This window comes from Panicum hallii, chromosome 1 (assembly GCF_002211085.1).
Source record: "Panicum hallii strain FIL2 chromosome 1, PHallii_v3.1, whole genome shotgun sequence".
In the NCBI taxonomy this organism is placed as follows: Eukaryota; Viridiplantae; Streptophyta; class Magnoliopsida; order Poales; family Poaceae; genus Panicum; species Panicum hallii.
The window spans coordinates 54,938,332-55,006,216 of NC_038042.1; the positions used below are offsets into that span (position 1 = coordinate 54,938,332).

Here is a 67,885-nt window from a genome sequence, read left to right on the forward strand (position 1 = left end):
GTCTTCCCTGGTCATTAGTCAAAGATGCGGTGTCATATTAGTACGCGACCATCGATCTAAGAAGCGTTACTGGTAACAGCTCAAATTAGCACCTGCAGAAAATTTCCAACACGTTATCACAGGAAATGAAATGTTCTACTCGGATCGGCTGCGCGCCGAGCGCCAAGCTGACCCCTTGCACGCCACCGACGAGGCCGCGGCTACCGAGTCGCCGCGCTGGGGGCGAGCGGGCCGAGCGTTGATCCACTCAAACCTCTGCAGAATTCCCCCGCAGAACCTTTTTTCTTTAACCAAACGCGGCCTCGTTTAACGACTTGGGCAATCAAAATCAAACCCGCCCTTGCCTCGCCTCCCTCCCCTGGCCCGGCACGCCGGCTGAGAGTCTGACCTGACCGGCGGGCGGGTCGCGGCCAACACAGCCCGGTCCGCCGATGCCGAGGCGCCCGCGACCAACCAACCAACCAGTCCGCGGCTAGCAGAGTACGGGCGCGGACCGAGTCGCCCCTCCGCGCCCGGCTTAAATACAGCTCAGTGCCCGCCCGCCGAGCACGCAGATCGCAACCAGCTCAGCGAGCAACCATCCCGAGATCACACTAGCGCACGCGCAGGCAGCCGGGCACGCTCGGAACAGCGAGCTCTTCGCGGCGCCACAGCTCCTTGCTTCGGAGCCGGCGAATCCGCTCGTGTCCGTGCGGTCTCCGAGGAGAGGAGAGGAGAGGAGGCTCGGGAGCTGGCGGGAATGCCGGGCTGCGTCGGCGGGGAGGCGGGTGGCGCGGCGGCGCGCGGCGTGCACCCGCGGTACGTGCCGGAGCGAGGGCAGGTGCTCAGGGGCGTGCTGGGAGCGCTGTTCGGCTGCTTCCGCCCCGCCAAGACCCGCCCTCTGCCGCGGTGAGGTGGGGAGAACGCCGGTGCTTCGATCGATCGACAGCGTGCGCGGCCGGTGAAGGACGACGGAGGCCATGGACAGCTCGTCCCGGAGGACCGCGAAGGGCCAGAAACTGAAGCCATGACGCTGACATTTTCCCTTTCTCCATCCATAAGGATCAATGTACTGTACCTAGTACCTACTAATGTAGCTCGACTAGAACCTCTCTCATCGAGATCTTCCTCTTTCGTGCTTGAGCCCAGATTTGCGATTGTATATAAACCAGGATTGTTACTTTGCCCCATCCGTTCTGACTCCTGAATTGTACCGTGACCCTTCTTTCAGTACCTGTTTTCCTGCACTCCTGCTGAATGCTCTGATGCACTTCTGGAGTCTGCTTCAGGCGTTCAATTCGACTGAATGCAGAGGCATGAGAAGGGAACAGACGAAATGGTCCGTGTTACCATCGGGTTGCGGGCCTGCAGATCCTGATAACAAAAAACAAACCGCTAGAAAGAACGGAGAGGAGAGAAATGGTCAGCGACGGTACCGTCTTAGACTTGCTGACAGTGAAAGGGCTGCAGAGGACAGGACAAAGCAAAAAGTGATGAGAAAAGTCCTGAAGTCAAAGTCAGCTTTTAGACCTGGCCTTTTGGACTTGTTTTTAGCCCTTTCTCGCTGCTGCAATGGTGGGGTTTGGTGGCGGGATCGATCTGCAGAGCTCATGCCTGCAGTGGGTGGCCAGATAGGTTCGATAAATTGAGGATCTCCGTACACATGTTAGCTAGCGTTGGCATTGCTTAAGAAGCCAGCACGATTGCATCTGAAGTCTGAACCCGACAGGAGACAGTTACGTTGACCCAAAAGTCCACGCAAGGCTTTGTCACCTAGTAACCTGGTCATCAGCTAGCCCATCTGGAACCCTGGCATTACACTTGAGTCCACCAGGTCCTATAGGAGTGTTTGCAGAGCAAAAGTCCTCGCGTCCTAATATTCCGTTTACACACAGCAATTCGCGTATGTCTCTTTGTCGCCTCCCTGATCATTTTTATCCCCAATTGCTGTCCTTAACAGTCTTATCGGGGGCATCTGGCACTGGCAGTGGCAGGGCGGCGGGAGAGTGACGGCGCACCGATCATCCTCCACCCTGGGTTTCTGAACCAGCACGGCGCCTGCCAGCGCCCAGTGGGAAAGCGACAAATCCACGATGACTGGACCGTCCGTCGCTTGGACGCCTGCCCGCGATCCCGTCGAGGCGGCATGCGGCAGTGGCGCGGACGGCAAGTTTCAATCCGCGTAACTAAACGCATTGCCTGGTGGTTCGATCGAGGTTCAGCGCACGGACCTGTCGTGATCTGTCTGATCTTACATGCTCTCGCAGTGGCAGCGGACTGCAAAAATTCCCTGCGCATTTGCTGCTGATGACAGCGGCACGCGATCGCGACGCGCCTCGGCTGGCCAGGTGGCACGCACCGAAAAACTTCGCAAAAACTAACGGTTTTGGAGTTCAGTGGGCGAAGACAACCAATCCTCTATTGGAATAGAAGCTCCCTACACACATTAGCATAGGCAGCAGTAGCATTTAGCTGAGATGCCACGGTGACGCAGACGAATTCTTGGCGCTTTTGCTCGCATCAGGCTGAAAAGGGAAGCGAAAGGGGAAAAGCAAGCGCTCGGGTGGAGGACACAAGGGCGCGCGGCAGGCAGGCACCATTAGCCGCATTCCGGAGGGGCCCCGTGCGGTCCAGGGCGGCGAGCTTTTCCCACGGCGCGGGGGGCCAGGTGGCGCACCTGCCCGGCAGCCCGCCGCCCGCTCCCTGCAACTTGCCCTCCTCGGCCCGTTCCGACTCCCGAGAACTGACGAGGCATCGGGCATCAGCACGCCTACGACACGCTAGGAAAAGAAGCTTCCACTCCCCCTCGGGCCCTCCCTCCCACTAGCTTCAGCTCACCACTTCACCAGTTCACCTGCCCCGACTCCCCCCATCCGGTGATTCCGTTGCCGTGGGTCCGTCGCCATCGCGCCGCGCGCCACTTCCACTGCAGTTCCCACCCTTTTCCCCCTCCTTTCATTGCCGTCCCGGCTCGACGTGCATCCTCGGCACGCACGCCACCGCGGGGAGTGAGGAGCAGCACAGCGTAGTGCTATAAATGGGCAGACATGGCTCCAGCAGCGGCCTCGCTTTCCCAGTTTGCTCGCGCCCCCCACCTCAGCTCAACGTCATCCCGCCGCTCTCCAAGCCAGGCACCGCCATGAGTCCGGGAGGTGGGCGTCGCGTGGGCGGCGCCGGCGACAAGAACAACCCGCCCCCGCAGGGAGTGCACCCGCGCTACGTCCCCAAGAGAGGGGCGGTGCTGAAGGGGATCGTCCGCGGCGTGCTCCGCTGCTTCCTCCCCGCCTCCAGCGCGCCGGCGGGCTCCGGCGGCCGCCGCGTGCGCCCGGCGCCGGTCGAGGTAGGAGCAGGAGGAGATGATGGCGCGGAGCAGGGGAAGTAGGCTGTAGGCGTGGGTAACATGTGCATCCGCGGTGCCGATCGGCTTTGCCACGGCCTGACTTTTTATCTGGGCCGTCCGTTGATGTTTGTTTAGTACGCCGTGCTGCTTTGTGTTGTGCTGCTGTTGTGTCGTTGCAATCTGTTCTTTCGTATCTCTATGCAGTCCCCAACTACTGCTTGTTTGTGCTGCTCTCTTGTGTTTCTGCAGATGACCTTAAGCGATCCTTGAGGGTTTAAAGTTCTTGATTGAAAAGCTATTTCTCTCATAGGGGTATGCCAGTAATAATCCCTCGTTTTAAGTTCTTGATTCAAAAGCTATTTAACTTTGTTTAATTAGTCCCCTCTGCTTCTCAAATCTGTTCTCGCCTCCGCTTGATTCAGAGGGTTACTCCGTTTGTACTAACTTTACAAGAAACAGAGCGAACTCTACAGGTGGGAGTATATGCGGAGAGAGACGAGCAGCAAGTGCAAGCTTCCACTCAACGAGCAGCAACAGGTGCACGGGAAGATCTTCAGGAAGATGCCATGGGAAATGATCAGGCTTCTAAATGGTTTTTTTTGCCAATAATCTCACAGGTCCAGGTCGTGGGTTCACTTACAGACAATATTTCTTATTCTGTAAAAGTTTCTTCAAGATCTCGTAATTTCTAAATTTAACACGACGAGATGTCACTTCTGTACATGGAACGAGTGATTGCAATAACTGGCAGTTATGCAGTAGCATGTAATAGAACAGTCACATAATCACATTGCGCTGGACTGTAATTTTGAATGCAGAGAGACGACAATCTCTTGCTGATATGCTGATGGGTAAAATTTCACTCTCCCTCATTCTGCAATTCAATGTCACAACTGATATTTCAAAAGAGATAATGCATATGCTAAAACCTAAAATAAACTTGTAAATAATCTATTGCAAACTAATCCGTGAACAGAAAATCCAGTATGTGACTGGCCAGCCGAAAATTATCCTTACATTGTGTGCTCAGGATGAGCGATCTCAACCATACAGAATGTATGTTACCATGACGCATGTTTTTTTGTATCTATTCCGCTACAAGTACAGGGATATGTTAGATGAGACTGCAAAGGGCACCTCCAGAAAAAAATGTCACCACGGCAAAGAAGCTTCAGTCAGTCAACCAACTGCACCTGACTAGCCTTTAACTTTCTTGGACCTCTTTGGGAAAAGCTCATGCCCCTCAAGAAGAACCTCTTGGTGCATCTGCTCCCATTTTACATCAAACTGGCTATGGAACCTATCCTGGTACCACGCCTTTATCTCAGGATAAAGAAAATTTGGATCGGCCTTCCATGCATCTCTTAGTGCTGCTCGGCTGTCGATTAATTTTCGACTGATGATCTCTTGACCAATCTTCAGTTTTTTATCAATATGCATCCTAGCAAGAAGATCTCCAACTCTTCTTTGGCTGGCAGGCCCGAAGACAAAAGATGGTGATAGTGCCAGAAAATCCTTAACATTTCTTAGACATGGCAAGACATCCCCTTTAAGCAAAGCACACGCAAATACCTGCAGGCGACTGGTGTTGTCTTGGATAGGTAAACTATGCAAGGGAAGCTGCCAATTATGTCGAGAAAAGATCGGACTAACATAACAATAGACTTGGTCATTCAGGGGGTCATAGTAGGGTTTCGGATCTTCCAAAGGAGCAGAGAAGGTGCAAAGAGAACTGGCATACTTTAACAGCCACCCTGGCTTTATACTAGTTACACCGTGCATGTATAACCTCTTTGTCTCAAGTAGCTCTGAGTAAACTACAAGCTCTGGGGCAACCTGGGCAACAGACGATGATCGGTGCAGATATATGGTATCGTTAAGTGCGCAAGATTGATAACGAACAGCTCGAACCTTTTGATCATCTCGTGCTGACCTGGAATAGGTGTAATTCCTCCTTGCAACTCTATCAACCCATCCAGCACAGATTCCTTGCCCCAGAATTTCTTCTTCATTAATTTGCAATGGTCCTTTACTAGACTCACTCCTCCAGGCCTGCTCAACATCATCAGAATCCCCAGAATTCCAAGCAAATTCCTTGCAAAATTTGGTGTGGTGAAATGTTAACCGGAGAAGTTGCTTTCTCAATTTTGACATCTCTTCCATTGTTTTGAGATGAAGTGAATTAATTCTGCAGAATTCCACTGGGCTTTCTGACAACTCAAAAAACTGTAGGGCACGAGCAATGGTTAAAGCATCACTGCTAGGGTTACAAAATTTTTCCTGCGCCTCTCTAACCATGGCCCTGTGCTTCTTCTGTCTCTTCCGTTCACATGGATCATTAGCTTCTGGATTTGCGTTGTTTTCTTCAGATTCACCATTAATATCACATTCATCCAACTGCTTGAGAAATGGATTAGTAAAACTCAAAGCTGATGCAGCAGCAGCAGCATATCCAAGTATGAAGTTAGATCTAGCAAGGCCTTGCTGGCTCTTCAAAATCTTAATCACTGTCAGAAGAAGCCGAGAATGTCGTGGGCTCATGGGGTATTGCGCCATAGCCTTTCCCATTGGTGTAAGTTTTCCATTAGCATCGTTTTCAAGTGCTTCCAATGTCTTTAAGCAATGCTCAGCTTCAACCAAACTTTCCTTGTTTGGAGGCGTAGGGAAAGGAAAGTTCACAACCTGAAATTTGTCACATATTAGCACAAAAAAAGTCTAAGAATAGATGATTATATGGTGGAAATGAGCCTTTTATGCCAGTACCTTATGGATACCCATAAACTTGAGCATAAGGACAACGCCTTCAACTGAAATTTTCTTAATCTCAGGTTCAGCGAATTCAGGAAATAAATCGTCTTTACCAAATGCTGCAGCTGAGTAGAGACGGTAACAGTGCCCAGGCCCTGTTCTTCCAGCTCTTCCAGCACGCTGGGATGCCGATGCCTTGCTTATCCATTGGACTTCATAACTTGACATTCCAGTAGCATGGTCGTATTTTTTAACTTTTTCTTTCCCAGTATCAACTACATATTTTATGCCGGGAATTGTTAAAGAGGTTTCTGCGACATTAGTTGCCACCACAACTAATCTTTCCCCCTCAGGGATATCTTGAAACACTTGAAGCTGCTGAGAAGCTGGCAACATTGCATAAAGAGGCAAGACATGGAGTCTACCATGAGATACAGGAATACGTTCTGTACATTTACTGAAACAATGAACAGAGGGACTGGACTTTTCTTCACTAGTAGCATCACTTGATTTCTCAACACTTTCTGGCACTCCTGATATTCCTGATAGAGCTCCAAATGACGCCTTCAACACAGATGAGTTCTCAGTGTTTTTCAAAAATGCTAATACTTTAGCATCCTTTTCTGTGGTTTCATATGTAACAGACTCTTCATCATCAGTGTCAGTATCCATTTCGCCCTCTGTTTCATTGTCAGAAGAACCAGAATCCGGCCCAGGATCCATATCATCATCATCATCATCATATGAGCAAAATATGTCATCTTGGTGCTCAGATTTGTTCCTATCAATATCGTATGCTTCCAAAATTTCCTTATCACCTACTTCTGGGCATGGACCATTATCATCGCCATCAATTTTTTCAGGCTTCTTAGCAGTTTGCGCCTTGGATGCTCTTTGCAATTTCTTACACAAGTAATCCACTTCTCGTTGTCCAGTGACAAATACAAGGATTCCACCTGGTGGAAGCCTCTTGTGGATTGACATAACCTTTTTATAAGCTTGACCTAAATAATCATCTTGTGTCCTCTTTGAGAAGTGAACTGTTACTGGAAACTGTCGCACAGGTACCTTAACAGCTGGTGGGATCACATCAAACAATCTTCTATTAGAAATGAAGTCCTTCAACTGTAGAGTAGCACTCATGAGAACCACTTTCAACTGACTTATCCTATCCTCTGGCTCGATCTTCACTCCAGACCGTATTTTATACTGCTGATCTGCATATAAATTCTGCCATGTCCCAAAGGTTAGCAATGTACTTTTACTTAATTTATGTGAAATACAATTTTTTTTCTCGGATAATGAAATACAGTGTTAAGTTTCAACCTTGCGACCCTTTATTATTCTAGAAAGCATCCCAATAAGTATATCTGTGTTCAAGCTCCTTTCATGTGCCTCGTCCAATATGATCACCGAATAGTGCCTCAACAGAAAATCATCCTGCAGAAATATTTAGGTGATTATGTGCAGGATTTAGATTATGTCTTACGCGTATCAATTATAACATCACAATATGGCCACATATACATTTCAGGATCCCAATCATCATCACTTGCATGCATAAATTATGGGAGACAACTGATTCAGTGATCACACCATCATGGAACAACTAACTGATTGACAGAGTAAACCACTGGCACCATGAATAAACCTTAACATGATAGCTTATATGGGCCAGCATATGTGATAATTTTGCAGTAAACTAAAGATATGATCTCAAAGACTGCAACATAGGTTACCAGGATAAGAATATCTTGAGTGAAGAAGACATCTCTATTAAATAAATAGATCCACAGAAGATAGATAAGCAACCTGGAGCTCTCGCAGCAAAATACCATCTGTCATGAACTTGATGGAGCAATTACTTCCCACCAATTTGTCATGCCGAACTTGAAAACCAACTTCTCTCCCCAGCTTAAGCCCTAGCTCATAGGACACCCTCCTAGCTGTGGCAAGAACAGCAACACGTCGTGGTTGGGTGATCCCAATCATCCCTCTTCTGTCAGCTCGATCACTTGTGCCAAAGCCAGCTTCATACAGGAACTGTAGAACACAAATATCATAAGGAGCAATGAAAAATTTGGCAACTATTTATCAGTTAACACAAGCAGATAATACCATGTCAAGATGTACCATGTGTGTGCACATACTCACCTGAGGGACCTGAGTAGTTTTACCGCAGCCTGTTTCTCCGCAAAGAATTACTATAGAATTTTCATAGATAGCTTCCATTATTTCCTGCTCCATCATTATTATTGGGAGATCTCTCCTTGCCTTCTCAACCTCATGTGGTCTTGACACAGGCACAACAATTGGAGGACCGAAGCACTCCTGCACAGCAGCTTCCCGTTGCCCTTGCCCTGGCTCTTTACCCTGCCAATTCAAAGGAATCATTGTGATCAAAGAACTGCTAAAATAACCCCCAACACAGGTTACGTTAGTATCACTGATGATCATAAAGGTGAGCTAAACACAGCCCAATGTATATTGATCACCTGCAAATCTAGCTCTGATCCAGAGCAACATGGAATTGAAGATTGAATTTTCTGATTTGCCAACAAGTGAGCATTATCACTAGGCCCCTCAGTTTTTGGCTCTGAAATGCTTACTCGAACATCCATCTTAGGTTGGCATTCCATAGCTTTCATTGAATCATTCTTCATGTTATTCTTATGTTCGCTACAAGGATCCTCACTTTTAGCAGGCTCAACAAACTCGGCTGGCAAAATTTGCTCCATGTTGTCACTGTTTTCAGAAATTTTCTTATCACTGCTTGTCTTGAATAGCGAGAGTTCTTCAGGAACATTCAAACCAGCCTTGGACAGCTGCATGGCTCGCCTACGTTTTTCTTTCAAAGTCTCAACCTGCAATATAATAGAGTTCTTTGAAATGCACTTGTATATTGGTAAAATAACTACATTCTGAGGGTCATAGGTTGGCCCACCATACTTGACCAATAGTCCCTGAAGCATGCAGCAGTGAATATGCATCTTCTGAGATCTTGTGCTTCCTATCGCATGGAATCAGTGATGTACACAGCCATCAGAAAAGGTATCATAGCAAGCAACTAAACATGTGTGGTTCTGTACAGAATAAGGTCAGGTGCATACTGCAAAATCTCGATGCTTTTAGCTTGTAGCAGCTTCTTTTGCTTCTCCTCCTGGGCGCAACCAAACCAGCAATAGATGTAAATGCCAAACAATAACAGCGAAAAAAGGGGAACCAATTGGTAAGGCAGTAGGCGCACCTCCAATTTCTGCAGCTTTTTTAGCTTAGTCTTGCTCATCTTTGGGTCCTCCTTCTTGGCTTTCTTACCATCCTGGCAATTCAGAGGTTACGGAGCTCAAACAGGCACATGATAACATTGGGTTGCTCTGGAGCTGTACAGGAAAGCTAATAAACGGGCTCCAAGCCAAGCTGACATTACCTTGGCTTTCCCCTGCCCCTTGTTCTTCCTCTTGCAGGGCAAAATCAGGGCGTTGCTATCCTCCATTCTTGCGCTGCAAAGGCCTCAGTCTCAGATAAAGCTCTCACACACACAAAGGGACGACCAGAGCACAGGACCGAACTCACCTTGTTCCTGCGCTCGCTCGCCCGGCGTCGCCAGGAAAGGGAAGCAGCGTGAAGGCGGCGACTGCGAAGCGAGCCGACGACGCCCTGTAGGTATACGGGACCGCTCCCGCGTTCTTGGTTCCGTTCGCCGGCAGGCACCGAGTCGACGCGGGACCAGAGGCGGCGTTTTGCCGGCGCCGCCGACCCTATTAGATGTTGGCGGCGAATGGAGGGCCGAGTTGGGAGTTGGAGCCGCGATGACCAAAGGAGGCGACGGACGGTTGAGATGTGCCGTGGCCCGTGGGCGCATCCAGTAACCAAAGGAGCCCAGGCCAGGTTTGTTTAGCCTGCACCATATACCCGGCCCACTAGTTTATGACTACACGGCCCATATCACCCGCCCACGCAACAAGGCCCACACGACTGTGTCTCCTCTTCCCTTCCCGTCCGGCCGTCCCGGTCGTCGAAACGAACGGCCTCTGCCTCCGGTCCTCCACCACCACTCCCCCAAGTCTCCCACTCCTCTAGATCGCCGGCCCCTCGCTCGGCTCGGCCATGGCGGCCGGCTCCTCGCTGGCCCTCGTCGCGGCCGCTGTATGCCTCGCCTTCGCCGTCCTCGCGCCTGCTGTCTCCGGTGAGTTGGTCCATTCATACCATCGCCTACTCGAGTTGTTTATGCGGAAATTGTTCAGTCTAATCGAGACGCTCGCTTACTTCCGTTGCCTAGTACGCTACTCGATGCTCGGATTATAGGGTAAATCTGTGGGGCTTAGGTGTTAGGTCCAGTACGACTTCGAGGTGAATTGGCTAAATTGGGTAGTAGAGTAGTAGACCTAGTTAGCTCTAAGCTTCGGCAAACCTCGCTGCTGTGCTGGAACCTTGAGATTGGAGCTGCGCCGATGGCGCTTTGAGACTTCCCCGCTGCTTTGTACTTCTCATTCTATGAATTGTTACTGCTGCTCTGATTAAAGTCCAGTATTGAAATTGGTGTGAAGTCATATTGTTAGACTGTGACCATGCCCTCCTAGGGAAAACGAAAATCTACCAGGGATTAGTTACAATTTTGATGTATGATGTATCTGTGCATTCTTCTCAGTATTTGGGAGATAAGAGTGACATGTTTGAGCATACATCTCTTCCATAACTATATTTCTCTACTCGCTTGTTCTACTGTAACTGGAGGATGCTATGGCCATTTCATTTTATAGGAGATGGTGCCACGTTGGAGTCAGTTCCAGACCTTGTGAAGGCAATGTACCTAAACATTGAAAGTTTCCCTTGTGTGAGGCTGCTGAATCTTTCTGGTGAAATTGGTTGTTCAAGTGAGTCTCCATTCTACAGCTTACACTTAGATGTATGCTTAAATAGAGGTGTCTGGCATCTTCTGTTATCACTTAGAGCTGATGTCTTCCTGTTGTTAAGAGTAACTGGTTATGGGAATGCCTTTTATACTGTCAGATCCTGGAAGCGAAAAGATCATTGCACCGATTGTAAGATTAACAAAAGGCAGTGATCAATTGGTTCAACCATCCACTGTTCTTCTTCCCTTAGATCAGATGTCAGATTTCTTGCTGAGGTACATGCGATCGCAATTTTGATTATTTGCATGTTTCTAAGTTTGTATGATTTGCATGTTTCTAAGTTTGTACGATCTACATGTTTTTAAGTTTTTATGTCCTTGCGAAACATGGGGTGTTGAAGTTTGTCTCTGTTTTCCTTGGTAGAAAACAAAGGAATCAAGCTTATTCACAATTTTTTGTGGTTGTCTTTTAAATTCATATTGCCTTGAGGTGCTAAGAGATGATAATATTTGGGTTCTATTATCCAGGGTATCCAATGATCCAGAATTTCACCAGAAGGTGTCTGGTGTACTGATCGAGTCAAATGGTGCCAACAATAACTTGCAAGGTCAGTAGTAGCATCTCTTGATTTTCTTTTATGTTATTTGCCTTATTGCCTCATCCCTAAGAATATGCTGTTTATGGCTATATAGAGTTGTCACCGGATAGAAAATTTCCACAAGATGCTTTTGCACCCTACTCAAATCGCAGCCATGATTGGAATCCTGCTGTAAGTAAGAGGGTTGATCACAATGGTATCACCCTATCAAGAGTCAAAGATGCTGCTTCCCTGCAATGCAAAAGTTACATCACGCATTGAACGTGCCTCAGTTACTCTATATTTTGTAGGGATCAGGTATTTTGTGGAACAGATATGACTTTCCTGTATTTCTACTCTCAGAGGAGAGCACACGAATCCTGCAAAAGGTATTTTCCGTGCTGCTTTGTAATGTGCATTTTATGTTCAAAGCCCCTGTCCAATCTCTAGTTTTGTGTTATATATTGATGATGACTGTCAATAAAAGGTTTCTGAAAAGAATAAGAAGACTGACAATGGATATAAAGCAAACGTTGCAGAATTCGACCTTGTTATGCAGGTTTGAAAATTTTTTAATGGTCCTTCCTGTCTTTCATTATTATGTCTTAGTGTCAACAGAAGCATGACCTTTGATTAAACGGGATTATGATTCTCTTCTAATTAACATGAACTTCAGACAACTAAAGCTCAAACACATGATTCAGCATCCTGCCTCAAAGAGCGGTCATGCTTGCCCTTAGGAGGACACAGGTGTGGGCTTTTTCTTTCATATCATATGTATTTTGCAACGCTGCTCTTATGTTTGCATAATCATGTATAAACTATACAGTAAAGTCCAAAGTTATCTGTCAGAAGTTTCTACCTGTACGTGTTGAGTACGATATCTTATATTTTAGTTTTTATACCATTGTTTAAATCCTCGTATTTGAAGGGCAGTGTATGGGCTTCATTACCGCCAATTAAAAATGGATCTACAGAGCATCATAAACCAATAATATTGGCTATCACATCGCAAGACTCTGCATCATTTTTTCGGGACCGTAGTATCGGTTCAGATTCTCCCATATCTGTAAGTTGATACTGGTTTTATATTGTCCAATTCATATTACTTCTTTGCAAAAAAAAATTAATTTTTCAGTTATTCACAGGGATTGATTGCCTTGCTCACTGCTGTTGATGCTCTTTCTCACATTCGTGATCTAAGCAACCTTAAGAAACAGGTATGATATGATCACTGGAATTGTGTATGCTAGTTGTTTCCATGTTATTACACTGGATGTTCTTTCCTCTCTTACTTAGAGCAGGTAACCAGCAGATCTTTTCCACCTGTTTGTCTTTTTTTATACTCGTCGTAAGCATCTAGCTACTGGTACTTTTGTTGATGTCCTTATACCTTAGCTTTTGCATGGAATGCTAGATCTAACATGGTTCGTCGTATCACTGTCATTGAGGTTTTGTTGTGATCGGTTCCTGAAGCAACATCTTCTTCCTTACATTTTTACATTTTCCATACAGCTTGTGTTCGCTGTTTTTAATGGTGAAGCCTGGGGTTATCTTGGTAGCCGGAAATTCTTACAGGAATTAGATAAAGGTGCTGATTCTGTGAATGGGATTAACAGCTTAATGATTGACCAGGTGAGTTCCAGCCAAACAAGTTAAATTTTGCACAGGCAGTCTCAAGCTATTAGATATCATTTTTCAAACATATACAGTCTTTATTTGCGGCACTTCTTTTAGGTCTATGTGTCTATTTTGGCTTTCTGCAGAGTTTATCTGCTCCTAATTTGTAATGAATATACACTTTGGAAATTTATTTGCGGCTTTGAATCTCAAGCGATATATATCTGTTTTAATATCATTCCCAACCTAGCTTGTGTAATTATCTGAGCTCACTTTGGACATGATTTAGGTACTGGAGATCGGTTCTGTTGGCAAGGCTGTAATTGAGGAATATCCATCATTTTATGTGCATGCTGCAGGGGTAAGGATTTTCGGAAGTGCACTCTATGAACTGAACTGGCTGATTACCATTTACCACATGGTGCAATTAGAATATTGCCTTCAGTATATCTTTTGTGATGTCTTAGTGCTAGTACATTGTTATATGTTAAACCATACCATTTTCTTTACACAAAAGCTGGCCAACCTTGACCATGGAGATTGCATTCGTTCTGTGCTAGTTATTGACATTACAGAGACTGGTAAAGTAAAAATTTTAGTATTGTACTGGTAGGTAGTACATTTTAGAGAATTTGTTAATATCCTTTTGATTGTTCAATTTAGAAGGAAAATACTTTTCTCCAAATTTATAGGCAAGCATGTTTCATTATATCATGTTATGAAGACACTTACATGAAGAGATCTACCAGAGTAAATGTTGTTCCTTTCTTGAGTAAAGGCATAAGCACACTGGGTGTCCAAACAATGACCATGCATGTATTTGTGATTAAAATTGCATATTTAGTGATTTAAAATGGTATCATAGACACCATTCCTTCATGCTTATATTTGTTCCCGATTTGTACAGAATTCATCAGCTTCAAAGCAAATATTAGATGCTCTGCAACGTGCCAGCAAGTCACTTGGTTCTGATAATGTTAAAGTGAAACAAGCAGCTTCATCAAATCCTGGTGTTCCACCATCGTCATTAATGTCGTTCGTAAGAAAGGTAGCTGTTCCACCATCCAAATATCTGCTTGAGGGACAATTTTGTTCTATTGAACAATCATAACATTATTGTTTCCAATATGTTTTTTTTGAAGAGTTCTGCTCATGATCTGATATTAGTTAATCAATGCAGAATATGTCAACCTCTGGAGTCGTATTGGAGGACTTTGATTCCCACTTTTCGAATAGATTTTATCATAGCTACTTGGATAACCCTGGTAAGCTGACAGAGCGTAAATGTGACTACATTTCTCATGAAAATCCATCAGCTAACTTGTGGCATTTCCTTTTTTCTGCAGCAAACATCAATTCTTCATCAATAGCAGCAGCTGCTGCATTGGTTGCCAGGTCGCTGTATATTCTTGCTAGTGCTGACTCAGTTGTCGATCTCATGACACTGAACACTATAAAAGTTAATGTTTCGTTGGTCGAAGAACTTATTGGATGTCTACTTACTTGCAATCCTGGTCTTTCTTGCGGCCTTGTGAAAAGCTTCATTTCTCCAAGCAGCAGTTCCTGCCCAAGTCATTATGTTGGTGTTTTTCTGGACGATCCTTCTGGCACACAGTTTCCTTCATATGCAGACGACACCTCTCGGTTTGTATGGAACTTCTTGGCAGACAGAACTTCTACCTCAGCGGGTAATAAAAGCTCTTGCACTGGGAAGTGTGGTGATGAAGGTGAAGTATGCGTAGGGGCAGAGGTGGAGGCTGGAGGTAGATGTGTTTTATCTACAACCAGGTAACCTTCTCTTACTAGTTATGCAGTTAACTTTTGTGTAATATTCAGGTGCTGTGGAAGAAACAATTTATAGAATGCAGAGGAACTCTGGCTTTAGTATTTTTTTTTATGTTTTTAGCCAACTTATAATTCTTGTGGTTTAGTAAAAGATTTCCTTATTTTTCTCCTTTTCTCCCTTTTAGCCAACTTATATTAATTCACTGATTATTGCAAAACATCGCTTCCCAGGTATGTTCCAGCGTATTCAACACGGGTGAAGTTTGAGGACAATGCATGGCATGTACTTCCAGCAAACTCGTCAGATCCAATGGGTGTAGTGGATCCTGTGTGGACTGAAAGCTACTGGAACACAATCGGCCTCAGGGTCTATGCTGTGCAAGATTCAACTTACGATTGGCTTATCCTTCTTGCCGGGCTCAGTATCACTGCCGCGTCGTATTGTGCCGTGCTCGTCAGCAGATCATACATTTCCAAGGTCGTCAAGCGCGACTGAAGCATTATTGACCTGCTCCACTGACTCTGGGAACCCCCGGTCTATATGTTCTGGGATTTTGAGCTGGACAACTTGAACTAATTCAGTTGGCGATTTGTAGAACATTAGCAACACATCAGCGCATGTGATAGGGTGATTGAACTGCCGAGAAAGCCACAGGGAATTATGGAGCCGTCCAGCTGAGGAGCCGTCTATAGACGTTAGCTCTTCATCATTGTGCCGAGGTGCCCTTGTCTTGGGCCGGCAGTTGTAATATGAAAGGGTGCCCCTGGCACGCTTGGCTCTGAAACTGGTTGGTAGATTACCAGATGCCTCTACCTCTAGGTGGATGTTTCCAGGAACGTGCGTCTTTCTGGGTTCGTGGATCATTGGGTGAATGCTACGTATCTATCCAGTTTTGGTTGCGTATGCCTGTTCCTCACGACTCCATGGGCTTGTCCACTCCAATTATCACACTGGTACTCACATCGTGATTGGATCATGAGCCGGGTTTGGCTTACCATTCCATTCCAGTTGTCATGTTACGGACGAGTTGGTCGTTCGTCTCTGATCTTATCCTCCTCCACCGATGATTGCGTATCTGCCATGTGACTCATGTCGACCCCGTTTTGTATGCCTTGTTGTTGGTTAGTTTACTTGCTGAGCCAACTTGGGAGGATGAGAAGCACCTAATGCTTCTGCTGCATCTGATCTGCACATTCATAACAGAGAACTGAATCAGCTCGTTCTGCATGGAACGCGTGGCGCAGATCCTGCCGGGAGCAAGCGACAGCTGGGGTGTCTCCGCTCGCGGCGCCAGCGCAGGACAACGAAGCCACCGGCCCCCCTGTCACCCGCCCGTCTGGACGTGATCCCGAGCCACGGCCGACATATTCCAATCAGGCTCGGCCGGTGGGGTTAACCACCACCGTCGTGAATCTTTGTTGCTGTTAACGTCGTCTCTCGGTCGCACGTCATCAGAATTTCTTTCTTGTCAAATCAGGCTACCTTTTTAATTACGTCGTCGCAATCGCAAACTCGCGATCGTCCTCCACAGGCTACAGAACCGAGAACTCTCGCAAGTCAGAGGCGTGTATCCACAAAAAAGGTCGTTGAAAAACGTAAGGAGAAGAGGTAGCTTAGCAGCTGCTATCTTCTTTAATCATCATCTCGCATTGTGCAAGACCCTGTTGTTTTGCATGATGACATGAGCAAGCACGAAATGCAAACTGGATCAATGGGTAGAGTTTCCTTAAACTAAAATCCATTAAAATTGAGAAAAAAAAGGTACGGTGCTCCGGCAACTGAACAGCATCTGATCAGAACACGACACCGTGAGCTAAGTCATGATCACTCATGATCAGAGCCACTCTAAACTTTCTGGTTTTCCTCATCCCGTAATCGCTTTAGGTAACTGAAATGGTAATTGCGTGTGGGCCCAGCCTAACAAAGCTCCTTTATCTGGCGCTATAAAAATGGGCGTGCCTTTCTCCCTCATCCGTGATACTCCCACAGATTCTTATCGGAAGAAAGGAACCCCCGCGGAAGAACCAAAACCACCGCACCATGGAGTCGCTGATGACGCTTCGCGCTCGCGCCTCGCCGGTTGCCGCCTCGCCGCTGCAGCAGCGCCGGGTGCCGGGGCGGCAGCGCGCGACGCCCGTCCGTGCGTCCGCCGGCGGCGAGCCCGACCTCTCGGTGCGCGTGAACGGGCTGCAGATGCCCAACCCGTTCGTGATCGGGTCGGGGCCGCCCGGCACCAACTACACCGTCATGAAGCGCGCCTTCGACGAGGGCTGGGGCGCCGTCATCGCCAAGACCGTGAGTCGCTCTCCCTCTCACCCTCCTTGGCGGTGGCTCCGGCGTGGTGTGGTTGCGTCACGAAGTTTGGCACCCATCTTTTGCTCTGAATCCGTTGTCGTTGCGGTGCACTTGAGTACGATCTGTGGGCCGTTGTTGAGAAATTCAGTGTTAGTTTGCTTCGATCACGAAAGGAGCTGACGCCATTGCCGTCTGGCCGTACAGTATGATTCCAATTTGGGGGTGAAACGTACAGGTAGGGCCAATTCTGGGTTGCTGAGAACTACCGATTTTGTGCTCGCTCCTAGGTTGATGTCGATCAGGTGGGGGTATTGCTCAGTGTGGCCGGTTGAGCGAAATCTAACCGTGGAACCGTGGATGTGCTGATCACGTTAGTTTCATTGTGAAGACAAATCCTATGGTGGGTGCCCAAGAGAGAATTGATAGCAGTTGATAAAAAATGGAACAATGCAGAGAAACTGCTATTCGCGTATGATCAGAGAATTGGCTGTAGCATATACATTTTGTGCATTTTTTTCTGCACTGTACTACTGACGTATATCACTTGTCCTGGACTCCTAATGACTAAGATAAGCCATTTCTGTGAAATGTGACTAACACATTGTTCCCCTGGTAATTTATTGACCGGCATTTGGAGTTTGATAGCCTAGTTTTTCAGATCAATCCTGTATCCTCCTAGCTGCTAGTAAATATAAGAAAGAAGCTTTCACTCTGCTAGTCCAGTTCTGCATCGGATTGGACCTTCTCAATCATGACTTTAACTTTGTTGGTCCCACTCTGCACTACACTTGTGGTCATCACTTCACCACCAATCTGTTCCTTTGATATATTAACATTGTGGCTAAGCATTGCTGTTTTGGCATGATTTTTAGGTGTCTTTGGATGCTGAAAAAGTTATCAACGTAACTCCTCGTTATGCAAAGCTTCGGGCGGAACCAAATGGGGCTGCCATGGGGCGCATCATTGGATGGCAGAACATTGAACTCATCAGCGACAGGCCTCTGGAGACCATGCTGAATGAGTTCAAGCAGTTGAAGAAAGAGTATCCTGACAGGATACTCATTGGCTCAATTATGGAGGAGTACAACAAAGCTGCATGGCATGAGCTTATTGAACGTGTTGAAGAGTCTGGAGTGGTACCTTTCTTCACTTGTTTATTTTGGTGTATCTGCATACTTGATCATAATGGAATGCAACTGATATTTGTTTTTGTTAGGATGCTCTTGAGATTAATTTCTCATGTCCACATGGCATGCCAGAGAGAAAAATGGGTGCTGCTGTGGGACAAGACTGTGATTTGCTAGAGGAAGTTTGTGGTTGGATAAATGAGAAGGCCACTGTGCCTGTTTGGGCAAAGATGACTCCTAACATTACAGATATTACACAGGTCAGTCTAATTTATGCCCATATGCATCGATGCAGTACTTAATAGTCACATGCTACCTTTGTTGACCTGTGTCAACAAGACAACAACTAATGGAATTCCTAAGTTATTATTTACCCCCTAAATTGTTTCACACCATTGGCTTGTTTTCAATTATAAGTAGATTGATTCTCTGATTTAACTTTTGCTGATCCTCTAGAAGACCAGAATAAGTCTGATTAGAAATAAGTAATGTGCTTTATATGTACTGTTTTTTCCGTTACATCTTTTATGGTTTTTGGATTATATCAAGTTGTGAGTTTTGTCCCCATTTCTGTAAATGAAACAACATATGTAGCAGCTAACTTATCTCCCAGGAAATAGTCTTATCATCCTTTTGGATCTCACACAAAGTTCTGAGCCCCTGAAATCGTATTAATTAGTGAATACAAATTTCACATCAATAGGTTTACCGACTTCCCAATGGTACCGTAGTACTTTACTGAACTGTAGAACTGCTATTTTGTACATTAAATTACTAAGTAGGATTTTTTTCTTTTATTTTTCTCAGTACTAGAATTCATTTTCCCCCCATCTTGACTTGACATTTTGCAGCCTGCAAGAATAGCTCTTAAGTCTGGATGTGAAGGAGTTTCTGCCATTAACACAATTATGAGTGTAATGGGGATTAATCTCAAAACATTACGTCCGGAACCTTGCGTGGAAGGGTTAGATTCAATTCCCTGAGTTATTTTTGTAGCATGCTTATTTATTTGTTACAAAGTTGAAACATCATTTTGTTTCACAGGTATTCTACACCTGGGGGTTATTCTGCAAGAGCTGTACACCCTATAGCACTTGCTAAAGTCATGCAGATAGCGAGGATGATGAAAGAAGAATTTGCTGATGGACAGTCTCTCTCTGCAATTGGTGGAGTTGAGACTGGCAATGATGCTGCTGAGTTTATTCTTCTCGGTGCAGATACAGTACAGGTGAACTTTAAAACGATAAACAGTGTATTTGCCTAGTAATCTGGGGAGCAATATTCCTAGTTCTTTTACTGTGCATACTCATGGCTTCTTCTGGCACATGGTGCTGAGTTGTATTGTTTATTTAACAAATAGCACTTTCACAGTTATCACCTTGCATATCCTGGAAATTGTCTAACCATGACTGACAATCATAACTCACAGGTATGCACCGGCGTTATGATGCATGGTTATCCCCTTGTGAAGAAGCTTTGCGCAGAGTTGCAGGATTTCATGAGAGAGCACAACTTTTCATCGATTGAAGAGTTTCGAGGGTATGCAACCATTTCCCATATCATGATTATAGTGTTTGATATTGTGTTTAAAACCAACTGGAGGAATTACTTTTTGGTGTACATCCTCTGTGTCACTCATACCTTTCAAATTTCAACTCTTTGCCCCATTCTTCCAATCATCACTAAAGCGTGCAATAAACTTTTATCAGTAAATCATCAACATGAGAGCGCAGGGCCCTCCGTAGTAAAACTAAATGCTCAAGACTATTGGCTATGCGTCTTTTGCTTCCTTTGTAATCTTTTGCGGTTACATGATGTTACTAAGTGGAAGGTGAGTTCTTTAACAAAGACGCCCCTTAAGTCTTAGAAAAGACTGCCCCTTTCCAGAAAGAGAAAATGATGCGGTGTAAATGGGTTGAACATAATCATTAAACAAGGAATTGGTAGCAATCAAGTCGTAACTTAAGTATGCGTCCTATAGAAACATTCCTTCTGCCCTGGTTTGCATCCCTGGCCCTACTCTGTGTGAATGATGTGGAAGTGGAACGAAGTCTTGTGTACTGATGTGATGATTGATTCCTTGACAATTTGACCTCCTTTCACTAGGAAGCTTCTCAGAAGCATCATTAGTTCAGTGCTAGATACACGCACCACTTATAGAAAATACCTGGGCTGCCCCTTTCCAAGTTGAAGACAACCATGCTGTTATTTTCTGCTTTTCTGTTTTTGTTGAATAGCATAAACTAAAACCGGTCTTTGCATCGTCTCAGTGCCTCGCTCCCGTACTTCACGACACACACAGATTTGGTTCACCGGCAACAGGAGGCTATCAAGCAGAGGAAGGCCATCAAGAAGGGCCTTCAATCAGACAAGGACTGGACAGGGGATGGGTTCGTCAAGGAGACCGAAAGCATGGTATCCAACTGATGCATCTCCGCCCGTGATTCCCGTCCCTCCCAGCATACTTCAACTTGTGACTAAACTGCGTTCATCGTGTTTGAGGAAACACTGTAAAACATTTGCTTCATCCTGTTAAATAAATTTAGCGTACCAGAATGCCATACCCTAGCATGTAATCCTCATCTGTACATGGATCAGAACCTTTGGCCCTCAATCTATAGAACAAGTCATGAGAAGTTCACATGTCATTTTCAGCGTCTGGTGATTCGTGAACAGTGACAACCGTCAACCGGTAACATTGTGCGATGTATTTTTCATGTGAACACGAACTCGCAACACTGAGCTGAGGAATATCTGGACTTGACCTGGTAAGCTTCGAGACTTGAAGTCCAGTACGGGGTCTCCGGAGTGTGTACCCGAGCGATGTGTGAGGACATGCTGGCCTCAGCTTCAAGTCAGGTCCAACTTCAACTCTTCACCAATACTCATCTGTTCAGTGAAGCACTCGTCACGTAACTGGCGAACATGCTGCGATTGCAACCTACTCCCTCCGCCCCAAATTATTTTAGTGTTCAGTGAGTTATTTTAGCTTTTCTAGATGTATAGATTTTACTATACATCTAGATATATATTATATCAAAACGACCAATAATTTAGGACGGGGAAGTACACGGCATTGACGACGACAGGTACTCCGATTCAGTCTCTCGGAGAAGTCAAGTTCACATCATATGTTCAGGTTTCTGGTGTACTTTGAGCTAAAGCATGTGCCTCCAAAAACGGAAATAGGGCTGGTCTGATGTTTTCCATAAATTCCCGTTTCATACTCGGGCAAGAACCAGTTTGGTGCCTTCCAAGTGCCGTCTGACAAGGGTTAAAACTCAAAACTGAAAATTATCCCAAGGTAAACACCACGCCGTCAGTCAAACTCAACCCTTTTGGTAAGCACACCAAGGAAATTCATTAGTTCCCACTAGCATCGCCACTCATCTCTCCTCTCCATACCCATCCCTCTGCCCATATATAACAACCACTCATGACTCATGATACACACCACAAGAACAAGCAACCTCATTTCCAAAACAAAAAATACGGCCAAAAAAAAAAAGAAAGAGATCCCTGTTTGATTGGTCTGACACCAAGAACAAAGTCCTTGACATCCTCACAGCATGTAATAGCAACATGTCGCTAGAGTTCCCAAGGCATGCTCCTTGCTGGCACAAGCAATGGCCTATATAGTCAACCAGTAGCAGGCTACCAGCAGGACATGGCTGCGGCGCCGGCATAGTATCGCAGACCAGGCCAGAGAGACGCGCGAGCAGGCAAGTCGCGCGATGGCCGTCGCGGCGGCGGAGAAGGCAGTGAGGTGCCTCGGCCGGGGCTTCGACATGACGTGCGACACGAGGCTCAAGTACTGCAAGGACGCCGGCGGGTGCCTGGTCGAGCGGAGCGGCGTGGAGACGGCGCCGCTCGCCGTGCCGGGCGTCGGGACGGTCGGCGGCGTGCCCGTCGACGTCAAGTGCGGCAAGGGCGACCGCGTCCGGCTCAAGTCCGGCGTGCTCGAGTTCAACAAGGTTAGCAATACCGTACCAATACCATGCACCAAATGCTTGTCATCATCAGATCATTTGTTGCACTTGACTTTTTATTATCGGAAGATCAAGGTTTGCTTAAATTTGTTCTGTTTATAAAATTGTAGGAAAATATTTTTTAAAAAGTAAATTTGAGCTGTTTGTTTTTTAAGTTCATTGTTTGAATCTATTGAAGGAGCGTGCTGTTCAATTAGAAGTTAGCAGTTTTGAAACTTCGGTTGAGTTTCCATTGATTTTGTCTCTGAAACTTCGGTTGAGTTTCCATTGATTTTGTCTCCGGCTATCTTCAGTCCTCAGCCCTGAATCTCATTTCTTATTAGAGCTAATTGCAGACATATTACAGAGTATAGAAACTAATTTCATGAGAGCTAATTCTTATTAGAGCATTCAAGTGTCACATAAATTCACTAAAATGGAGAAATAAAGTTGCAAATTCAGCAAGTGATTCGAAACATTTACGGTCGGAAGAGATATTTTTTCATTTTTGTTCCCCTAAATGTGTTGAGTGGACTTTGAGCAAATCTACGTGATCTCACGTGCAGAAGCAATCATCAACTTATCTTTAGCAATTTGGAGGGATAAAAAAACGTTTATTTATCCTAATTGTGCTGCACTGTCCGTGCCAACTGTCTGCAGTTGAGTGGAATATCACCAACCAGAAAGAGAAAAAAATAATGAAATATTATGGGAGAGTCAAACGTATTCTTCTTATTTCAGTATACATTTTGCCCAGGTGGTACTGATCGTAAACTATGCGTTCCATGTCCTTTTGATCGAATCAAATTTCGTGCAAGTTAGTAGCCCTCCATGTATAAACTATTGCACGTCGAATTGGACGGTGCCTCGTTTGACTTTGACCCAAGAAGAGAGCCGTAGAGATCATCCAGTTCATCTTCCTCTGCATCCTGCTATTTTTTAAAAAAATGTTCATGGAGTTCTCAGAGAATCATAGTAGAATGTTGCAGATGTCGGAGCTGTTCAACCAGCGGAGCTCGGTGGAGGGGAAGATCCCGTCGGGGCTCTTCAACGCGTGCTTCGACCTGGACAGCGGCGTCTGGGCGCAGGACGCCGCCGCCACCAAATGCCTCGCCATGGACGGCTACTTTATCTCCCTCTTCGACCTCCGCCTCGACCGCCGCCCGCTCGCGCTCGCCGACCACGTCCTCCGGGACGTCCCCGCCGCCTGGGACCCCGCAGCCATCGCAAGGTTCGTACGCGCAAAATTTAGAGCACAGCGCCACAGTAATTTTTATGAGCTGGGCTTTGTTTTTTTCTTGGTCCTTCGAAAATGCTCCATAAAAAAGAACTTCTACTGTCAGTGTCTCCAATTTCTACCTAAACTTCATGAAAAGAGGGGATGGAAGTCGCTTATTCATCAGAGTCAGAGCCAGCAAGTCGATGCGAATGGTTCCGGGTGTGTTGAACTCGTAGCAGTTTCGAGTGGCAACGACTAAGCTGCCGACTGACGGTTCAGTCCTGCCGCGTTGGCAAAGTTCTTGCGGCCGTGATTCCGACAGTCGATCAGGAACGTAGCATCGCTACAAAACAGTAAGTTCACACCACGAACAGGTTAAAACTGATGAGCCCCGAGACTCCTGCTCCTGGAGATTCCCGACCAAGAATCCTGTTCACAACGCATCACGTCGGCGGGCGGCGGCTCTCGCTGGTTGTCCTGAAACGTTGGTGACGCTACGCAAGTACGCCCGAGGACGAAACAGTTGTGACATGGACAGAGCTTGAAAGGGCTAGACGCCTGCGGAGCGACGACGTAGACTTGCTTGGCTTGGCTTTGATCAGCAGCAAGTGTTTTTCGATCACCTTTCCGAAACCTCCACGTCACACGCTAGAACCGCGAAGCGAAGGAGAGCATTTGCAGGACTTGGACTCGTTCAAGGTCTGGATTCTGGAGGGAAGTTGAGTGAGTCAGTAACTGAAAGCACCAAGCAGTTCAGATGTCCAACGTTCAGGATCCACTGCAACAAACTGGGACAGGTTATTTTAGCTGCAACAACACGGCTCATCACCTCCGATTGCTTTTAGAATGGAGACAGCTAGCTCTTCAGCTGATTGAATGTGCATCATGTTCTGACCTGTATACACACACATAGATCTCACTTTTTTTTCTTTCTTAAATTTGTTCGTCCGTCATTGTTGAATCTGAACAAGTTTGAACTCCCATCGAACATGCCGACAGGTCCGGCATTGACTAGAGGAAGCTTGACACATAAACATACTGCCTGATTTGCAGTATCAGGCAGACGCGTAGCTTTCAGACTCTGAACTGACGCTGACACTGACACTTATCTTGTGGGCGTTACCGGACTTGATCCGATCTGGTGGGTGAGTGTGCAGGTTCATCGAGAAGTACGGGACGCATGTGGTCGTGGGGCTGAGCATGGGCGGGCAGGACGTGGTGTACGTGAAGCAGCACAAGTCGTCGGCGCTGTCGCCGTCGGAGATCAAGGAGCATCTGGACAGGCTCGGCGACCAGCTCTTCACCGGGGCCTGCGCCATGCCTCCCCTGCGCGGCAAGTCCAAAGACAAGTACAAGGTTCAGATTAATTAGCAGTGTTAGTTGCTGCAGTAGAATATTTTCCCCAAAATTACTGCCGTAGAATTCTGACACTGAAATGGTGGCAGATGCCGGAGGCCTTCAACGTGTTCGACGCCCAGGTAGCACAGCAGCGGCTTCAGGCAGGGATCACCACTCTGGTATCTTCCAGAGAGGTAACAACTGCTACAATCTTTTTTATCAAAGCAGGCAGAGAGGAGTTTGCTAAGGTTTTGAACTGTTCTTCTTTTTCAGGGCGTGACCGTGATATATTCCAAGAGGGGAGGCCGCACGGCGGTGGGCAGCCACTCGGAGTGGCTCCACACCGTGCCGGCGATGCCCGACCTGATCAACGTCAAGGCCGTGCCCATCACCTCCCTCGTCAAGGGCGTCGCCGGCGCCGGCTACCTCTCGCACGCCATCAACCTCTACCTCAGATGTAAGGACACCATTGCCGTAAGCACATTTGGATCGGACAAATGGCCATCAGTCAAGTGCTCTAGTAGTTTATCACAAGCGAAATGGATGACAGCCGAAATGATTGTTACTTACAGATAAGCCTCCTGTCGCTGACCTCAAGTACTTCCTGGATTTCCAGCATCACAAGATGTGGGCGCCGGTGCTCGGCGAGCTGCCCCTCGGCCCGTGCTCCAACCGGCAGGGCCCCAGCCCGGCGCTGCATTTCAGCCCGCTGGGTTCCAAGCTCTATGTCAGCTCAAGCCAGGTGAGGAATCTGCACCCAATGCTAACAGATTACAGATTCTAATATGGAAGTTACAGGCTTTCGAACCAATGAGATGGTCACTCGTTTCTTTGCAAGATGACATGATCACTGACAAAATTGCAGGTGATTGTTCCTAAATTGCCGGTCACTGGGATGCGGCTGCACCTGGAAGGCAAGAAACACAACCGGTAAGACAGTTTGCTGACCATGGAAATACGAGTATTTTATTTTGAATGTTAACCGAATGCTTTTTTCCGAAGCAAAAAGAAGAAAAACAATCTGGAGATCCGTCGTCATCTCCTAAACACTCCTAGTCAAGCTTTTCAGTAGTTGGAGGAGACTAGGAGAGGAATTCGCTGCCAGGGGTTGGTTGGCCGCCGGGGTTGGGGTGGAGCACGGCCTGAACAAGAGCAGGTGCCGGACTACCAGCTGCCCGCCGCAGCGAGGGAACGGTGGCGGAGCGACGGGGGGAAGGGTGGGTGATTAGTAGATACGGTGACCAAGGTCCTCAAAGTGAGAAGCTACGGTGGTTTTCGGCGCCGCCAGCGCTGGATTCGCGGCGGCTGGGCGACCGGAGATTGCCATTGAGCTTGCTTCTGAAGTCTACTGTGGTCACGAAAATTTTTCATAAACCCCCCTAATTTGGATCGCGATCAATAATCGCGATCCAATATGTTGCAAAAAAAACCCTACTTATTTTCAATTACCCCCTAAATCGGATCGCGATCAGTAACTGCGATCGGATTGTTTGCATTAAATCCCCTACGTATTTTCAAAATAGTCCCTCCGCTGCCGGCGATCCTCCGTGCTCCTCGCTCGTGGCTCCCCCCTTCCCCTCCGGCGACGGCGAGGGCCGCGTCGTCGCGGTAGATGGGATCTCATTCGTCTTGCTCCTTCATCTCTCTCCCGTCACCCACTGCCGCTTTGTCCGTCTTCCCCAGCCGAGCTCTCGACGCCCATTTCCGATCTCGGTAATAGCGTTGAAAAGTGCGCGGTTGAGATTACCGTGCGCGTTGTTCAAGGCCCCGGTTTCGCACTTGCTTACAATGTGTGGTGGTCCTCATCCATCAGGTTAGCCGTCCACCTGCAGCACCTGTCGACCACCCCGACGTTCATCGCCGCCGCGCGCCACGACAAGCCGATGGCGTGGCGAGGGTCGGAGGCGGCCTCCGACGACCGCTTCTACGAGCCGGTCCAGTGGCGGATGTTCGCGCGCGTGTGCACCGCGCCGGTCAAGTACGACCCTGGGTGGCGGGGCGCCGGCGACCGGGACCGGCGTGCGGCCTGGGTCGTGACGGGCGCGCGGCTCCACGTCGCGGCGCACGACGGCACCGACGTCCTGCACCTCAGCCTCATCTACGCCGAGCTCCCCGGCTGCGCCGTCGTGCAGTCCAGGTGGGCGCACGGCGCGGCGAGGCTGTCGGGGAAGTCGAGCTTCCTGTCGGCCGTGTCCCCCGCGGGGTCTTCCGGTGGTGGCAGCGGCGGTTCGCAGAAGGACAGGCAGCAGCCGGGTAAGCCGGAGGGCGTTAACATCGACTCCGGCGTGCTCGCCGGCGGGCCGCCTGTGCCGGTGGCCGCCCAGAAGATGCTGAGGCTCGTGGACACCTCGCAGGTGACCATGGGGCCGCAGGACAGCCCCGGGTACTGGCTCGTCACCGGCGCAAGGCTCGACGTCGACAACGGGAGGATCTCTCTGCACGTTAAGTTTTCCCTGCTTGCCCCGGCTTCCTGACACGGTGTTCATTCACCCAGAGATTGTACAGTTTTCTGATGCTCAAAACTAACCACTGTAAGAGCACGCATCTTGCTTTGCCCTTTTTGTTTTGCAACCATTCTTTCATGTTTTAGCTATGGTAAGAGTACTGTGAATGTTGCTGCAAGGTAGCAAATTAACGTTGCAAACGAGATGTATCATTTTATTTTTGTCAATGGAAGTTCCATACAGTTCGGCGCAACCGTTTGTAAAATCTATGAACAGAATGTATGGCAGCATGACTAGCAACCAATCATTGTTGCAGAACCAGAGAGCACAGATACACTATTATTACTGGACTGGGAACGCTATTTGACCCAATAACAGAAGCATGAACGTTAAAAACATTCATAAGCAACATATCTGCAGTTAATCGTACTAATCAAACGCAGAAACTTTACAAACTTCAGCAGAAGGCGAGAAATGAATCAAGGTTCCAATGCAAATCAAGCTGCAAGCATGAAGTGAAAAGATAGCACACAAAAGTTCCAGGTCGCGTATACACTAGACGTCAGCTCATAGCAGTTTGCCTTCCTTGATCCATCGGACCATTCACGCACCACAATCAACATGCTGATTGCAACATGTACAATAGCAAACCTGCGGGCAATGCTCAATGGAATCTCAAGTTCTGATTCATATTATTCAGGAGGGATGCCAAATCAGGCTCCATCTTCCTGAGGAAATTTCTCCTCTGCTTGATGCATAAAAGCCTGTCGTATACACACCACGGAAAGCTGATAAGATGTGGTCGATCGTATCCTTCATTGTAGCTGCCCCAGTACTGTGGGTGATAAGTAACATGATACCAAGCTGAGGCCTTGGCCTCTATGGCATCTTGACCAATTCCATCCTCGCCCGTGCTCATCTCGTTGAACCATGACCTAGCTTCTTTCCTCAAAGATCTCACTGCCATTCTTATTGCATCAGCATCACTGCTCTTGGTGAAATTCTTTGCCATCTTAAGAATACATCCACTGATTATCTCAGCTTCACTTTTTATGCCATAGTGGTCCATAAGATTACACAACTTGAAATCATACTCTTCCTTAAACTCTATAGCCTCAGAAATGTAATCCTTATAGCCATCAACAATCAAATCAGTGTCATAAGACCGTCTTGCCACATCCCTTGTAAAGTGCTTTATGTGAGGTGTGTGCTTCTTTATTTCTCTGTAGAGCTTCCCGATCACACCACTCGATTCATAGGTGACTTTGTCGAGCTTCTCCATAAAATCAGGATACTCCTTGACACGTAGCTCAGGTGGAATCAGAGCCGGCACTCCAGTCTTTGGGAAATCAACAGCTACAGAGAAGAGCTTGGCAAGTTCAATACACGGCAAACTTTCAGCCTTCAGAGGTTCTTTATCTGCAAAGACCACATGTGCATTGGCAATAATCCCCAGACTCTCATTAACTATGTAGTTTGTGAAATACTCCTCAATTTCCTGCGCAATATAACAAGATCGATCATTTCAAAGCATGATATGAGATATGTTCACGAGTTGAAGATGATTCTGTCTATTTGAATATAACTGCACCACGAGCACAGAAAGTTAAACTCCGAGATATGACAAAATACTAGAAGAATGAGAACAATGCCAATGCGAAAGTAACTCAGACCAACACACAACCTAGCGGTAGCATTGATGCAACTAGATTAACTGTTAGCAACAACGCCATGGAAGATGAATGGTTTTAAATTAAAAACTACCTCGATTGTAACATCATGATCTAATGTTTCTGCAGGCGCTGGAGTATAGTCCATAGGATCCCTCATACGACATGGAATCAGAGATTGGTCCCAAGAAACAAAATATATGTCCCCATCAAGATCACTTCCTGAACACTCATTAGGGTGCGGCCTGCATCCATTAATACCAGAATCCAAAACAGGTTTAGAGAAGAAAGGTTATATAATGCAAGGATTAGCATCCACGTAAGCATAAATGGACAGCATCATATCCATAAGTAATATCAAAGTAAGTAATGAAAAGGTTAAGCAATCTAAAACTTTTAACTTGGCATGCAGTTTCATTCAAAAGATTTCTATTGGTGCAAACATATGAAACCAAGAATTAAAATGCCCCAAGAAAACAGCTTGTTGAAAATTACTAGAAAACATGAAAGTATATTGTTAAAATACTTGCCTTGGTCCCTGCTGTGGAAAGACAACACAATCAAACATGTGGTGCAGATCAGGAACATCGACAGCATGGAGAACCCGTACATCACCGGGGTGGAGGCAAGGATTCTTGGCAACGACTACTTTTCCTGTTAAAACAAATTTGCCATGGTCATCTGCACAGTAAGAAGCTTGAACGAATACCTGACCATACTTCAGTGTGCGGGTTTCATCCAAGCATCCCATCATTGCCCGCCCTTGTGGGATGAATATCCTTGACTTCGTTTTCAGTTCTAGCAGCTTGGATGCTCTAAAAGTTTGTAGCAGCATGGAAAGATATGGTTCATGATCGGGCTGGTAGCCACATGACAACAATTCCTTAACTACATTAGTTACTTCTCCCATGGGCATAAGTTCAATTGCTTCAATAGCAGCCTGTGGTTCAGTTACCATTCTGTTCAACTGCCTGATAGCTTCCTCCTGCTTCAGTTCAAAGACATTACCACTAACTCCGAGTGTCGAGAGAAGAGTAATCAACTGTCGGTTCAGGAAACATGGCTGGTACTTGCTGTATGCAAGGACATCGAGAGTGATATTTTCAGACTGGAACTTTGACATGCTTTTTCTCAAAGAAAGCTTACGATTTGATCTTGGATCAACAGCGACGACACCTTTGTAACCACCATACCTTATCTGAAAAACTGAAGGAGCAAAGCGTTTCAATTTGCACTTCATAGCCACCTCCAGTGCAAAATTAGCTGAAATCTTTCCAACTCCATCAGAGAATATGTATTTCGTGCCATTTGTTATATCTGGAATTTCTTCCACCTCATACTTGTGTACCTTTAAAGTTTCTGTTGAAGAACTAAAAGATTGACCAAGCCTCGCAGCATATTTTGCCACATTTCTGATATTGCGGAAGTCCCCCATCCACTTCCTGATGTCACTCGCAGTCAATCCTGGCCGAGAAGCAAACATCCATGCTGAGTTATCTCGGAGCTGGCTTGAGGAAAAGGCAAGAAACTCGAAGTGCTTGTCACCAATACTGATGCCATTTGAAAGGACTGACAGAACTCTATTATACAGAGCAGTTCTCCTGGCATCATTTCCAGAAGCAGAACGAGGTGACAAATCAACAGAACGGAGCTTCTCACAGTCCTCATCAACAAATGAAATCCGAAGGAAATTATCTAAATCAGCAGAGAAATGTCGTACAACACGATTGGAGACATTTATCTCAGGTCCATAAAAATACACTTTAGCAGGGGTAACTTGCACCCTGTGGACATAAACCAATCCATCATCCAGAGAAATATTAGATGATCTTTGCAGTGCATAGCGCAATTTCCGAATTCTTGAGTATTGCACAGATAACCAATTTGTTGGATTCAAACAGGTGCTTCTCAAGTATGACATCTTTAAAAGTGCGCGCTTTATATGGTCAATAGGTATAACTTTTGGGCTAACATAATGGAAGAAGTTGTCATCAACTGTTGGCCCACTGAGTGTCCCATTCTGAACCAAATTATTGACTTTGAAGAGTATCTCATAAGGGACCTCTATGTACTCAGGAGATTTCACAATTGGAACAAAGTAGTTACCACATGAATATGAATACCCTTTCTGACATTCAAAGTCAAGATTGTGCTCTTTATAGTAAACAAAGTAGTCAGCAATGTTTGGGAGCTCACACTGTTGTGGCACCTCCAGACAGAGAATAGATGATTGGCCGATGCTAGCTGATGGAGTAAAATCAATTGTCCTGGTCCATTGTTCATCTGTGTCATCCCTAAACCAGTTGAAGAAAGGATCCTCATACATAAGATCTGAACAGCGTGGTAGCAATTCATAAATTTTAGGGGCTGCCTGAACCTGAAACATGACAAAAGCTGAGTATATCTGAACTCTAAAGCTCAAAACTTTCACCAAATAGCAGCATTTCTAAGTAGCTGAAAAATTGATAACTGGCTAGTGACTTGTGTGGTGGATCACTGATTGGATGGGTGTAATGTTAGAAATTAGAAATATGCTAAACATAATCTTTGTTGACTGGATTTCCCAGTATACTAGAAAGGATAGAGCCATAAGAAGAAAAGGTTGCCTGAATGAAAAGGTGTGCAGTTCATAGATAAAAATACAAAGAAAAAAAAGGAAAATGCGAAGACAAGAAGGACATTAGTAAGAAATAACTCATCAATTAGTCAGTAGTGCAGTTCATTCTTTTAGTAGGAAATGCTTACATCAATTAGTGTAGAAACACCACACACCCTAATCAGGGGGGATGACCTTCATTATATATCCTAATAGGCTAGGGTTACAATGTACAAGGCCAATGGGCCGTACGCCCAATATGGGCTGTTACTATTAATTCTAACACCCTCCCTCAGTCTAAGCGGGAGTGTCACGAACACAGAGACTGGACCTAAAGTCAGTGAACAACTGTACAGGTAACCCTTTGGTCATAATGTCCGCGAACTGATGAGACGATGGAACATGGAGCACCCGAACCTGTCCCAAAGCAACCTTCTCACGGACGAAGTGAATATCTATCTCAATATGCTTCGTGCGACGATGATGAACTAGACGATCGTCGCCGAAGAGATGGGTGCGTGAAGCTCCTGAAGTAACTGACGAAGCCAACAAGTCTCAGCCACAGCATGCGCTACAGCACGATACTCAGCCTCCGCACTCGAACGAGAGACCGTAGTCTGTCGTTTGGAGGACCAAGAGACTAAGTTGTCGCCGAGAAAGACACAGTAGCCTGAAGTGGAACGCCGAGAGTCTGGACAACCAGCCCAATCAGGGTCGGAGTAGGCGGTCAAGCTGGTGATGCTGCCTGTGCCGATGTGAAGCCCGGTGGACAGGGTGCCCTTGACGTACCGTAGGACACGCTTGAGCATCGCAAGATGAGGCTCTTGCGGGTCGTGCATGAAGAGGCAAACCTGCTGAACTGCATAGGCGAGATCCGGACGAGTCAGCGTGAGATACTGTAGAGCACCGGCGAGGCTGCGATATTGAGTGGCATCCGCCACCGGAGCGCCGTCCGTAGCAGAGAGCTTGGCATGAGTGTCCACAGGGGTCGCTGTAGAGTGGCACTCAGCCATGCCGGCGCGCTGGAGCAGGTCCACAGCGTACTGGCGCTGGGAGAGGAAGAGGCCATCAGCAGACCGCGTGACAGAGATCCCGAGGAAGTGGTGAAGAGCCCCGAGATCTGTCATGGCGAACTCGGAGTGAAGGAGCTCGGTGATGCGACGAAGAAGCGAGGTCGACGATGCTGTCAGGATGATGTCGTCGACGTAGAGCAGCAAGTAGGCGATGTCGGCACCCGCTTTGTAAACAAAGAGGGACGTGTCGGAGGTCGAAGCAGTGAAGCCGGACCGCTGTACGAAACCGGAGAACCGCTGGTGCCACGCCCTGGGCGCCTGCTTGAGTCCTACAAGGACTTTTGCAGGAGACAGACATGGTCAGGAGCTGCCGGGTCGACGAAGCCGGGCGGCTGCTGGCAGTAGACCGTCTCGTTCAGATGGCCGTGAAGAAAAGCGTTCTTCACGTCCAGCTGATGTATCGGCCAGGAGCGAGAAGCGGCGATGCTGAGGACGACCCGGATGGTGGCCGGTTTGACAACCAGGCTGAACGTCTCGTCGTAGTCGATGCCGTACCGTTGCGAAAAACCACGAACGACCCATCTGGCTTTGTGACGAGCCAGAGAGCCGTCAGCACGATACTTGTGCTTGAAGACCCACTTGCCGGTGATGACGTTGGCACGAGGCGATCGAGGGACGAGACGCCACGTGCCATTGTCCACGAGCGCCTTGTATTCGTCGACCATTGCCGCGCGCCAATTTGCATCGGCAAGCGCGGCGCGAGAGTTGCCTGGCAGCGAAGAAGCTAGGCTGGAGGCCGCCGCAGTGAAGCCATACCGCTGCATAGGTGGCGGCAGCGAACCCGTCCGGGAACGAGTCTCCCGTGCAGGAGGCTCTGGAGCCTGGGGTACCGCCGCCTGCGGCGCTGGGGCCGGAGGTACCTCCGGCTGCGGACGACGGCTGTAATGGAGGCCATACCGCTGCCGGGTAACAGCAGCGGGAGCCACGGCGGAAGCCGGGGCGCCGGCACCTGCTGGCGGAGGAGATGCCGAAGTCGAAGGGGCAGGCGTAGCCTGCCGGGGCGCCTAGGGCAGCCGGTAGGCGACACCGTGCCACAGAATGGCAGGGTCCAGCCCGACGGGGTCGCTGGCATCGTCGGATGCAAACGAGGCAGGTGCAACCGAGGCCCGCGAGTGCCGAAGGTCTGAGGTAGACAGGGCAGGCGCGGGGAGAATATCCTGTAACAGAAAATCAAAAGAATCCGATCGGGGCTTGGAAGCCGCAAACGGAAAGTGAGTCTCATCAAAAACGATGTGGCGAGAGATGATGATCTTGCGAGTGGAAAGATCAAAACACTGGTAGCCTTTCTGGGAAGGAGGGTATCCGAGGAAGACACGCTGCTGAGCGAGGAGACAATTTGTGGGGAGTCGTGGCAGTGAGGTTCGGATAGCACAGGCAACCAAAAACTCGAAGGATGGAGTAGTCTGGCATCTTGCGGTGAAGAAGATGATAGGGAATACCATTATGTATGGACGATGAGGGCCGCCGGTTGATTAGAAACACAGCGGTGGAGAGGGCTTCGACCCAATAGGATGGAGGCATGGCGGCATGAATCAGAAGCGTGCGAACAGCATTGTTCAGTGTACGAAGCATCCGCTCAGCTTTGCCGTTCTGGGCAGATGTGTATGGGCACGAGGTGCGAAGCAGGATGCCGTGGCCAGCCAAGAAGGTAGCTGTGGCAGTGTTGAGGAACTCGGTGCCATTATCTGCCTGAAAACAGCGCACAGGAAAACTGAACTGTGTGTGAGCGTAAGCAACAAACTGAACAATGTGTTCATGAACTTTGGATTTATGGCGAAGAGGGAACGTCCAACAATAATGAGTATAGTCATCAACTAGCACAAGATAAAATTTATAACCAGAAATACTTGAAACTGGAGAGGTCCAGACATCACAATGAACGAGTTCAAAAGGTGCAGATGTACTAGAAACCGAACTAGCAAATGGCAGCCTAGCGTGTTTGCCTAGCTGACAGGCATGACAAATGCGGCGAGCTGCTTTATTACACTGGATAGCTGATAGTTTATTTAGAGTGTTGACGACGGCGGGTGCGGGATGACCAAGACGAGAGTGCCACAACTCCGGGGAGACGACAGCGACATGGCAGCGAGGTGGCATGTGATGTGGAATGGTGTAGAGGTCTCCGTTGCTATTGCACCGAAGGAGGACCGTCTTGGTCTGAAGATCCTTAATAGAAAAACCGGAGGCGTCAAACTCAATTGAACAGTTATTGTCGCGAGTAAGCTGGCGAACAGATAACAGATTATAAGTGAGTTGTGGAGCGACAAGAACATTATCAAGATGAAAGGGACGATTAGCTATTTGTATAAGAGAAGTGCCACGACTAAGAATAGGAATTGATTGGCCGTTGCCGACCGTAATGGAGGACGGTGGCGACGGGAGACGGGAAAGTAAAAATACCGTCGTTGGAGGACATGTGGGATGTCACTCCGCTGTCCATGACCCAGGGTGGAGACCCACCTTGAACCGCCATCTAGTTGAGGGCGGCAATCAGGCTGGTCGGATCCCAGCTGCCTGGAGGCCCATACGCTGGAGGACCGCCGACAGTGGAGAACTGAGGCGGCGCGAAGGCGGTGTGTGCCTGTGGAGGAGGCGCGGGTGGCGCACCCCACTGCTGCTGCTGCTGAGGTGGCCACTAAGCGGCCCAAGGGTTATAGCAAACCCAAGGGCCGGCCGGCTGAGGAGCCTGACACCCGCCGAAACCGCCACCTTGCTGCTGGTTGCGCCCGCTGCCGCCACTGCCACGGCTGCCATTGCCACCGCGCCCACCCTTGCCCTTGCCCCCCTTGCCTTTGCCATCGCCCCCACGATTGGTGGACGCAGAGGAGGTGGTCCGGCAGGATGGCGACGTGCAGGAGGAGGTGGTGGAGGTGGCAAGAGCTGAGGCCGAGGCCTCGTAGCCCGCGGTGTCAAGGCGGAGTTCCTTGACGCGGAGCATGTTGGTGGCAGACGTGAAGTCGGGAAGCGGCGATGAGTTGGCGATGATGTCGGCGGAGTTGGCGAAGCGGGACTTGAGGCCGCGCAGAAGATTGAGCACGAGCTGCTCGGGGGAGATGGTGTGACCGACCTCCCGTAGAGCGTTAGCGGTGCGCTTCATCTGCTGGGCGTAAGCGTCGATGGAGAGGTCGCCCTGGGATAGGTTGTGGAACTCCTGCTGGAGGACGACAGCGCGGGACTCCTTGTTCGCCTGGAACAGGGCCTCGATGGAGACGTACAGAGCGCGCGCATCCTGATCGGGCTCCATGGCGAGGTCGAGGACAGCGTCGTCGACGGAGCCATACATCCAACCACGGATGCAGGCGTCGGACTGAGACCACGTGGGATCAGCCGGGCGCGCGACCCCCGTGCCATCGATGTGGCCGAGCAGCCCGTACTTGGCGCAGAGGGCGGTGAAGAACGCCTTCCACTTGGAGTAGTTGGGGCGCTCAAGACTGAGGGCGATCGGCACGTGCTGCTTCACGTTGACGGAGGCGTAGGCGGCGAAGATGGGAGGAGCAAGGGCATCCCCCAAAGCGCCAGAGGTCTGGGAGCCCAGGACGCCGAAGGTCGCCTGGGAAGCCCAAGGGCTCGTCATGGAGACTGGGCGGCGCAGCTGATCAGATGCGCGGCGGAGGCGGCGCGATCGGAGCAGAGGCGTGGCAGTAGCGGGCGGCCAAAGCGGCGGCGCGGCTTACAAGGCGGCGGCGCGACTGGAGTCGGGCGGCCGGGTGGTGCGGTGGCGCACGCCCTCGGGGAGGGCGCACGGGCAGAGGAGGCGCGCCGGGAGCGGGCGGCCAAGGCGGCGGCGCGGCTGACAAGACGGCGGCGCGACTGGAGTCGGGCAGCCCGAGGCAGAGGAGGCGCGCCGGGCAGAGGAGGATGCCGGGAGGAAAGAAGCGGAAGATAGGAAGGAGCCCAAATTAGGGACCGGGAACAACGTCTGATACCATGTAGAAACACCACACACCCTAATCAGGGGGGTGACCTTCATTATATAGCCTAATAGGCTAGGGTTACAATGTACAAGGCCAATGGGCCGTACGCCCAATATGAGCTGTTACTATTAATTCTAACAACTAGTTCTGTATCTTTCAGAGGATTAAGAAATCTTATATGACTGGATTGCTTAGTAAGTTAGTATGCTAGAAAAGATATAGCTATAAAAAGGAAAAGGTTGCCTAAATGTAAAGGTGTACAATTTATAGACTTGTACAAAGAAAACAGGAAGATGTATAAGATAAGACAGACATAAGAAATAACTCATTCTTGTACTCAGTAATGCTCTGTATCTTTCAGAGGATTAAGAAGGTAGAACCTAAAAAAATGCAGTTAAAATGCCCAATAAAGATGCACTGTACAAGAAACCAACCTGAAACAAAAGGAACTTTGTCCGTGACCTATAAGCAGGTGGACGATGAAGCTGCATCTCCCATATACTCTCATAAGAAAGTTCAAGTTTATATTTAATAAGGTTGTAGGAGAGGTAAAAGTACATCTTTTTCATATCAAATCCAAATTGAACCGAAACATTCCTTGCACTAAAAAGGCCAGACAGAATGTTTTCCTTAACCAAGCAACCCAAATGCAGCACTGTGTCGTCCAGAGAAAACATTGCAATTCTTGGTCTTGGAACAATGTCACGATCAGCAGGTCTGACTTTCAGATAAAAGCGTCCACTCCGGAGAACATTTCTTTGGGCTGCATTTTCTACCAATGAAGCACTTTCCTGTGTCTGGAACTGAACTATAGCAAACGCCTTTGAGGTTGCAGTGATGTTCTTTGGATGCCTGAGCTTGAGAGCATAGATGGTTCCAGCACCGGCAATTCGCTCCAAAAAATCCTTGACATACTCGGCACTGTCAGTTAAAGCAAATCCTGACACCTGAATAGTCCTGCCCATGGTGCATATCACAACTACAACAGAAGTTGTGATAAAATCAATTAGTCATTAGGGAGGACACATAGCTCCGGATATATAAGGCAGACCTAGTCTTCAGGAACCACATATTTTACTTGTTTCTTACTCCTTGTAGATTTTACATTAAGCAAACAAGGACATATGAAAAGCAGAAACATAAGCATGCAAAACCCTCGCTGGTTTACTGGAGTTTAGTGATACTGGGACTCTGTATTTGGATATTTGGGTATCTGATTCTATATTGGACATAATTATATCTTACAAAATTAAATTGTCCCATGTTCAACTCAGGAACCTAAATCATGGCAATGCAGTAGCATAATCATGGCGAGACAACCAAACACGGAAAGACCCCTCTTCAGTAAACAAAAACAAGCAGACACCACTCCTGTAACTGATCTGCAGATCATGTTTCGTTCAGAGCAATAAAGTTTTCACCAAATAAAACGATCGTTGATCATCATCAGAGATCAGACACGTGCGTAACCCCCAACTTCTCCACTGCTGCCTTCTCCGCATTCAATCCTCCTCAAAAATAAATTGTGAAAATTCTAAAAAGGAAAAAATAAGAAGGGTCATCACATTCACATCTATTATTAGCACCTCTCGTAGCTGAAAAAACTCCACTTAAACACCCTAAAAGCCTTCCTCCCACGACTAAACCTCCACGGAAAAACCTGGCATTACCGCCAGATCACCCTCCTGGCGCCACCTGGAAGGTCGGAAAAGGCACGCAGCTCCGCAACAAATCCACCGATACTAACAGGGGCAACTTAAAACTCCTATTGGCTAAAACTTGCAGCACCCAGTGCAGACTGAAGACACGCACCCGCAAAGAGGGAGAGGCGAGATTCCGCGACCCCGCGCTCTCTCCGGCGAGCCGGAGGCGGCCGGGGACGGGAAGTGGGGAGGTAGCGCAAGAGATCGCACCTTCCTTCTGTTGCGCTGCCCGCCGATTAGAGCGCGATGGTCTTTTTTTTTTTGGCCAACAACAATGGGTGACAGCGTGAGTGCGGACTGCGGAGGGAGACTTGCGGTGGAGTGGGTCAATGTGCACGTAACATTTAAACGTTGACGGGATGGTGGGCCCGGTGGTTCGGGGGTGAATTGGATAGTTCGGGACTCCGGAAATCGGGCCTATAAAATTTTAAAGGCTCGTTTTTAAAAAATTTAAAAGATAGATGACTTACAGAATTCATCAAGAATTCATGATTAGAATTTTTTAAAATCGGACTTTCAAAATCAACCAGAAGCTAAAACTAATGGAGCCAATAGTTTTATTATGAGAGTACTACTAAGGAGTCACATGTACAACAACCACCCTGGATAAATATTAGTATAGAGTAACATGCGTACTTTAAAATGTTATGGAATATTTTATTGCTAAAATGATGTATAGTCATTTGATATGCTTGAAAAGAGAAGTGATTGGATATAGGGATGAAGTGGTAAGACCATTTAAATGAGAAAAAAGAATGTGTGAAAGGCAAGTTAAGACATTTCTAAAAACCGTTAAAGAAGTATGTATGTTGTAAATGGAGATTGTGTTTTTCTAAGCTTTTAACCTTAGATAGACCACCGAGTTGATTTGAAACTTTGGCATATATGTAACATTTTGTTTACGAAACATGAAAATGGTCATGTTTAGTTTTCATGTATTTTCACTTTTCACCTAACTTCAGTCCGGAACTTATTGGACGGATGGGTTGTAGTCACTCTCTAACAAGTATAACCTAAAATCGTTGTGCGTCCCTGGTATACTCCCTCGAAAGATCCTTTGTTTTAGAAAATATATTCTTGGTAACAAACCTAACAAATTCTTGGCAAGAAGTCGCATCTTATTCCAAAAGGAAAACAACAAGAGTGGGGTCCTCTTAAAAACAAGCTTTTATCGCCCATTTGCAACCGAAGACGATCAAGGACATGATGGCCGTGTTGTCTGTAGCGTGTTTCCACCAATGCAAGATCGACAACGAAAAGGCAACGAGCAGCGATCCCCGATCCAAAGCCAAAACCTCTGCATACAACAAGGACGAAGGGCCACCAAAAGAAGCAGCTGGGATTCTGAAGATTCCTGCTTCCACTCACTGCCTAGAGCATTGACTTGACTTGTGCTGACTGTACAGAGGGATAGGGCCAGAGGCGCTTGCAGGCGAAGCAACCACAGCCCATTCGCTTCAATGCTTCATGCAGTGTTGCGTACTGGAAGCAGAGGAAAAAGGACAGGAAAAGCCAGGAAAAGAGGAAGCAAATATTGGGTGCGAAGAGGCCAGGACAAAGAAATGTAAAAGAGGGACCAAGAGTCCAAGATGCCTCATGCTCTCTAAAAAGGAATCCCCACCAGTCAAGCCCCCGCGTCGCCCTCTAGACTCGGGAGGCTAACCGCCGAACCCTATCTGCCGCCCACCTTCCCCCTTCCCCGCCCTCGCCGTCGCCGGAGGAGCTCACCGGAAGTCCGCGCGGCTCCTAGGATGGCGGCGGGCCAATCGACAGAGGGGCCGCCTGTGTGCACCAGATCTAGGCGGGAGCGGTGCACGGCGGCGGCGGCGGCGGCTGTGATAGCGCCGCGCGGTGGCGCGCGGCTCCCTAGGATGGCGGTGACGATGCTCTCGCCCAAGGGGCTCGCATGCGCCGCTGCGCGGGGAGGGTGCTCGGCAGCCAGGTGCGGCGGGACTAGCACGGGGAGGCTGCCAGTTGGGGGCGCGGCGCTCGGCGGCTGAGGTACTCTGGATCCGGCCCTCCCGCGGCTGCAACTGTGGCCGCTGCTAGCCCTTGTAGATCCGGCCGAGGTCTGTTGCCGGCTGGTGGCGGTGGCAACCGGGGGCCGGCGCCCTCGAAGTGCGGCGTGGTTACATGAGCGGTGGGGTCAGGTCCGGCTCTGCGTGGCATGGTTGGAGGGGGTGGCGGGTGACGCAGCTGTACCCGGCACGTTGACACCCTTCTAAAGGGGCTTCTGTAGGGCAGCGGGACAGCGGCGTTGGCGGTGTAGATTGGCGGGGGCTTCGTGATACCGCATCCATGCTAGAGGGTTGTTGGGCGAAAGCTTTGGCAACGGCGATGCTGTTGGGTGCCATTCCCTATTGGGGGCGTCGTGTTTCCTCTCTAGCATGTCTTCATTGGGTGAAAACCTGATCCTCGGACGTGCGACGGCGGCGCCATTGGTGGGCACTCCCTTCCTGAAAGCATCGCATTCGATTTGTCGTCATGGCTAGGTTGCGGGGCGAGGGTTCGCTATTGGAAGTCGGAGCTGCTCTTCGTGGCCCACCATGGGAAGTCGGAGCTGCTGGCGGCCATGCTCGGCAACGATGACCTATAGCTGTGTGTCGTACTCAGCCGTATCGATTCGGGTGGTTAGCCCATCCGGTACCTTTTAGCATTCCAGCTGGCTAGTACATTATTTTTTTCATCTTAATTGAACGGCAGAGCTCTTGCCTTTGTTAAAAAAAAGAAAGTCCAAGATGCCTCCTGCTCCCCGTCTGCGTCCTACCCGACTACGCGCAAGCTGTTTGAACTGATAAAGGTCAACTAGTATCTGTCGCCAATAAACCAAGGCTGAAGGAACATCAACAGACTATACATCACGTTTCCTAAATCTGATATATTTAGAAAATGGAGGGAGTACACACGAAAAGATCAGCATTTTACACCGTTCAGTAAAACACGAGGAACAGCAAGGTTCCAATGAAAATCAGGCTACACGCATGAAGTGAAAAGGGAGCATCTGAAATTTCCAGGACATACACGCCTGAAGTCAGCTAGTAGCAGTTCGCTCATATTCATCGATCAGATCATTCATGTGCCACAATCAACAAGCTCATCATTAACGATTTAAGATATCTACAAGAGAGATTCTGTTGGCAATACTCAACAGAATTCCAAGGTCTCATCCATTTGTTTCATCTCCTTGACTGTATTCACATTTTGCTTCATTTGGAGCTAGGCCGGCACTTCATTTCAGGACCATCTTCCTTTTCAAATTTCTCCTCTGCTTGATACATACAAATCTGTCATACACACACCATGGAAAGCTAATAAGATGTGGCCGGTCATGGTGGTATCCTTTATTGTAGCAGCCCCAGTAATCTGGATGATAAGTAACATGATACCAAGCAGAGGCCTTAGCATCTAAGTCATCTTGACCGATTCCATTCTCGTCCATGCCCACCTCGCTGAACCAAAACATGGCTTCTTTCCTCAAAGATCTCGCCGCCATTCTGATTGCATCAGCATCACTACTCTTGGTTAAATTTCTTGCCATCTTTAGAATACATCCACTTATTATCTCAGCTTCACTTTTTATGCCATAGTGGTCCATAAGATTACCCAACTTGAAATCATACTCTTGCTTGAATTCTGTAGCCTCGGTAATGTAATCTTCATAGCCATCAATAATCAAATCGGAATCATAAGAACGCCTTGCCACATTCCTCGTGAAGTACTTTATGTGAGGTGTGTGCTTCTTTATTTCCCTGTAGAGCTTCCCGATTACACAATTCGAAATATAGGTGGCTTTGTCAAGCTTCTCCATGAAATCAGGATACTCTCTGACATGTAGCTCATGTGGAATCTGAGCTGGCAATCCTGTCTTTGGGAAATCAACAGCTACTGAGAAGAGCTTGGCTAGTTGAATACACGGTGCACTTTCAGCCCTAAGATATTCCTTATCGGCAAAGACTACATGCGCATTGGCAATAATTCCCAGACTCTCATTAACTATGTAATTTGTGAAGTACTCTTCTACTTCCTGTATGATATAATAACATTGATTTCGAAGCATGGTATGAGATCTGTTCGAACTTGAAGGTAATTTTGTGTGATGCATGGAACTGCAATATCACCTCAGCAAGTAAAGTTCTAAAACACAGGAACGCAGAGCAGGTAATAATTTAATTCAAATGGGAAAGTGAAGATTGCTAAATCATATATCTACTGGACAAGAATTGTTTTCACACACAAAAAAAAAGGAAAGGGAGAGATACTCAGAGAGATTAAGAACCATGTAAAAACTTAGGATAATTAGCAATTGAGCATCTTCTTCACATGAAAACTCATTGAAAACCATGGAACTCGAAGCAGGCAACATGGTGCATTTTGAGGAATACAATCAAGCAGAACACTGTTGTCTCTATGACATCAAATATAAATAAAAAATGACAAGCTATTTATATATCCAACCAATGGGAAATGTGTGGACTAACTTTATAAATCAATAAGAAATAGTTTTAAACTATGAAGGAACCATGTCAAAAGTGCCGCAAGAGGTCCCTGACTTCTCTCTACTAATATTTGAGAAGTCTGAGTCAAATTACTCAGAATTGAAGAAAACAGGTAGTAGAAGAGTAACTAAGATCAACAGATAGCAATGAAGGATCTTATTTGAATGTTTTTAAAAAAGTGACATACATATTGCAATGTAATTTCTCTATTTCGACCAGCAAATAAACAAGTCATAATTGTTATTAATAAGCACTTCTATTAAATAATTGCCCCAAGAGGGCAGTATATAGAGTACATGGGACTCTAGTAACGTATACATAAAGAATTCTATGCTCCTTACACTACCCCTCAAATGCAAGGAGGATGCAATAATGCTGCATTTGAAAGAGAGGACAATACTCCTAACAAAATTCATGCAAGACTCAAGAAAAAAATGGGATAAATAGTGGCATTCAAAAGTAGAACAACCAGGGCCATAAAAAAGCAGCACACAGTACAAAGCACAAATAAATGATAGCAGTGAGCCAGTGATGTCAGTAAATGAGCTTCTAGTATGAATGGCAACGAAGATGTTTTTCTAAGAAACTTATAATACCTCAATTTTAACGTCATGATCTAGTGTATCAGTTGGTGCTGGAGTATAGTCCATAGGCGCCACCATACGGATTGGGATCAGAGATTGATCCCAAGAAACAAAATATATGTCCCCATCAAGATCACTCCCTGAACACTCATTAGAATGCGGTCTGCATACATGAACCACAAATTTGAAAACTGAGGAGACAGAAGATAAAAATACAACATCCACCAAAGAATTAAAAAATGAACAACAAGACATGTCAAAAAGTGGTACCCACACTTGACTAGTAAAAAGGTTCTTCATCTAAAATGGGAGCAGGGTTAGGTTCTAAAATTTCAAATTGAAGTGTTATTTCATTAAAAGGATCTAATGGCAATCTAAAACTTCAACTTGACATGAGGTTTCATTCAAAATATTCCTATTGGTACAAACATATGTAACCAAGAATTGACATGTACCAAAAAAAGGGCTTGTTGAAAATTACTAGAAAACATGATAGTATATGTTAAAATACTTGCCTTGGTCCCTGCTGTGGAAAGAAAACACAGTCAAACATGTGGTGCAGATCAGGAACATCGACAGCATGGAGAACCCGTACATCACCGGGGTGGAGGCAAGGATTTCTGGCAACGGCTACTTTTCCTGTTACAATGAATTTGCGATGATCATCTGCACAGTAAGAAGCTTGAATAAATACCTGGCCGTACTTCAGCATGCGGGTTTCATCCAAGCATCCCATCATTGCCCGTCCTTGTGGGATGAATATTCGTGACTTTGCTTTCAGTTCTAGCAGCTTGGATGCTCTAAAAGTTTGTAGCAGCATGGAAAGATATGGTTCGTGATCAGGCTTGTAGTCACACAACAATTCTTTAACCACATTGGTTACTTCTCCCATGGGTATAAGTTTAATTGCTTTAATAGCAGCCTGTGGCTCAGTTACCATACTGTTCAACTGCCTCACGGCTTCCTCTTTCTTTAATTCAAAGACACTATCACCAACTCCAAGTGTTGAAAGAAGAGTAATCAACTGTCGATTCAGGAAACACGGCTGGTATTTGCTGCATGCAAGGACATCCAGAGTAATGTTTTCAGACTGGAACTTTAACATGCTTTTCCTCGAAGAAAGCTTCCAGTTTGATCTTGGGTCAACAGCAACAATACCTTTGTAACCACCATACCTTATTTGAAAAACAGATGGAGCAAAGCATTTCAGTTTGCACTTCATAGCCACTTCCATTGCGAAATCAGCTGAAATCTTTCCTACCCATCAGAGAATATGTACTTCGTGCCATTTGTTATATCTGGAATTTCTTCCACCTCATACTTGTATACTTTTAAGGTTTCTGTTGAGGAACTTTTAAGGTTTCTGTTGAGGAACTAAAAGATTGACCAAGTCTTGCAGCATACTTTGCCACATTTCTGATATTCCGGAAGTCTCCCATCCATTTCCTGATGTCACTTACAGTTAATCCCTGATGAGAAGCAAACATCCTTGTAGAGTTATCTTGAAGCTGGCTTTAAGAAAAGGCAAGAAACTCAAAAGCGCTTGTCGCCAATACTGATGCCATTGGAAAGGACTGACAGAACTCTATAGCACAGAGAAGTTCTCCTAGCAACAGTTCTTGAAGAAGAGTGAGATGACAAATCAGCTGAATGGAGCTTCTCAAAGTCCTCATCAACAAAAGAAACCTGAAGGAAGTTATCTATGTCAGCAGAGAAATGCCTCACGACACGATTGGAGAAATTTATCTCTGGTCCATAGAAGTAAACTTTAGCCGGGGTAACTTGCACCCTCTGGACATAAACCAATCCATCATCTGGACATATATGAGGTGATATTCGCAGTGTGTAGAGTAATTTGCAGATTTTTGAGTATTCAGCTGATAACCAATCTGTTGGATTCAAGCAGGCACTTTTCAAATCGGACATGTTAAAAAGTGCACGCTTTATATGATCAGCAGGTACAAATTTTGGGCTAACCAGACAGAAGAAATTGTTATCAAGCGTTGGCCCACTGAGGGTTCCAAGCTGAACCAAATGATTAATTTGGAAGAGTATCTCAAAGGGGACATCTATGTTATTAGGGGATTTCACAATTGGAACAATGCCAGTGCCACAAGAATATGAACGCCCATTCTGACACTCAAAGTCAAGATTGTACTCTTTGGAGTAAAAAAAGTACTCACCAATGTTTGTGAGATCGCACAGTTGCGGCAGCTCCAGACACAGAATAGACGATTGCCAATGCTAGCTGATGGAGTAAAATCAATTGTTCTGTTCCACTGATCATCTGTGTCGTCCCTAAAATAGTTCAAGGAACTGAAGGAAGGATCCTCAGACATAAGATCAGAAGAGGATTCATAAATTTTAGGAACCGCCTGAACCTGAAACATGATAAAACTTCTAAGTCTATGTAAATTCGGAAGTTTGAAAATTCCATCAAACAGAAACAATCATAAGTAATTAAAGAATTGGTTATGGAATACTATGGTGAATCACCAGTTGCTGGTAGGTTATTAAGGATTTAGAACAAAACTTGAAATCAGTTAAACCAGTTCATATCATTTTCGTTCCACCAAAACTCAAAAAATATGAAGAACTTCCGTAATAGTCTTGCATGGAAGTATGAAACGGCAGTACACTGGAAAAGATAGGATAGGCATAGAATTCATAAGCATGAAGACAAGGAAAATAGGAGGAAGATGGGACGACAAAAGAAATGTAGGAAATATCTCAAACTATTATAGTTATTAGTTACTATGCCTACTTCAATCAGTTAATTATGTTTAAAATGATAAAAGAAAAGGTGACACCTAACAAGAACCAAGCTAAAGTGTATAAGATGGTTACTTGTACAGAACCTACCTGAATCAGAAGGAACTTTGTCCGCGACCTATGAGCAGGTGGACGGTGAAGCTGCACCTCCCATCTACTCTCGTAAGATATTTCAAGTTTATAGTTTTTGTAATTGTAGGACAGGTAAAAAACAATCGTTTTCCTATCAAATCCAAACTTGACTGCAACTCCCTTTGCTTTCCAAAGAACACAGTACATTTTCCTTAACCAAACAACCAAAATGCAGGTCTGCATCCTCCAAACAAAACATTGGAACTCTTGGTCTTGGAATAATGTCGCGCTCCGCAGGTCTGACTTTCAGAAAAAAGCTTCCCCTCCTGAGTTCTTTTCTTTGAGCCGCATTCTCTACCAACGAAGCACTTTCCTGCGTCTCGAACTGAACTATAGCAAACGCCTTTGATGCTGCAGAGATGTTCTTTGGAGGCCTGAGCTTGAGAGCAAGGATTGTTCCAGGGCCAGAAATTCGTTCCAGAAAATCCTTGACAAACTCCGGACTGTCAGTTAGAGCAAAACCTGACACCTGAATAGTCCTGCCGCCCATGATGCATGTCACAACTACAACAAAATCAGTTCGTCATCAGGAAGGGGATATTGCTCGAGGTATAAGGCGATACTCTTCTGAAAACACACCCTCGCGTTAGAATTTACTTTAAGCAAAAGAAGTAAACAAGGACATATCCCAACTTAAACCAACCCCCAACCCCAACTACAGGTCTACAACCCAACACAAAAACGAAAAACCCTTCGCTCGGGGAAGGCCTGCAACTCCGCAACAGAATCGCTGACACCAAGAGAGCAGCCTATAAAGTTGCAACGACCAAACGCACCACGAAGAGGAAGCGGCAAGGTTCTGCGACCGCGCGCGGTCGCCGGCGAGCCGGAGGCGGGAAGTGGGGGAGCTGGAGCAGGATACCGCACCTTCAGTTCGCTGCTCGCCGGTGAGTGAGAGCGCGATGGTTTCGTCGCCGGACTGCGGCGGAGGGAGACTGGAGTCGATCAATGAATGTGCACGAAACATTTAAGAGGTGACGGGATGGAGGGGCCCCACGACTCGGGTAGGAATACGAAAGGGCCGGAGGTTTGGCGCCGTCGATTTTGTTCCGCGAGTGATGCTATCTGAATCTCGAGGCGCTGCGCGACAGTGGAGATAAAAACTGAAACTGGGGTAATAAAATCGAATGGAGTGGGGTGGGGTTTGGATGGGAGTGAAGGTGAAGCGTCACGAATTCATCTCGCAACTCTCGAGACCAACCAAACACTAGAGAATCTTGGAAACAATGAGAAGAATGCAGTCCACTAGAAGCACGCTTTTATCGTCCATGAATCGATGGCCATCTATTTAGCGCGTTTCCAGTTTCAGAAAGCAGCCTTTTTTTAACGCCCATAGCCAGCCCAGCCTCATGGCAGCAAATGACATGCTAGTGCGAGTAGCTTGGCATTGTGGCCTTTGATTCATTCGGTTTCAAGCGTCAGGGCATGGCTCCGCGGCTCGCGGCAACGATGGCATGGAGCCGGGACTCGGCCTCGGGAGAGATTCAGGATGCCGGGGACGACGAGCGGTCGGACAGACAGTGGAGGCCGAGGACGGGAGATGAAGCGTACGTAATCAGACATGCGACGGCGGAGGTGGAGCTCGGCGTGCATGAGCTGCAGCAGCTGTGACCATGGCGCTGGTGGAGGCCCAGGGCGCGCCCTGGACGACATCGAGCGGCACGTTGCGGCCGAGACGGAGCTGCGGGAGTCCCGGAGGCTGCTAGGCGAGGAGCTGCGGAGGGGGTTCAGTTGGGGTGGCCTGGCCTGGATGCGCCGCGGCGGCTGATTCTATCGGAAGCCCACCGTTCAATGGGCCGGGCCTGCACGGTCACGGATTGGGCTGAGTTCTGTTTCTTAATTGAGTTTCGAGGAATTTTTTTGAAAAAGGGATAAAAAATAAAATTCGGAAAAGGGGAGCCGGTTGGGAAAAATTCAAAAAATGGGTACCTCCCGCCCGTTGATCGGGCGGGAGACATGGGGCTGGGGACCTCCCGCCCATCCAGCGGGCGGGAGGTTCCCCGAGGGCCTCTTCGCAAATAAGAAAGTTATCTTATTCGCGAAGAGATCCCTGCGGGGGCATCCCGCCCATCCAACGGGCGGGAGGTGGTGCCGAGGGGCATTCCGCCCGTTGGTCGGGCGGGAGGTCCCCCCCGGCTATATAAGCCCCCACCTGCCCCTAAATTTCCATTTTATTCAGAAAAAACTAGAAAAAAAAAGAAAGGGAAGAGAAGAAGAGAGAAGAGGAAGCGGCGAAGCCCTGTTCACACGTCGATTTGGAGGTATATTCCCATTCTAGCCGTATAATTACTTGAAAATAACTATAATCTAGGAAATATTTCTTAGAATAGCTATGTTTTGAATAGTTTTTAGTATTTTTAATTGTTTTTAGTATAATTTATATTCTGAATAGTTTAGAATCTGGAAAATATAATCTGGGAATCGCTAAAACTTAGGGTCGTTGTGTATTAATATGTAGTATAACTAGTTTATTAATGATTGACGGATATGTCTTCCGAGAAGGGTATTTTCAGTATATATTACGGAGAAGGAAATGTGATTTATGGGCCGAATGGGGTAAATTTAAGTGAATTCAACTGTGCGGTCAGAGGAATTACCAGACCGCACGAGAGGAATTCATCGTCCGCGGGTGTACCTATCAGCGGGCGGGAGGTACCCATTTTTTAAAATATTCCCAACCGGCACCTCTTTTCCGAATTTTATTTTTTTAAAACCCTTTTTTTTTTAAAAAGTCGAGTTTCGAGTTCCCGATCACTAGAAGAAATGCATGTACCACCTTCCCGAGCCTTCTTTTCCCCAGCTACAGTTCTCAGCGGCGACTCACACACGATTCTTCTCCACCGCCGCCGATTCGTCCGCCTCTTCATCTCTGGTGCCCTCGTCGGCGTCAAATGAGGTAGAGGATTGGATGGATTGGCGGTGGAGTCGTTCAGCTCGTTAAGTTTCTACTAAATAGCTAGCTTACGTTAGGTCTTGTTTGGCATAGCTTTACCATTTCTTAAAAAACAACAGCTAATTGAAATTATTTTTAAAATCGTTTGACGGAACGTAGATCTACGAGAGAAATTGAGCGAACCATAGGTTTCCAGCTTCTCCTCCTTAGCGTAGGCTGAAAATAGCGTCATGCTTCATGGATGAAGCTACTGGAAAAATAATTTTTTGGCACAGCTTCATATAAAATTGTTTTAGCTCTTTCCGAAGCTGTGCTAAAGGAGCTCTTAGTTGTATAGCTTTCACGGTGTTCATGGTGACCACCGGTGCTTTTGTCCGGTGTCCATGGTGACTACCGGTGCTTGTGTACCTCCAGGGCTTCTTCGCCTACGACCTTGTGAGGTTTGTTCTTTTTCTGACTTAGGTTCTCGGGTTGGTTACTCCATTCCCTGTTTGGGCTCTTCGGTGTTTGTCGAATCGGCTCAGCTATGGAGGCGACTAGCGACGGATCCCGAATGTCGCGACACTGGCCGTCTGCCAGTGCGTTCAATGCTTCAAGTGTGCAGTTACTTGTTGACTGCACCACCCATTTTGGCATCCAAAACTGTTGTTACTTCGTTCGCATGGGTGTCGGCTTCGATCTTCCTCCTCGGTGATTCTCTATCGTCGATGGCGATGGAGGAATACTGAGCAGCAGCGGAGCCAGTCGGCGACGACGGGACAATGCAGTTTCTTCAAAAGGGCTGAATTGTAATCTTCCTTTTTCTTGGGAGCTCCGTTGTAAGGGAATGGATGTAATGTTACTTTTAATATAATAATAATAAGAATCCAACCCTTCCTTCTAAAAAGAAGAAATGCATGTAAACTTTTGTATAAAAAAACTAATGCCACCGGTTTCTCACGAAAAAAACTAGAAGAAATTGTCTTACATTTTTTCGAAAAAGTTATTGTCGGTACATACGGACAGGGGTACCTTCTGCTAGGGTGTCCAGACTCTTAGCGTCTCGTTGTCGCCTCACAGGAGAGGGCGCGATGGTGTCAGGCTCCAGCGTGTGCGCCAAGCGCATCGTGGTGGACGCGCGCCATCACATGCTCGGACGCCTATCCTCCATCATCGCCAAGGAGCTGCTCAACGTCCAGAAGGTCGTAATAGTCCACTACGAGGAGATCTGCATCTCCGCAGGCCTAGCCCGTTAGGGAGTCATCTGACAGTCTGTCCACCCTGATGGACACGAGATTATCCGTGACCTCACCCTTGTCCTCTGAGAGACGGGACGTACATCCCGGACCTGACAGCTGGGATCGAGGTCTCCGAACCTCCCCCCCCCCCCCCCCGAGCTCATATAGGTCCGGCGCCCCCACGTGCCCATGAGGACAAGGTGCTCGGGGATGGCCACCACAAGCCCGGACCCCCCAGGGGGTCCGGTGCCGCCACGTGTGGGAGCTAGACCCCTATAGGCCTATCTCTCCAACTGGCCACGGGGGCTCGGACCCCCCTTTTCCTCCGGGAAGGGGTCCGGCGCCGCTACGTGCCACCAAGGTGGTGACTCCAGGGCCGGCCCTGCCACATGCCCGTGGCAGAAGGCTCTCCGCAGGACACCAGCCCAATACCACCTTAAATGCGGGTAGGTGGGCTGGGTGTGCCCGAGTCAAAGCATGGTCTGCCCAACTGACACCACGGTAAGCCAGCCTATTTCCAAGACGGGGCGTCACTGTGCTCTGCGCGTGGGCAAACGACGTGTAGTCACATCACGGCGCCGCGCGCGTGAGTGATGATGGCCTACTGCAGGTGTGCCGAGGTGTGCGCTGCAACAGTGTGCGCGGAGGCGACGGTGCAGCGGGTCAGCGCTTCTCCTTCGTGTTTCAGAGGGTCCTGACCCAACAGTGGCAGCACGGTTTCTACTGTTGGGTAACACTGACAGCAGTCACTGTGCCAGCAAGGCGGCACACGACCATATCCTGGCTGTAGATACGCACATCAATTTCCCGATCGAGAGGACTACAGAGAGGAGCTGGAGAGGAAGATCTCCATATCTTTCATATAACAGGCTCCTGTTGGCCGGGCCCACCTGTCAGTACCCCGCACAGTGTAAGCACTCCCCTTGGTCTATAAAAGGGAGAGTGTACTCGTTAGAAGGGGAGGTTCCCTCTCAGGCTTACAAAAGGTCTAGATTTACAAGCACACTCAAGCAATACAGCTCTAAAGTGGACGTAGGCTATTACGCTCCGGCGGCCCGAACCACTCTAAATCCTCGTGCCTTTCCTGTGCTCATCCACCCATCGATCAAGCGCTCCTAGGTCTCCCCCAAACTCTTCCTAAACTAGGATTAGGCGGGTGCATTCCGCCACCCGGCTGGAGATTTCCTCCGATATTTGGCGCACCAGGTAGGAGGCTTAGGTTTGGTTTGCGCCTGGTTGAAGCTTAAGACCGTAATGGTGCGGGAAAATAGGCCTCACGACCTCCTCTTGGGTGAGGAAGTGGCGTCATCCACGCCACACACCGTGCGTCGTCCCCCATCCAGGGTGGCGGCGCGTGCAGCTCCACAGCATGCTGCGGAGCGGGCCTCCGTGGCCCAATCGGTGCCTGCACCGAACGGGTCACTCGTGGCAGCCAGGGAGTTGCTCCGCAACCCTCCTGGTGAGGCAGCCTCACCTGACGCTCAGAGGCAGTGGCATGACGACGTCGACCGCGTCCTCAACCTGGCGCAGGCCTCCCCAGATTCAATGGGGGGATCTGTGTCCAGACAGCGCCGTCGCCAGGGTGGCGTATCTGGCTCTATGCACTCTCCATCAGTAAGGAATGCACAGACCGAGGATCTCCGGGCAGAGCTCAACCGTAGACGTGCGGGAGAGGATGCCCGCGTCTCCATCGAGCGAGCGCGCAACCGACGACTCAACGTTGAGGGTCGTGATCTTGCGCCCGAGCTCGATGCGGCCATGGCTAGGCCGCAGGGACTCGCTCAGGCACCGGTGTCCGGAGTAGGCTGCGCAGCGCTCGTAGACCACCTTCGCGCGGTCACCTGGCCGTCCAAGTTTTGGCCCCACCTGCCGGAAAAGTATGACGGGTCAACCAACCCGTTAGAATTCCTGCAGATCTACATCACCGCCATCACGGCGGCTGGGGGTAACGACGCCGTCATGGCGAGTTACTTCCATGTAGCCTTGACCGGGCCAGCCCGGACCTGGTTCATGAACCTTACTCCGGGATCCATCCAATCCTGGGGTGAGCTCTGGGCATAGTTCATGGAAAATTTTGCCAGTACGTACCAGCAACACAGTGTGGAGGCCCACCTTCACGCCGTGAGGCAACAACCCGGAGAGACCCTTCGGGCCTTCATCTCCCGCTTCACCAAGGTACGTGGAACCATTCCGCGTATCTCCGACGCATCTATTATCACGGCTTTCCATCAGGGGGTCCGTGATGAGAAGATACTGGAGAAGCTGGCGACCCATCAGGTGGAAACTGTCACCACCTTGTTTGCCTTGGCAGACAAATGCGCCTGGGCTGCAGAGGGCCGTGTGTGGCACTCTGCAACTCAGGGAGGACTCGCTTAGACGAGCGGGCCCAGTGTCGCTGCCCCAGGCAGCGGCAAGAAAAAGAACAAGAAGAACCGTGGCTTCAATAAGTCACGAGTTAGGGGTCCGGTCGCTGCAGCAGCAGCGGCCGGAGGCCAGAACTCCTGCGGCAAGCGCCCACGTCAACAGCGCACCGACCCCGGGTCATGCCCTGTTCATCCTGGGGCTCGCCACAGCGCCACCGAGTGCCGCGAGATCCAGAAGCTCGCGGAGCACCTTCACAAGAGGCGCGACCAAGCCTCCAAGGAAGGCTCCTCCCCTCCGCGGCGGTCCAGCAAGGAGAAGGCCTCCGATGCCGATGCAGCCACGATGGAGAGGGAGTTGGGGTATCAAACCCCAAACAAAGACCTCAAGGGTCTCTTCCACCAGTCCGACTCCGAGTCCGGCGGTGACGAGCGCCGCAAGAAGCTGTACGTCATGTACGGCGGCAGTTCGGAGCTCGTCTCCCGGCGGGACGTCAAGACCCTTCGCCGAGAGCTCCTCTCGGTGAAGCCGAGGACGCTAAAGGCGGCGCTGCACCAGCGGTGGAAGAGCACCACCATCTCCTTCGGGCCATCTGACTACCCGGAGAACATGGCGGGCGCTGGTGTACTGCCGCTCATCACGGCACGCACCATCACCAACGTCCGCCTCCACCACGTGCTGATCGACAGAGGTGCTGACCTCAACGTCATCAGCTATGCCGCGTTTAGACACGTGCAGATCCCGGAGTCCAAGCTGGCTCCGTCGCGCCCATTCTCCGGAGTGGGCCCGAATCCCGTTTACCCGGTAGGGACCATCTTCCTGCCGATCACATTCGGGACGGAGGTCAACTTCCGCACTGAGAACGTGCAGTTCGAAGTTGCGGAAGTTAACCTCCCCTTCAATGCCATCATAGGCAGACCAGCCCTGTACCGGTTCATGGCCGTTGCCTATTATGGGTACTTGGTCCTCAAGATGCCGTCCCCGGCAGGTGTCCTCACCGTACAGAGCGACCGGATCGCTGCCGTCGTGGCGGTTGAAAAGCTCCATGCGCTGGCAGCAGGGCTTGGCCCGGCAGCTGGCGCAGAGGGGTCCGACCCCTCATCCTCACGTGCTAAGGCTCCGGCCAAGGCGCACAAGGTCTGTCCGTCCGATACGGATGATGTTCCCGTGAAGACCATCCAGGTCGGAGCGGACCCCTCCCAGACTACCTGCATCGGTGGGAACCTAGGAGATATATAGGAAAGCGCGCTCATCGCCTTCCTACGGGCAAATGTTGACGTGTTCGCCTGGGAACTGTCACAGATGTCCAGGATCCCTAGGGAGGTGATTGAGCACCATCTGAAGATTCGCCCTGATGCCAGACCGGTCCGACAAAAGCCACGGAAGCAGTCCATCGAGCGGCAGAACTTCATCCGTGAAGAGGTCCGCAAGTTGCTGCAGGCTGGCTTCATCGAAGAGGTCAACCACCCACTGTGGTTGGCCAATCCGGTCGTTGTCTCAAAGGCTAACGGGAAGCTTCGGATGTGCATCGACTACACCAATCTCAATAACGCATGTCCAAAAGACCCTTATCCACTTCCTCGAATAGATCAGATTGTGGACTCCACCTCCGAGTGTGACTTGCTCGCCTTCATAGATGCCAATTCTGGTTTCCATCAAATCAAAATGGCTAGAGATGATAGGAAGCATACTGCTTTTGTAACAGTGGATGGTCTTTCTTGCTATATTGTAATGCCATATGGACTACTTAATGCTCTACCCACTTTTGCTCATGCAATGAACATCACTTTAGGTAATTTGGTTAGAGAAATAGTTGAGGTGTATGTTGATGACATCATTGTCAAGACTAGAGAATCAAATTCCCTCCTAGAAAATTTAGCTAAATTCATGTCTCGCAATTAAGAAGGTGTTTGAAGGAAGAACACGTGCCGGTGGAAACAATAGATCTGCAGCCGAATCTGCAATACCAGGAAGTACCGGTCAAAATTCTAGACACTGTCACTAGAAGGACAAGAAACTCCGAAGTACGGATATGCAGGGTTCAATGGAGCAGACACGGAGTAGAGGAGGCAACTTGGGAACGCGAGGAGGCTCTAAAGAAGGAGTTTCCCCATCTGTTTAAGAACCAGTCGAATCTCGAGGACGAGATTCATTTTAAGTGGGGTAGGTTTGTGACGCCCTGAAAATTTACCAAATTAAATCACGCGCTAGAGTGTTTCGTTCAAAAACTGCTTGTCGTCAAAGCCCGAGCCCTAAACCCCCTCCGACCGAGACCGAACTTGACCACTGTCCCATCCCGCACCGCTCGGCGGTCTGTCGACCACGCGCGACCGCCTTTCTGCGATCAGCACCGACGCGACTTCCCCTTTTTCCCCTCGCGCAGCGTGCGAATGTTGCGCGCGCGTGGCCAACCAGCCGCGGTCGCCGCCGCGAATATCGCCGGCGCGCGTCACTTTTTTTCTCCCTTTCTCCCTTTCCTTCTTCTTTTTCCCCATTTTCCCTTCTTTCTCCTTCTCTTTTCCTTTCCTTCCCTTTTCTTTTTCCTTTTCTTTCCCTCCCTTTTCTTTTTCCTTCCTTTTCCCTCCTCCTCTCTTCTCCTCCCTGTTCCTCCCTCCTTCCTCTGTTCCCGAGCACCACCCCGCCGCGCCAGGCTCCGGCCGCCTCCCTCCCCTCGCGCGCGCACACGCGCCCCTGTGCTCGGCCGCCCGCGCTCACGCGCGCGCCCCGCGCGTGCACCACGTGCCGCACCGCCCATCGCTTGCACGCGCACGGCCGAGCCGCGACGCCGCGCCGCCCGCCGCTGCCGCATCCCGCACTCGCCGCTCGCGCCGTTGCCCCTGTGCCGCACAGCGCCCGGCCCTCTCCTCCCCCACGTGGTCGACGTCGCCCTCGGCGCCCGCGCCGCACGACGACGGCCGCAAGCAGCTGGAGCGCCATTAATGGCGCCCCGCACTGCCCGCCGGCCGCCACCACCCGGTTCCCCTCCTCCCCACCGCCTTTCCCCCCTATAAATCGACCCCCCCCGCGCGCAGCTCGCCTCCCCCACGGCCTCCACCACCACTCCCAGCTCCCTTCCTAGCCCCAACGCCGCCACGCCGAGCCGCCTAGCACCGCCGCCGCCTGCTCCCGTGGGCACGCCCCCTCGCTACATCCCGGTCCAAGGTGAGGTCGGGGATGGAATCCCCTTGCTCCCTTCTCCCTTTTGCCCCTACCCCCGGCGGCCGCCGCGCCCTGGGCCGCCGGAATCGGCCGGCGCAGGAGCTTCCCCCCCCCCCTCCTCTGTTTCCCGTGGGGAGAGGAGGAAGAAGGGGCATTTTGCCCAAGGACCCCCCCCCCCCTTCACTCTATTTCCTATAAACCCCCCTTATGCGTTACCTTGCATAAAAGCCCCTCCACCTTTGTTTATTCAAGGAACTAGCCCCCACCATGTGAGCTTAATATCAAATAAACCCCTACCTCTTTCTAACGTGCCCCAAACGTTTCTAGAAATTACGGCCAAGTCCTTTCCACACCATATCTACTTACAAATAGGCCCTCGGACCCTTGTTTAGACCCTAACACCCCGTTAACTTATCATTTTATGTACTAAACAATCTCCGATCGACCCGAAACTTTACCACGCTCTTTCTAGTATAGTTCTAATCATGCCATTAAGAAACCACCCAAAAACATTACCCCTATCTCCATAACTAAATTACTTCCGATTCAAGCTCAACGATAAAAGCTTTTAGTTCTTTCGCTTGATTGGGTGCCCGTTTGTTTGCGTCATAGGACACGGAGTGAACGAGGAAGGTCCCGAGTATGATCAAGCGAACGAGGACTAGTTCCGCGACCCCGAACCCAAGGGACAGTGCTTCGATCAGGACCTCCCGCAAGGATTTGATGATGGCAAGTTCAATCCCGCCCTTTGATGCATGTTTCTGTCCTAGATTTACAAACACAACCCAGTGGCCTATTTTATAAAATTGCATGGTTTTGCTTGCTGAAAACATGGTAGGATAGCCACCCTTGTTTGTGATAACCATACCTTGACCACCTGGTTTTATAAAGAAAGTGTGTGTGTGTGGGAAGGGATAAAAATATAGTTTTGAAAAGACGAGTCAGACGGGATGGATGGTATTTCTGTGTGAATTGCCGTTGGTGTGCTCGTACCTGTGTGGTTGAGCGACGAAGGGAGATATCCATCTTGTCACCCCTAAGGACCGAGTTGATGTGTCATCTCACCTAGCTTCCTGTCGTGCAAACCACTTACCGTTGTATGGCCAACGGCTTAGCATAAATCCCACTAGTTAGTCTGATAACCATCAGGAGAGCTGAGAGCAACGGGTGATCAAGGAGAAGGGATAAAGCTCTGTGTGACTTATGCCTCGGTTAAACCTCGGAGATAGGTCGAATGACCCCTTGATAGATCCCGTGGTGGCTAGTCAGGTCTAGCTAAGGTGGGTAATGGCTTTGTGGGATCTGCACCGACACTAAGGTGATCGTGCTGTAGTACCCCACCTGTGAGTAAAGTTGCACACCTCTGCAGAGTTAAAATCTATTCGAATAGCCGTGCCCACGGTATTGGGCAAGTTATGGTGTGGTCACATAACAACATAACTAGTGTTTCTCTCTGGGAATGGTTGGACTGGTGTGGGTTGTTTGGAAAGTATCCGGCAGTTGTGCCGTGTGCTACGGCGGACGGGGAGTCCGGTAGCAGCTTAAAACTTGGATCCTGTGTGGATCAATATCACGTGCTCTTGGTACTAGAAAACTTGTTTCGAAAATGTTTTTAAACGAATCTATGCATACAACCGAGTTTTCCGCAAATGAACCATAACCTTATCCTTGGATTGTCCTGTGCATTGGTTTCTGATATAACCCCCTCCGTGGGTGTGATTGGACTTGCTGAGTACGTTTGTACTCACCCCATTCTTACTTCTTACAGCAGAAGATCCAGACTACCTCCCCGAAGACGTCGAGTAGGGTTTCGTCCTGCACCCAGTCTTGCCTGCGGTTAGGACCACCGCTGGAGTTCCGCTTGGCACAAGACTCTGATGACGCTCTTTTCATAGCTAGTGTAGTAGTGTGGGTTTTAGTTGTAATCCTCGCGATAGTGGCGCTTCACTGCCCATCACCGCGTAGAGTTGTACGGTGATGTACCATCTGATGTAATAAAAGTGTTATCAGCCTCCTGGGACTCATAAAGCATCACTTTTAAGTCTTCCCTGATGGGGGGACGCTTCAGCCTCCACCAGTCTAACAACCAGCCCTGCTTCGGACGGTCTGGCCGGGTCCTGGCCCGGAGAAGCATCAGGTGACCTGGGGTCCGGCGAGTCCCCAGCACAGGAAGAAGGACCCACTCCGGCTGGCAGAGTCAAGGCTGTCCAGAAGCCGGTCTACTACGTCAGCGAGGTCCTTTATGAGGCAAAGGCCAGGTATCCTGAGACGCATAAGCTCCTTTATGCTATTCTTATTGCGTCCAGGAAACTCTGTCACTATTTGCAGACCCACAAGATTGTGGTGGTGACCTCTTACCCATTGAGGGCCATCCTCCACAATTCCAATGCTACGAGCAACATCGCCAAGTGGGCAGCAGAGCTTGCCGGTTTTCAACTCGACTTCCAGCCACGCCACGCCATAAAGAGCCAAGTCCTTGCGGACTTCGTTGCAGAATCGACTCCAACACCAAGTGTCTCAGGGGGTCCGGACCGTGGGTCAGACCCCCACCTCAGGCCAGGGCTCCGGTGTTCACCGGACCCCACTGGACACTCTTCTTCGACGGGTCCGCACGCTGCAAGAAGGCTGGGGCTGGCGTGGTCCTCATCGACCCACATGGCGAGCAAGTGAAGTACATGGTGCACCTCGACTTTGAGGCCACCAACAACATGGCGGAGTATGAGGCCTTAATCTTTGGACTCACGGTGGCTCTGTCCCTTGGGGTCTGGGAGCTCCTGGTGAAAGGAGACTCCCAACTCATCATCAGGCAGGTCCGGGGGATGTTGCTGCAACAATCCCCAGCTCACAACCTACCTCATCCACGTGAGGAAGCTGGAGAAGGACTTCGATGTGCTGGAACAGCAACATGTTCCACGCGAAGGCAACTCAGTGGCTGATGTACTCTCCGTGATGGCATCGACTCAGGCATCCGTGCCGGAGGGTGTTTTCCAAAGACGTCTGCTGAAGCCTTCCGCCCAGCCTGCCGATCTGGGCGAAGGGGGTTGGACTAGCACCTCGAAGCTAGCAGTCCCGGCGTCGCTCCATCCGTGGAGCATGCCAAGGGTTGTGTGCACCCTTGAGGGTCCCGAAGACCTCAGGGAGCCACGCCCAGTTTCTCAGGAAGGTCTCGATGCATGGATCTCCAAGGTCCGGGACTACCTGAAAGACAATTTCCTTCCTTAAGATCAAGAAACTGCTGAGCCTATAGTCCGGATGGCTAAGCGACACATAGTGGTAGAAGGGGATCTCTACCGCCGTGGCGCCAACGGTGTCCTCATACGGTGCATCACCCGGGAAGAGGGCTACGACTTGCTCGCAGAGATCCATGGAGGCGAGTGCGGAAGTCATTTTCATCCCGCACGCTGGTCGGTAAGGCCTTCCGGCATGGCTTTTACTGGCCGACAGCGCTCCAGAATGCAGCTGAGCTGGTAAGATCCTGCAAAGCGTGTCAGTTCCATACAAAACAGATACACACTGCAGCTCAGGCACTGCAGATGATTCCTCCCTCGTGGCCCTTTGCTGTATGGGGGTTGGATATCTTGGGACCCTTCCCTAGGGCTGTCGGCGGGTATCGGTACCTCTATGTCGCCATTGACAAGTTCACCAAGTAGGCAGAAGCAACCCCAATGGTCAACGTTCCCAAGGCGTCAGCTACAACCTTCCTCAAGTCAATCATGTGCCGGTTCAGGGTCCCGAACCGGATCATTACCGACAATGGGACTCAGTTCACAAGCCAATACTTTCAAGAGTACTGCGAGGACATTGGTATCCAGCTCTATTTCGCTTCCGTGGCGCATCCCAGGAGCAATGGCCAAGTCGAGCGGGCTAATACTGAGATCCTCAGAGGGCTCAAGATCCGGACCTACAGCGATCTTGAGAAACATGGCGCAAAATGGGTTGACCAGCTTCCGAGTGTACTGTGGGGGAACCGGACCACACCCAGCCGGGCAACTGGGGAAACCCCTTTCTTCTTGGTCTACGGGGCCGAAGCATGCCTTCCCCTGGAGATCACCATAGGCTCTCTACGAGTCCAAGCTTTTGATGAGGACTTGCAGGAACAGCAGTGTCGCCAAGACGTGGACCTCATTGACGAGCGAAGATGGCGAGCAGCAGTCCGAATCGCACGGTACAACCAAGCGCTCCGGCGCTATCATCAACGGTTCGTGCATAGTAGGAAGCTCCAGGTCGGGGACCTGGTCCTAAGGTGAATCCTGAACCGAGAGGGGCTGCACAAACTCTCCCCCAGCTGGGAGGGACCCTTTAAGGTAATAAAGGTGTGCTAACCTAGATTTGTTCGTTTGGCTACGGAGGAAGGCATGCAGCTACCCAATCCGTGGAATATTGAGCACCTCCGTAAGTTCTACCCTTAGGGGCCTAGTTGAGAGGAAATTTTTTCTTTGTAATTGGTAGCATCCCTGTGCGGACCAGGGCGGTGGAGGTCCGCCCTCGTAAACCCGGCCCCTAGCGTACATCGCACAATCTATCTGTACCAATTCATTAAGGAAAAATTTGTTCTTATTATGGCATTAAGGCTTATGCGATTCTATTTTTCCTTGGTTCTCGCTACACTAACCCCCACGTGGTCCTTCACGTCCGTGACGTGCCCGAGACCTATTTTGAGTTGTTACGCTGCGTCTCCGCTCCAGGACCTCTGCTTCGCCGGAGAGAAGGAACCGGCTACCAAGGAAATGGCTTCAGGGAAACGTGCTCATTCTTTGCAGGGGTCCAGGGTCGTGTAGCCGCTTAGCCTAGTTCCGTACCCTAAGCCTACACGCCCTGCCCCCCTAGGATGAGTACCGTAGTACCTCGAACCACGGACCTAGGAACCTGGACCCCTTTAATCCTTGAACCCAGATCCTGGTGCTCTGACTCGCTATGCAACTCAATGGACCCTCGTTGGTGAAGTCCGGGACCTCGTGGGGACATCTACTAAGCGTCGATCCTAAGCCGTGTGCAGGACCTCGGTTTTATGGTAGCTAGTCCCAACCCATCGCGACTACCTCCCAGGGGGCCAAGGGACCTCGGTACGCTTGAGAACACATCACAGAATCGCCAATTGGAAAAACAGCTAAGTTTTATCGCAACAAATAGACACATGAAACACTTAAATCTTGCTTTTAACAAAGCAAATGCATTACTGATAATGTACACAGTATACATTACATCACAAAAATTATATTACAAAAACAACAAAAAAGATGCTACTCCTATTGTTCTGGTGGTCTGGAAGAGCCTCCCCTCCTTGCAGGTCCGGGACGGCGCCGGACGCGGGTCGCCACCATATCCGCCGCCTCCTGTACTTCTTCCTGCGCTGCAGCCGCCGTCGCCCGGATGGGGCCAACCAGAACCGGAGTCAGTTGGATGGTTGCGTCGTGGCTCCGGAAGCAGGTAAGAATGTACTCCGCCATTCCTCGGGCGACCGCCCGCCCTTCTGTCTCTAGGAGGTCGAAGATGGCGGACTCCAGGTGTCGCAGACGCTCGGCGGCAGAGTCCAGCACCGGGAAGACAGCGCCAAGTGAGGGTGGAGCCTCTGTGACCCGGATGGGACTTACCCCAAGTGCATCCAGGGAGGGATCCACTTCACCGGCCCACCTCACGATCCGGTCGATGCTGGCGCTCCGCTCCGCCAGGTACTCCTCCACCTTGGCCTCCCTCGCCTGGAGGGATGCCTCCTGCTCCTGGAGCCCCCGGGTTCGGTTCGCCAGCTCCTCCTGGTGGATGGCAAGGTTGGCATCCCCTTTCACCACAGCTGCCTCCCGTTCCCCCAGGGTGGCGCGCTTGTCACACCCGATTTACAAGGACATAAATAAGTAAATACATGAAGAACAGGTCGCCATAGGGACGTCGGCTGGGAGACAAACGCCTAGAAATCGTCAAGCCCGCTGATGTAGTCCTCCACATCGCCTGGTATTGAGCAGCAGTCGAAGACGTACCAAAGAGAATAGAAGAGTGGAGAAAGCAAGTGTGAGTACACCACTTGTACTTAACAAGTATAACACAAATGATGAGGCTCTACGGTTAGCTAACTCAACTGCATTAGCTTTTAATCTTGGCAAATTTTATTAAAGCTATTTACTACAAGTGGATGATTTACCGTAACCCAAGTTACAGAATAATTAGTTAAAAATTAATCATGAATCTACTGAAAACCAAGCCCAAACCACCAAAGATAAACCCCACTAATCAGACGGAGGATCTGGGCCGCTCATAACGGTGAGCATGGCTAGTATACCAGTTTTACACTCTCGAGAGGTTGTACAACTTTACCCACAAGTCGTGAGCTACACTAGTTGTTCATCACACATCCTTAGGTGAGATGACTAGCAAGCGCACTACGAGACCGTTACAAAGGACCACGTTAGTAAGGTGTAACCGCTAAGATTTCTGGATCAGCGACGATGGGGCCCACCTCACGAGGGTACAAGCACACAGCACAGACCAAGCCGGAGGAGCAGGGACCACTGAAGCTTACCACCCCTCTTGCCCCGCAGGTAAGTTACTGCCAAACCAAAATGCCCTAATTAGTAAGTCAAGACCGTCCCATTCCAATCTTGTGGTTGCGCGGTTGTCCCAGATTGTCGTTCTATGAACCGGTCCTTATGAAGAGTGGCCAACCAAGCACTAAGTATCTTGCTGGCCCCCTAAACCATGTTTCTAATAAAAATATATTTTAACGAGACGTGAGCCGCTCAAGTACCCAGCACAGAGGGCAACTCTCAGAATCAAGTTGCATATACCATTAATCAAATTTAATTAAAGAGGACCATAATGTGTGAGAGCGTAGCACCTAGCACAACTAACCAAAATGCAACCCAAGGTATTTATATATAGGATAAAAGTAGCTAGGAAATCCTTATAGGCATACAGTATTAAAATGCAGTATGAAATTGTGTTTAAAAGTGATAGCATGTTCATGTTATACTAGCCTTCCTCAAACTCTCCTGACTGCTGCTCAAACGCGTCCGAAGAAGGTGGCTCCTGGTACTCCTCCGATGGCTCAACATCTACTCACGATTGCGACGCCAAAACATGGTCCACACATGCACATACATGCAAACAATGGCAAAAGATAAGAAACAGTACAACAATACAATAAAACAGCACACAAAACCGAGCTAAAGCTATTCTAAACGTTACAACAATCGCGTGGGAGCGAAAACCACTTAAAACGGAGCTAAGACGCGAAAACTAGGGCTAAAACAAGGTCCAGGGGCTTAACTGCAAGGAAATAACAAGTTCCAGGGGCATCTGCGCGAAAACTAGGGACTTATACACAATTAAACTATAGACACAGGGTCTAAGGTGCAAAAACTACCGGGCTGGACGGCGGACCCAAAATCTAGAAAGCTCAGGGGCTTCGGTGCAAAAATAGGGGCTCAACTGGAATTACTTTTGAACTAACGTGGACTGCGGGTTGATTTTAAGAAAACTCAGGGGCTCTTTAGCAAAGCTGCCATGCCGAAGGGGTACTTTCTAATCTGGGCTGTTGCATCTGGATCTAACGGCTCGGGTTGAAGGGGTACACGGGATCTAATCTCGACCGCGAGCGGAGCTGTAACGCCGGCGACCAAATCCCGCGGCGGCGCGGCTCGGGGTTCGCCGGACTTCACTATAAACTGTGCTCCGGGGTCAAATTGACCGGGCTCTGGGTCTGGCATGACCAGTACGTCATGCGTGATCTTCCTGGGGCCAAAGCGGGGCTCGGGGGTGCTCTGGGCTGCGTGCGCGGCGGCGGGGGTGGGTCTGCACGGCAGCGCACACCGGCGTGTGCGCATCCGCGCGGTTCTGGGCACATGAGCGGTGGCAAACGGTCGTGTGCGCGTGCGCAGTGCACAGGCAAGGTAGAACGGGCATCGGGTGGGGTCGTGCTGTGCTACAGACGTGCTGCCACGGCGGAGCGGCGGCGGCGGAATGTCGGCGACGGCGTTCCGGTCTCTGCGGTGACCTAGATGCTACGGCACCTAGCGCAACAGGAAGAGCAGGACCACGTGGTGCTCACCGAGGGCTCGAACTAATCGGATTGGCAGCGCAGGATGGCCGGCGACGAGGTTCGAGCGGCAGGTCGGCGTGGAGCTCGCGGAGGGATCCGATGCAGGGCGTTCCGGGCTTCTGATCCAAACGGGTCGGCTCGTGGTGTTCTTGCGAAGGTGCTACGGGGGTTAAGACGGTCGAGGAACCACCGGCGGCGAGGAATCGAGGTGGCGGAGCGTCTCACCGGCGGCGGTCCTCGGTGCAATTCCGGCCGTTGCACGGGCCGGGGTCGCGGGTGAAGGCCTCGGGGAGCTTCCTGGCACCGACGTGGAGCTACTATGGGGCTTGGCCGGGGCTGGGGTGCAGCGGGGCGGCCGGTCCACGGTGAGGCAGGGAGCTCTGCGCGACGGAGCGAGCGGGCAGTGGCGCTAAGGTTCGGGCGGCGGCCGTAGGGTTTAGGGTTAGGGTTTCGGGAGGTTGGGGACCCTATTTGTAGGGCGGCGGGGCGTCCTCGGCGTGCGGGCCCGGCGCAGAGGCTCGCCGGAGATTGTGGGCGGGTCATTGTGCGGCCGGTGGAGCGAGGAGGAAGAAAGGAAAGGAGGAGATAGGCGCCGACAGGTGGGGTCGGGGTGTCAAAGGAAGAGAGGGAGAGCGCGGCCCGTGCTGGAAGCAGGCTGCTGGGTTAAGTGCGGGAGGAGGAGGTGGGCCGAGTGGAGCAGGCCGCGTACGGGATAGAGAAGGAGAATGGGCCGCGGGGGGGGGGGGGGGGAAGGGAGCCGTCCCAAGGGAAAGAAAAGGAGCAGGCCGGGCTGGGCTGCCTGGGCTGTTTTCCTATTCCCTGGGTTTTCTAACCCTTTTCTATTTCTTTTCCTGGTTTTCAACTTCAAACCTATTTGGATTCAAATCAAATTTGAATTCATCTCCTATGCACTCAACCAAATAAAACTTATGCACCAGCATGAATGCACAAACATGTCGAGCCTAAAATAAATTTTAATTCTTTGTGGAATAAATTATAGTTAGATGCAAGCTAGGCAAAATAAATCCTTAGAAATTTACTGGAGCCAAATTAAATTCATTATAAATCTTGAAATTTTACATTAGGGTGTTACAGCGCTGCTCTTCGGTCAGCTTCATCGCCGCCTTGGCGTGGTTGGTCAGCTCGAGGGCTACCCTTGACTTCTCCTCCGCCGCTAGCTCCAGCTCGACGGCCTTCACCTCCAGCCGGACGGCCGCCCTCTCCCGCTAGGCAGCCGCCGCCTCCCGCTCGAGGACCTTCTACAGCTGCTCCTGCAGATCATCGCGCTCCTGCGCGAGCTGGACGCGCTCCCCGGCGTAGCGGGCGGAGACTATCTTGATGCGGTCTCCCAGGCGGTGCTCCCAGTTGGAGAGTCAGAGGCGCTCCGCCTCGAGCTTCTCCCACTCCCGACGGATGCCCGCCTCCATCTCCTCCAGTGCCTGCTGGCCCTTGGCTAGGAGGCGGGGGAGAGGGACCTCCGCTGGGCTTGGGAGAAGGTGCCTCCCGTACACCACCTCCGGTTCCTCCTCCTGCGCGGGTGGTGTGGCGGTGCTGGCGACCTCCGCGACCTCCGCGCTGCTGCCTCTGCCGCAGCCGCAGCCTCCTCTACTGCTGGCTCTGCTGGAGAGGCCTCCGCCGTGGCGTCCGGCGCCGCAGCCGCTGCTGGTGCCTCGGCCGTTGTAGCAGGTCGGGCAGCCTCTTCGTGAGGTGCGGCTTCGGGCCTTGGGGGTGTGGCCTCCGGCTCCGGACCTCCGGGTCCGGACTCTACCAGTGCTGGCGCGGGCGGAGCCCCTGCTGGTGTTGTCGCCGACTTCCCAGCAGGGGAGGATGGAGTTGGCTGGGGGCCAGACCCCCTAGCTGGTGGATCGCCGAGAGGCGCGCTGGGCGCGTCTGAGGAAAGGGGCCTGGCACACACCAACGGGGTTAGGGCCCAGAAATTAAATGGAGCAAGGAAAAGCTCTAAGAAGGCTACTTACACGAAGTCAAACCACTCCCAACCTCCCCGAGCGATTGGGGGGATCTCCTTTCCCGCCGGAGACTCCCCGGTCCTCTGGTGGGGACCTCCAGCGGAGGGCGTTCCCATCGGCGTGGACGGGACTTGTGGCCCTAGCTCTGATGGTGGTGGTGGCGGCATCACTGGGCGCCGCATCGTTGGTGGCGGTGGTGGAATCTCCTGCGGCTGCTGCTGTTGCGGTGGAGGCGGCGGAGCCCAAGTGCTGCTCTGCCCCTCTACCTCCGTCGTCTTCTGGCGCTTCGGTGCCGGCTCTCCCACGTAGGAGACGTCACCACGCTGGAGCCTCCAGGACCTGGACCCCTCCTCCTGGCTGCTTTGGGCGGTGGCTGCTCCCCGCGCCTCGTCTTCTCTCCGGGCTGGGGTGGCGCCTACACTCTGCTTGTGGCGGCGCTCGGGCTCCGGCTCTTTCCCTTTTCCTTTCCTGGCGGGGGCCGGACCTCCGTGGCTAGGCCCGCCGGGATCCTGGCTGGTGTGTTGCTGGCGGTCGGGTGAGGCGCTAGTGATGTGGATCCCACGATTGGGGTCGCCTCCCAGCTGCCGAACCGCCAGACCGCCCTCGTCGAGGGTCGGCATCGTCGCTAGGACCACTGAACGCAGCGCCTGGTCCTCGCACAGGGCTTTGATCCCGCTCGGGAGGACCAGAGACTCCTGGCTGAACGCCTCACCGGTCATCGCCCGGATCGACGCCTCCAGCTCCGCCCTAGTGAAATCGGAGCCGGGCCAGCGCGCGATCCTGCAGGAGTCGTTTGACCCCGTGTACATGCAGGCCATCCTGGACCGCTGCTGCAGGGGGGCAATGCGACGCCTTAGGAAGTCGCCCAGCACCATCATGGACGTCAGGCCGCCCCTCGCCAGCTCCTTGACCCGGTTCAGGACCGGGCCGATCTCCGCTGGCAATGAAGGCTTGGCTTTCCAGGTGCTCCGGTCGCTGAGGGGCCTTTCTGTTGGCAGCTTCAGGCATTCGTTGGCGTCGGTCTTGGCGATGACCCAGCCGTCACGCCAGTCCTCCCACTTGGCGCTGGAGAAGGCGCTGATGTAGGAGTCCCTTGCCGGAGCTGGAAGTAGTAGGCGCCGACCTCGCGCTTGCTCCTCCCTGACCCGACCAGGGCGTAAAAATGCCTGAAGATGGTGGTGCAGGGACGGACCCCCACAAACATCTCCATGAAGTGGGTGAAGACCGCCACGAGGAGGACGGAGTGGGGGTGAGGTGCTGAAGCTGGAGGCCGAACTCCTCCAAGAGCAGGAGGAAGAAGGAGGAGATCGGCGGCACCAACCCGCACATGGCGTACGAGTTGAGGAGGACGAATTCCCCCGCAGCCCAGTCACGGAGGGGGATTTTGCCGGTCCGGATCCTCTCGACGAGCTCCGGCGTGGTCCATCCCAAAAGGCGGCGCACCGAGTCCAGCTGGATCTCGCGCTGGAAGCGGCGGGGATGACGAAGAGAAGACATGGTGATGGACGCTGCGATTGCGGGGGATGGATCGCAAGGGAGCAGGAAGGTGAAGAAATGCCGAGTGCAAGAAAGTTGATCGCAAATGTGCGAGCGGAGACGAAGGGGCGCTACGGCGACTGTTGTAGGCAAGAGCAAAAAGGTAGCCGGTCTCTTCGGCGTCTACCTTTTATGTAAAAGCTGCTCGCCCTCTCAAGCTCCGCAGTGACTGAGGAGAAGCCGAACGGCTGCCTACACCAGGCCCCCTCCTCTCACACTCAATGACCGGTGGGCCCGGGCCCGCCAGTCAAAGGAGTGGCCGCTGGAGGCACGAGGAAAAGGCGGAATCCGAACCGCCAGAGCCGCAGGACGGCCTCGAATAAGACAAGAATCTGAACCGCCTGACGCGCGCGGCGCGGGCGGACGACGGGCCCCATGGGGATCCCGCCAAGGGGGAAAAGACATTCCTGCCCTTTCCCGGCGGGAACAAGCTGTCCACCCGGCGCAACGCGGGGATATGGCCCCACCCGAGGTGGGCCCGGGGGCCTC

The 67,885-nt window shown here is 49.8% G+C and overlaps 6 protein-coding genes and 1 pseudogene across 12 annotated transcripts; 4 read left to right on the forward strand and 3 right to left on the reverse strand.

Annotated features, from left to right (window-relative positions):
- Positions 1 to 2,598: 2,598 nt before the first annotated feature.
- Positions 2,599 to 4,088, forward strand: LOC112886999. Of its 2 annotated transcripts, none has more exons than XM_025953068.1 (3): positions 2,599 to 3,319; positions 3,569 to 3,631; positions 3,779 to 4,088. In XM_025953068.1, the coding sequence occupies exons 1-2, from the start codon at positions 3,017 to 3,019 to the stop codon at positions 3,587 to 3,589; spliced, it is 324 nt and encodes a 107-aa protein (XP_025808853.1). In that variant the 5' UTR covers positions 2,599 to 3,016; the 3' UTR covers positions 3,590 to 3,631; positions 3,779 to 4,088. The 2 variants fall into 2 exon arrangements, with proteins under 2 accessions (XP_025808853.1, XP_025808860.1); XM_025953075.1 differs by having other exon boundaries at positions 3,793 to 4,088.
- A 154-nt stretch (positions 4,089 to 4,242) lies between these two features.
- LOC112886982 (ATP-dependent RNA helicase DEAH13-like) lies at positions 4,243 to 9,838 on the reverse strand. Of its 2 annotated transcripts, XM_025953047.1 has the most exons (11): positions 9,641 to 9,838; positions 9,495 to 9,567; positions 9,315 to 9,386; positions 9,178 to 9,227; positions 9,017 to 9,077; positions 8,563 to 8,931; positions 8,222 to 8,440; positions 7,880 to 8,110; positions 7,394 to 7,507; positions 6,083 to 7,297; positions 4,243 to 6,001 (listed from the first exon to the last, which is right to left on the reverse strand). In XM_025953047.1, exons 2-11 carry the CDS (start codon positions 9,558 to 9,560, stop codon positions 4,517 to 4,519), a joined length of 3,882 nt encoding a protein of 1,293 aa, XP_025808832.1. In that variant the 5' UTR covers positions 9,561 to 9,567; positions 9,641 to 9,838; the 3' UTR covers positions 4,243 to 4,516. The 2 variants fall into 2 exon arrangements, with proteins under 2 accessions (XP_025808832.1, XP_025808840.1); XM_025953055.1 differs by lacking the exons at positions 9,315 to 9,386; positions 9,495 to 9,567; positions 9,641 to 9,838 and having other exon boundaries at positions 9,012 to 9,077; positions 9,178 to 9,229.
- Positions 9,839 to 10,084: 246 nt separating this feature from the next.
- Positions 10,085 to 15,879, forward strand: LOC112901595 (nicastrin). 2 transcript variants are annotated; one of them, XM_025970553.1, is made up of 16 exons: positions 10,087 to 10,253; positions 10,828 to 10,941; positions 11,078 to 11,195; positions 11,448 to 11,527; positions 11,613 to 11,689; positions 11,809 to 11,886; positions 11,985 to 12,056; positions 12,174 to 12,247; positions 12,434 to 12,566; positions 12,646 to 12,717; positions 13,013 to 13,132; positions 13,407 to 13,478; positions 14,025 to 14,165; positions 14,298 to 14,382; positions 14,464 to 14,905; positions 15,134 to 15,879. In XM_025970553.1, the coding sequence occupies exons 1-16, from the start codon at positions 10,175 to 10,177 to the stop codon at positions 15,396 to 15,398; spliced, it is 2,022 nt and encodes a 673-aa protein (XP_025826338.1). In that variant the 5' UTR covers positions 10,087 to 10,174; the 3' UTR covers positions 15,399 to 15,879. The 2 variants fall into 2 exon arrangements, with proteins under 2 accessions (XP_025826331.1, XP_025826338.1); XM_025970546.1 differs by having other exon boundaries at positions 10,085 to 10,253; positions 14,298 to 14,905.
- A 1,064-nt stretch (positions 15,880 to 16,943) lies between these two features.
- On the forward strand, positions 16,944 to 20,973 carry LOC112878734 (dihydropyrimidine dehydrogenase (NADP(+)), chloroplastic). The gene is made up of 7 exons (XM_025942946.1): positions 16,944 to 17,198; positions 18,071 to 18,334; positions 18,415 to 18,585; positions 19,177 to 19,289; positions 19,370 to 19,553; positions 19,755 to 19,864; positions 20,596 to 20,973. The coding sequence occupies exons 1-7, from the start codon at positions 16,944 to 16,946 to the stop codon at positions 20,750 to 20,752; spliced, it is 1,254 nt and encodes a 417-aa protein (XP_025798731.1). The 3' UTR covers positions 20,753 to 20,973.
- Positions 20,974 to 21,780: 807 nt separating this feature from the next.
- On the forward strand, positions 21,781 to 27,443 carry LOC112887249 (MACPF domain-containing protein At1g14780-like). 2 transcript variants are annotated; one of them, XM_025953377.1, is made up of 8 exons: positions 21,781 to 22,299; positions 23,283 to 23,524; positions 24,670 to 24,868; positions 24,958 to 25,044; positions 25,124 to 25,307; positions 25,423 to 25,592; positions 25,716 to 25,780; positions 26,664 to 27,443. In XM_025953377.1, the coding sequence occupies exons 1-8, from the start codon at positions 22,060 to 22,062 to the stop codon at positions 27,322 to 27,324; spliced, it is 1,848 nt and encodes a 615-aa protein (XP_025809162.1). In that variant the 5' UTR covers positions 21,781 to 22,059; the 3' UTR covers positions 27,325 to 27,443. The 2 variants fall into 2 exon arrangements, with proteins under 2 accessions (XP_025809162.1, XP_025809171.1); XM_025953386.1 differs by having other exon boundaries at positions 22,171 to 22,299; positions 23,273 to 23,524.
- Positions 27,444 to 27,565: 122 nt separating this feature from the next.
- On the reverse strand, positions 27,566 to 38,560 carry LOC112887224 (probable RNA-dependent RNA polymerase 1). Of its 3 annotated transcripts, none has more exons than XM_025953355.1 (5): positions 38,461 to 38,560; positions 36,982 to 37,526; positions 29,495 to 31,341; positions 29,059 to 29,209; positions 27,566 to 28,792 (listed from the first exon to the last, which is right to left on the reverse strand). In XM_025953355.1, the coding sequence occupies exons 2-5, from the start codon at positions 37,510 to 37,512 to the stop codon at positions 27,959 to 27,961; spliced, it is 3,363 nt and encodes a 1,120-aa protein (XP_025809140.1). In that variant the 5' UTR covers positions 37,513 to 37,526; positions 38,461 to 38,560; the 3' UTR covers positions 27,566 to 27,958. The 3 variants fall into 3 exon arrangements, with proteins under 3 accessions (XP_025809140.1, XP_025809146.1, XP_025809153.1); XM_025953361.1 differs by having other exon boundaries at positions 38,360 to 38,504; XM_025953368.1 differs by lacking the exon at positions 38,461 to 38,560 and adding an exon at positions 38,218 to 38,234.
- Positions 38,561 to 41,401: 2,841 nt separating this feature from the next.
- On the reverse strand, positions 41,402 to 46,724 carry LOC112875976 (annotated as a pseudogene).
- Between the last annotated feature and the right edge of the window lie 21,161 nt (positions 46,725 to 67,885).

Bases quoted from the DNA above. Each gene is read 5' to 3' on its own strand.
- LOC112886999 (XM_025953068.1), top strand. From the start codon at position 3,017: ATGGGCAGACATGGCTCCAGCAGCGGCCTCGCTTTCCCAGTTTGCTCG. The intron at 3,320-3,568 runs GTAGGAGCAGGA...GTGTTTCTGCAG, and splicing joins TGCGCCCGGCGCCGGTCGAG to ATGACCTTAAGCGATCCTTG.
- LOC112886982 (XM_025953047.1), bottom strand. From the start codon at position 9,560: ATGGAGGATAGCAACGCCCTGATTTTGCCCTGCAAGAGGAAGAACAAG. The intron at 8,932-9,016 runs GTATGGTGGGCC...ATTATATTGCAG, and splicing joins CTTCAGGGACTATTGGTCAA to GTTGAGACTTTGAAAGAAAA. The intron at 8,441-8,562 runs GTGATCAATATA...TTGAATTGGCAG, and splicing joins GATCAGAGCTAGATTTGCAG to GGTAAAGAGCCAGGGCAAGG.
- LOC112901595 (XM_025970546.1), top strand. From the start codon at position 10,175: ATGGCGGCCGGCTCCTCGCTGGCCCTCGTCGCGGCCGCTGTATGCCTC. The intron at 11,196-11,447 runs GTACATGCGATC...TCTATTATCCAG, and splicing joins ATGTCAGATTTCTTGCTGAG to GGTATCCAATGATCCAGAAT. The intron at 12,718-13,012 runs GTATGATATGAT...TTTTCCATACAG, and splicing joins TAAGCAACCTTAAGAAACAG to CTTGTGTTCGCTGTTTTTAA.
- LOC112878734 (XM_025942946.1), top strand. From the start codon at position 16,944: ATGGAGTCGCTGATGACGCTTCGCGCTCGCGCCTCGCCGGTTGCCGCC. The intron at 18,586-19,176 runs GTCAGTCTAATT...GACATTTTGCAG, and splicing joins ACATTACAGATATTACACAG to CCTGCAAGAATAGCTCTTAA. The intron at 19,554-19,754 runs GTGAACTTTAAA...CATAACTCACAG, and splicing joins TCGGTGCAGATACAGTACAG to GTATGCACCGGCGTTATGAT.
- LOC112887249 (XM_025953377.1), top strand. From the start codon at position 22,060: ATGGCCGTCGCGGCGGCGGAGAAGGCAGTGAGGTGCCTCGGCCGGGGC. The intron at 22,300-23,282 runs GTTAGCAATACC...AGAATGTTGCAG, and splicing joins GCGTGCTCGAGTTCAACAAG to ATGTCGGAGCTGTTCAACCA. The intron at 23,525-24,669 runs GTTCGTACGCGC...GTGAGTGTGCAG, and splicing joins GACCCCGCAGCCATCGCAAG to GTTCATCGAGAAGTACGGGA.
- LOC112887224 (XM_025953355.1), bottom strand. From the start codon at position 37,512: ATGGGCAGGACTATTCAGGTGTCAGGATTTGCTTTAACTGACAGTGCC. The intron at 29,210-29,494 runs GCAAGTATTTTA...TAATGGATGCAG, and splicing joins TTTCCACAGCAGGGACCAAG to GCCGCACCCTAATGAGTGTT. The intron at 28,793-29,058 runs GTAGTTTTTAAT...TATATTGCGCAG, and splicing joins ATCATGATGTTACAATCGAG to GAAATTGAGGAGTATTTCAC.